The sequence below is a fragment of the Zonotrichia leucophrys genome, chromosome 14 (genome assembly GCF_028769735.1).
Source record: "Zonotrichia leucophrys gambelii isolate GWCS_2022_RI chromosome 14, RI_Zleu_2.0, whole genome shotgun sequence".
In the NCBI taxonomy this organism is placed as follows: Eukaryota; Metazoa; Chordata; class Aves; order Passeriformes; family Passerellidae; genus Zonotrichia; species Zonotrichia leucophrys.
The window spans coordinates 8481678-8537697 of NC_088184.1; the positions used below are offsets into that span (position 1 = coordinate 8481678).

General features: G+C 48.7%; 2 protein-coding genes across 3 annotated transcripts; both read right to left on the reverse strand.

Annotated features, from left to right (window-relative positions):
* Positions 1 to 433: 433 nt before the first annotated feature.
* On the reverse strand, positions 434 to 35129 carry SYT17 (synaptotagmin 17). Of its 2 annotated transcripts, none has more exons than XM_064726152.1 (8): positions 35001 to 35129; positions 31370 to 31392; positions 29935 to 30083; positions 24873 to 25021; positions 23747 to 24366; positions 14920 to 15040; positions 14062 to 14217; positions 434 to 1471 (listed from the first exon to the last, which is right to left on the reverse strand). In XM_064726152.1, the coding sequence occupies exons 1-8, from the start codon at positions 35122 to 35124 to the stop codon at positions 1275 to 1277; spliced, it is 1539 nt and encodes a 512-aa protein (XP_064582222.1). In that variant the 5' UTR covers positions 35125 to 35129; the 3' UTR covers positions 434 to 1274. The 2 variants fall into 2 exon arrangements, with proteins under 2 accessions (XP_064582222.1, XP_064582223.1); XM_064726153.1 differs by lacking the exon at positions 35001 to 35129 and adding an exon at positions 34664 to 34736 and having other exon boundaries at positions 31370 to 31387.
* An 11522-nt stretch (positions 35130 to 46651) lies between these two features.
* ITPRIPL2 (ITPRIP like 2) lies at positions 46652 to 53825 on the reverse strand. The gene is made up of 2 exons (XM_064726314.1): positions 53819 to 53825; positions 46652 to 52083 (listed from the first exon to the last, which is right to left on the reverse strand). Exons 1-2 carry the CDS (start codon positions 53823 to 53825, stop codon positions 50381 to 50383), a joined length of 1710 nt encoding a protein of 569 aa, XP_064582384.1. The 3' UTR covers positions 46652 to 50380.
* Between the last annotated feature and the right edge of the window lie 2195 nt (positions 53826 to 56020).

Below are 56020 nucleotides of genomic sequence, written 5' to 3' on the forward strand. Positions count from 1 at the left end.
TGTTTTGCTTTTTGAGACTCACCTGTCCCTAACTGTAGCAGATAAATAATAAGCAGGTGAAATAGTCATGTGTGTTGTTATTCCTTTTCAAAAATCGAAAATATTAAAAGCACAGAGGTACTGGGGTTTCATTTAATGAATAGAGGAGGGAGATGAGTGCTGCCCATCTTGCCACGTGCCATCCCTGGAGTCTGACACATCCAACCCCCAGGGTGTTATTGGGGTCTGGCTGGGAAGCACCATGGCCAGACCAAGGCATCCAGCTGGCTCTCCACACCCACCTCCAGCAGCCCAGTTTCTCTCAAACTGCTCCCAGTTCATCTGCAGTGAGTGACAATGGGGTAACTGCCAACATTTTGGCTTTTTTTCTGCCATAAGCATAACTGAAGGAGCTAAACACAAAGGTGTATTCAACAAGTATCACTCCAATCCATATGGCACAATTAAATAGAATTTTATTTTCAATAAATATACAATCTCCATCATACCAGACAATACGCTGTGGAAAAATAAAATGTACAGAAGCAACCAACAGGACAGCTTGACTGTAGCTAAGTTCACTTGGTGACCTGAAGAACTACCTGGGTAAACACACACAACACAGAAAGAGCCACTGCAGTCTGTGAGAGATTAAAATTGTGGTTTCTGGGTCTTCTTAACCGCCAAAGTCCCCGGAGCAGGTGTTTTTTTTGCACAGCACATGTTTGAAAGGACGTGAGCTGGTTTTCCCAGTACAGATGCTATTGGAAATGTTTATTTTGCTATATCAGCACTGAATCTACTGCACACACAGACTGCTATCGAGACTGGCAGGTCACCGCTGACGGGACACGGGATCTGTCCCACGTGGGCACACAAACACACACACTAACAGCAGCTTAATTCTGGTAAGACTACTACGAGGACAAAACTGCAGTCAGAATCGATTTCACCACAGGTTCTACCGTTTAAAAAAATATTCTAGCCTAATTACCACGTTCACCAACGAGAGCACACGGGTACTTATATCTCCGAGAGGATGAGCCATGGATTTGGACTGGAAGGACAGCAGAGGCAACTCCCAGCTCCTGCACCCACTCCGTGCTTGCCACGGCACGAGCTGCCCGGCCCCGGGGGCACAGCTGGGCCCAGGGGGGTCACTGAGGCCAGCACGGCCGGGTGCCAGCGCGAATCCAACGGAGCTGCCGCGGGGCGCGTGCGGGGCGTGAGGTGGGAGCTTCAGTGGTCGGTTCGGTTCTCATCTCGTCCGCCCGCCCTGCCGTGGGGCACCCGGCTCAGGTCACCTCGAGGGAGGCGGGCGAGACGCGGTCGCAGTCCTCGCGGGAGCGCAGGCTGTGCCACTGCTCCACGGCCGTGCGGTGCGCGCTCAGCATGCGGCGCCAGTGGTTGGACTCGGGGGCGCCCGTCGAGTACTGCCCGATCACGATCCGGCCGATGAAGTCGTTGCTGCTCTTCACGTTGTGCCCGTACACTGGGGAGAGCAGAAACACACACGGGTCAAGGGAAAAGCACAGCCCTGCCCCAGGAAAACAAACACAGATGAACCCCCACAGCACATGCCAGGTTGTGGTGGTGTTCGCAGGACGAGAGATGAGAATCTTGACTCCATGTTTAAGAAGGCTGATTTATTATTTTATGATATATATTATATGAATATATATAATATTATATATAATAATACATAATATTATATATTTATTTAATATGCCATATATATTAAAATATATACTATTATATATTATAACAATATTGTATACAAATATATATTATATAATATATATTATAAATCTATAATATTAAATATATATTTATGATATATATTATATTAAAAAAACTATATATTAAAACTATACTAATAGAATAGCAGAAAGGATTTCATCAGAAGGATAGCAAGAAATAGAAAGGAAAATGGAATGATAATAAAATCTTGTGACTGACCAGAGAGTCTGAGAGAGCTGGACCGGTGATTGGCCATCAATTAAAAACAACCACATGAGACCAATCAAAGATGCACCCGTTGCATTCCACAGCAGCAGATAATCATTGTTTACATTTCATTCCTGAGGTCTCTCAGCTTCTCAGAAGGAAAGATCCTAACAAAAGGATTTTTCGTAAAATATGTCTGTGACACCAGGTGCCAGCGTTTTTTGTATGGAACTCAGCATCTGAAAATACTAGAGAAACAGGAGCTTGGAAGGAATAAAATAAGCTGTACTACAGACTGAAATACAATTTAAATAAATGAGACACAAATCCACAGTTACCACAGTATTTACCATGAGTAGGTAACGTAGATTCATAAAATGATTTGGGTTGGAAGGGACCTCAAAGATCATCCTATTCCCTGCTGCGAGTGGGACACCTTTCACTGGAGCAGACTGCTCAAAGTCCTGTCCAGCCTTGAAGGAGAATTACATCATATAAAGAAGTGCCAAAAGCTCTGCCTGGCCATCATGAAATCCCAAAAGCAGCCCAGCAGCCTGACCCTGTGCAGAAGCAGCATCTCAAAGTGCCCTCCTCCAAACACACACTGCACAAAGCACTCCAGTGCTAATCCACAGGCTGCCCTGCTCCAGACAGGAATTACACAGGCCAGGCTGTCAGCAGGGTGTTTACACAGCAACATCTGCCATAATTATCACTGCAGCTACTTGTTAAACCTCCAGGAAAGCAGCTGAGGGGGAGACACCAGCCCAGCACCCTGTCCTTGGGATTAGCCCAGTCTGCTGGAAGGAAAGGCTGCAGACAGCAGCAAACCCTAATGATGGGCCTGATCCTGGGAGAGGCTGAGCCCTCCCACCAGACAGCAGCAAAAGCACTGCATGTGTTGCAAACTGAAGCCCTGCCTCAGCTCATTAAAAAGTTGAAATGAAGTCTTTGCAAGCTGAAGCCAGGATATCCACAGGCACTGCCTGGAATATTAACGATTTAAAAATCTCCTCAGGAAAGAGAGGGATTTTTAAGGACAAATGTCAACAGGAGCTCCAAATCCAGCTGGGCTGGTGCAGCCAGAGCATGTTCAGCCTGGCATGGAGCACCAGCTCTGCAGCGCTGCTGGAAACCAGCACTGTCAGCAAAACCAGCTCTGGGGGCCCCCATGGCATCACCCTGGTGTGAGCACACCCTCTCAGGCAGGCAGGACCCCAACACAAGGCACTCAGCCCCACTCCAACCACACACCTTGGTCAGGGATGTGCATCTCCTGCTGTAACACACCCCCAAGGGACCAGCATCACTTTAACTTGCCCCTCTGCCATCTCCACACTCTGCCAGGCTGGTTCCTCACCCCTGCACCAGTCTGGGATCCACCTGCCAGTGCAGCCCTGAGATCAAGCAGTGCCAGGTTACAGCTCACTTCATCCCCTCTGACAGCTCTGACACACACAGTTTACGTGCAGAGATGCTTCTGCTCACCAAATTACCTGTGGATATTTCAGGTGACAGCAAAACCTTCAAATGCCCAAGTAATTTGTTCAAATAATTGCTCTGAAAAATCTACCCTGCAACTCAGAACCCTGTAAGTCCATCTTCAAATGACATTTAGAAATGATCTGGGGTTCACCACCCCAGCAGGAAGACTGCATCTCTTCTGCCTGTCACCATCAGTTATCTGGGGCTGATGCCATCAGGACATGTTATCAAGTAAGTGCCTCTGTCAAGAGGCCAGGTTGGTGTTTTTTGCAAAGGCCACCTTGTGAGGACACAGTCAGGAATTCTAAACCATCCATCTCCAACTAATATACAGCTTGTCTGGGTTATTAATGAGTTCTCCTACAAGGCAATGGATCACAGGTGTAGCTAGCAGGACTATACTATTTTTTTTGCTACGATTTATTAGCCTACAGAAATCAAATATTGTGATAAAACCATGTAAAAATCCCCCAAAACCAAAATTTTCAATAGGATATTTTTCTTAATTTTTGTGGTCTTTTTGTTTGTTTGGTTTTGGTCTTGTTGTTGTTGGGTTTGGGTTTTTGGGAGTTTTTTTTGGGTAAAATTAAGGATGATAAAGCCTAATCCTGGGAGACAGCACCAAGTAATTTAAACCAAGAAGCCTTACAGGCCATCAATTAATCACAGGATAAATTAACAGTGGAGAAGAAGCACCCCAGGCATACTGATTCTTCAAAAACACTCCATGCCAGGACTGTAAAACAAGCAGGTATGCTAACTAAGGGCACCTGCCATTCTACTGTTGATCCAAGTATTTTGAATTCTTGTAATGCAACCTGCTAATCTCATTGTGTCAGGTAATTAGCATGCTGAGTCCTTTGGGGTATTAATGGGCTAATTATACAAGCATTGTTGCTTCTATCATTAAGTACTGTAGCTAGCACAGAGACTCATTGCTGAGGAGCAGGGAAGGCATTTTGCAAGGCCAAATTCTCATTCCCACACAGACCAAAAGAGGCTGCACTAGACTGACCTCAGGTTTCCACACTCACAGCTTCACCACAGCAGCTTCCTCAGATGAGGAGAGGTCTTTGTGTGCCAAAAATTCAGCTTTACCCATCAGGTCAGAGCCTTTTAAGTTCAAGGGCATGACTTTCTGGGAGACTAACTGCTGTATTACCTGCTAAATGGCCAGGATTTAGGATTTGCTGAGTCCAGGTGTGTGACTGAGCTGTGCTCCCCCATGTCTGAACAGCCCCTGGGAGAGCCTGAAAGGAGCTCATAGTAAATTTCAGATTCAATCTGCCCCTGTCCACAGAAACAGTGACACCATGGAGCTGCTCAATAGCAGAAAATAAAGTCATTAATATTTGGGATTTTCAGACTGACCCAGACTCTGGTTATGAACTGGTAGATGCTGCTTTCCATTTAAGAAGCATATTTTCCTGACAGAAACTACACACCTGATCTCATGAGCTCTTTTTCCAGCCTCACAGTAATTTACACAATAGCAACATCCATTTCTAGGCCAACACAGAGCAAAAAGCAATTAAAGAAGCAGAGGTCAAACCAATTCTTTCTGCAGCTGCTCTTCAGAAGGACACATTTGGAAACAGAAAGGCTTCTTAAAAAGACATTCTTTATAATAGAAATGCTGAAATACAGAAGCAAATCACCTTTACTTATATCCATTAAAAGGGTTGAATCGTTCAGGACAAGGTACATGATGTAAATAAAACATTTTCACGTTATGAACTTATTGATGCAGCGTTCCTAAATGATCCATATCCCACTGACGGGGGCCTGGGTGCCACTGAACTGTTCCTTTGGGGTCAGGGCCCATGTTCCCCATTGGGCTCCTGCACAGAGGGAAGGCTGAGCCCCCCAGCCTGGCTGAGGGCACTGCACAGCCCAGAGCTGCTGCCCAGGGGATGCAGTGGGCATTGGAGCTCCAAATCTGCTCTGGGGACACTCCAGCCTGAGCTTGCCCTTGTTTCCCACCAGCCCCAGTCACATGGAATCACTTTTGGCCAGTCAGCTGTTTTCGCTGTGTAATTAAGCCATGAGGCTGCCTGGCTGGCATCAGCCCTGGCACCAGACCCAGCCAAAATGCCTCTCTTCTTCCCTGTACACTGAGAGCTGCACACTGAGCACTCGTGCAGAGCATGACTGCAAATCATCATCATCCATGAGTCACCTGCAGCAGCAGGATTTAATCTGGCATTTCAGAAAATCATTCATCCTCTGACTGACCACATCAGCGTCCTGGGAATGACCAGGGAGGAGCATTAACTAAGAACATTCCCTTAAGCTAGCTTCAAGGCTATCAGTATCATTTACAGGATGGGGACATGCCTGAGCCTTGCAGCTGGGGCCGTGAATCATCTGCATCTCCTGCAAACTCTGCTCTGCCAGGTGTGCCAAGCAGTTACTCTGCAGCTACTCAGCAGTTACTGAGCAATTCCTCAGCAGTTACTCAGCAGTTACTGAGCTGTGCTGCACCACCCGGTACGGCCACACAGCGCCTCACTGCTGCCTGTCCCGCAGCACCAGCAGGGACTGTCAGCGTGGAGAGTTCCACACCACCAATTCACCCTTCTGTAGCCACCTCCACCATCACCTGCAGTGCAACTAAAACATGTAACTCAGAGAAAAACCAGCAAAAACGTGCCCAAGGCTGCACACAGGCAGCTGAGGGGCAGAGTCCCCCTGAGCACACTGGTCTCCTGGGACTGCGTGGTCTCTCTGGCAGAACCACATCCCTACTGGCACTGACCCATCAGCACTTCAGCACTTCCCACTCAGCCTCAGCACTTGATGAGGTGTCACAAAGTGCCCCCTTCACACATCTGCCCATTCAGGCAGGCAGCAGCCAGTGCCCAGCCTTTTCTGTGCCCAGTGCCCACTGCCCTGCCCTTTCTGTGCCCAGCCCTGCCTCAGCCAGTGGGGCTCAGCTGCCAGGTTAAGTAGGACTGAAAGCTGCTCCTGAACTGCTTGACATCAATGTTCAAAAGCCGTTTAGCACAAAGAGGTGCTAGGAGGAGCAGCAGCAGCTGGGCTAATGATGCACACTGAAGGTCACAGGCATGGCCCAAACCCTGCCCTTGCTCCTCCAGCATGGCCTGGCATATTTAGTAGAGAGGAGAGAAAATCATGGGAGAAGATGCCGTTGGTTTCCCATTTATCAGTTTAATCTCCACCAGGGTCTGATGAGCACATTAAACTCTTTCCAGCCTTCCCCTGCAGTGGCTGCACCTGCCCAGCTCCAGAGGGAACTGGCACTGCTGGAGCTCATGGCCACACACAGGCCCAGCTGCTGCCCCAGGGGACAGTGCCACAGCAAAAGACCCTCTCAAAACCTCCTCCAGGAACCCTCTGGAAACCTCCCCCAGGGCAGGGAGCTCCCCTGTGCTCTGGCTGGGCTCCCTGCACATGTACCCCAAACCAGGAGAGTGCCAATCATAGCCTGCTCTCACACAGGGAGGGGAAATCCTGGAGCAGACACAGGGATCCAGGCTGCAGGGGAACTGTGAATGCACAAGTGCGTCCTGCAGAGAGCTCAAGGGCAGCAGGGATGACACCTCATGAAATTATCTCATCATTACACTGGAATAATGGGCTGGGATCATCTATTGCAACAGCCCAGAGCATACTGAAAAGGAGTGTCTGTGGCTGCCTTTTGCCACTTCCAATTCCCCTTTTTGTAAAACTGCATCTTAGTTCTCTGCACTATGAGCCCCAGACCCAACAAAGCACATTTACACATCTGACAACACCAGAGTCACACAGCACCTGCAGGCACAGGCAGGGACAGCCATGCAGGAGAGGCAGCCTCTGCCTGCACCATCCATCTCCTGAGGCAGGCACAGACATTCCATTTGCAGACACTGCTCTGCTGCCACAGCAGCTCCTGCCACCCAGACTTTTCTTCCTTTGATACACAGGTAGATTATGGCCCTGCAAGGGGTTTGAACAATTCCTTTCACTGCAGTGTGAGCCAAACAAGATGAAGGGCTGAGGGCAGCAGAGCCATGGCACCGCTTAAATGAAGAGGCTTGGCAAAAGGAGCAAGCACCTATCATCAGCCTGGAGGGAGGAGGGCTTGCTCCTTTCCTTAGGAGAAAAAGATTATCAAAAGATTCCAGAGAGCTCCAGGACAGGCAGTTGCTGCCACATCAGATGCAGTACATTTATTAACTAAGTCAGGAGACTTGATGAATCTAATTTTGCCTCCTAAGCAAGCAACAGATCAGGTCAGGAAGGGTCAGCATCTTGTTGCTCTCACCCTGATTAATGGCATTTCACTCCTCCTTGTTAAAGCAGTCAGTCTGCTGCAAAAAGCCAAACTCATCCCAGAGCATCTTCCCTGAGTGCCCCAGACAGGACTGAGCCTGAAGGACCCCAGCCAGCATCTCTGCCTGCCCCTCTGCTGTCCCCTGCTCCACCAGCACCCCCATGGAGCCCAGCAAGGACAGAGGGACTGAAATGCAGAGCAGTGGGGCCCCTTCTCCTCCCAGAGGGGATTGGGACATCTGCAAATGCACAAAGGGATGCTGTGAAGGGGCTCTGCTGGGCCTCAGGAGCCTCCCCTGCCCTGCATCTCCCCAAACCCCTCCCAGGGTCCTGCCAGGACCTTGTGGGGCCACCAGAGCTGCAGCAAGGCCTGGGGGCAGGAGGCACCAGCCAGGGGCTCCCTGCCCTCCCCACACCTGGGCAAGGACCATATGGTGGCTGCTGCATGAATGGATGGAGTGTTTTATAACACCACACACAAAGGGCAAATTCTGATCTAAATTAAACAGGTATAAATCCCAGAAAACACAGTGCTGACATCAGTGGGGTTTTTTCCATTTTTTCTCCTTTGGCTAAGATAGGATTACACAGGTTTAGTCAGGGATTACATTTTGCTTCTGAGCTCTAGATATGGGAAATATACAGACAGTCCAATACTTGCAAAAGACATAGCTAATAGATGACAAGAAACAATTTTCTAGCAGTGAGTTGTCTAATTATCCTTCCATCTAAGAGATGTTTTGATAGTATTTCAAAAGAGAAATCAAATCTCCCTCCTGCATTTCTGCATGGGAAAAAAACAATTTAATTTGACTCATACATTAGAGATTTCTTCCCTATATCTGTGTGCAAAAGACAAAGTGCCTGAATGTTTGTTGGGTTTTCATGTGGGAAAGCAAAAGCAAGAGCAAAAAGGAGAGATGGGCAAGTCAAACTGCAGATGTGTGGTGACTCCAGACATGGTGATTTCCATCCCTGCAAGCAGAGGTGATGCTGGCATCTCCAGGTCACACTTCCACATAGCCAGGGAAATCTGATTTCAGATACATTTCTGCAGAAGCCTCAGGACAAAAACTTTACCAAATTTCAACCTGCTCAGCTGATTGGGACATTTGGAAATCATTCTGTTAATTAAGAAAATACCACTGAAAAGCCCCAGTAGCTCTGCATCCTGCTGAAACAGGCAGCATTGCTCCACAGAGAAAACATTTCAGTGAAAGCACCCAATACCCAGAACTGCATCATTATCAATACACACCAACAGTTACTTTTTCTTCCCCTTTCAAAATACAAACTTCATTAAATGGTCCCCATATTTTCCTAAAGGCCAACTGCAAATAAGCCAACAGAGGAACCAGGTATGTTGCTATTGAACAGCAACCTGTTATTTTAATTAACTGGAAGTTAATTAGAGCCCTGGAATAAAGCATTAAAGATGTGCAGGGGTCAGAAGACACATTGCAGCACTTAGGGCATAGAAGGGGCTGACAGCATTGCCAGGGCCCCTCTGCTGCAGCCACTGAAACCACAGGTACAGCTCTGCAGAGTCTCAACACTCTCAGGAACAAAAATACTAAAAAAAAAAATAGATAAAATGGGAAAATGGGTCCTAAATCTTTACAGAAAACAGAGACATTGCCAGTTTTTAAAACACTGAACAGTGAGGAGTATCAGCAAATCCTGCCAGAAGACAGAGTGCCCATGAGCTGCACCCCCAGGCAGGACTGACTGTGAAGATGTCACCAGTGCAGGCCACACATTTTGGGTCAATCCCTCCACCAACAAGCACACCCTGCCCAGCCTGCTTCCCTCTGTCCCAGGCAGAGCATCCTGCCCTGCTGGAGCCATGGCTCCCTTCCAGACAGAGATGGAGCAGCAGGATGAGCCCCAGGGCTGCTCTCCCTCAGCCCCAGGGCTGTCCCAGCCCAGCTGCCCTTCCCGCCAGGCCAGAAGGAAAAGCAGATTTTCCCTCTACAATTGCATGGAGATGATTTCTCCCTCTTTGGGGACTCTGCCTGTGTAACAAGCCCTCAGATCCTGCCATGCAAATATTCCAACAGCTCATTTAAATGGAGAAAGACACACAGTCACCACGAGGACCTGGGGGAGACAAACATCCCCTCCCTGTGAGTGCTGAAGGTTGTGTTTTTTTGTTTTTTTTTTATGGTAAGTGATGAGAAGATGCTGAGGAGTCACTGAGACACAGTTTGGCCTGGAGTGCTGCTGGTTTTTATTGGGCCATCTGGGCTTTACTGCAGTGCAAACAGCATTGCTGATGATTGTTATTAACAACATTATAATCATTAACAAAATACTACAGGGCTCAGGTTTCAGCTCTGCCTTCCTGCTGCACAGTCCCAGCTTTCTGACAGAGATTGACTGCACAGCCCCAAATCCCTCAGCAGGGAGAGCACAGGGTCTGTGGGTGCCCATCCAGCCCTCCCAGCACACAGGCTGCACTTCATCTCAAATATTCGTTTTCCTTCATGGAAATGATCTTGGCAGCAGCTGCCAGTGCTGCTGTCAGGGTCAAACTCCACCTTCCCCTTGCCATCAGACACAGCAACACCTTTGCTCACAGGTTTGTTCTCACGTTTAGGAGAACACCCCACCTTTCAGAGCCTGCCCCTTTCTCTGCAGGTGACCATGACTTGCCTGCACTCAGGCAGGAGATGGGGGATTTGTGTCAGGTTGCCAAAAAAACCCCAGAAAGGGCAAAAAGGAACCATCCAAAAGAGTGCATTTCTGTTACAACATGTAAATGGCTGCTCATTACCTAGACAACATGTTTGATGAAGTAAATGAAAATCAAACATCCTCTCCACCAGCTGTTGCCTCACTCTTTTTTCTTTTTTTTTTTTTTTTTTTTTTGGTCAGGACATCAGACTTGTTATAAGTACCAGTGGCTTTTCTGGTTTCAGCCTCTTTGGGGAGGAGCTGTGAGCAGACAACACTTGCAGCAGCAATCCTGACCCTGGATGCTTTTCCTGGAGAAAACATTTCCACCAGAGCCGATTCCACCTCATTTTGGGCACTGGCCTGGGACTGTGAGTCAGTGACAGCCCCAGCAGCATCTGAGGAAGGAGCAGAGGGAAGGCAGGAACAGCTGGGACAGGGTGTCCTGCACCAGTGTGGAAGGAGAAGCATTTTGGTCTGTAAAGGCCAATAACTGACAATACTGAATCCTTGTGTGCCTGAGGAGGAGGAAAGGCCAAAGAACCAGCCCAACCAGTCCTGGCTAACACAGAGCTCTGCCTGGGCACATCATCTCGGAGCCCCAGAGCCCTCTCCAAACCCAGCTGTGCTTCAGCCCTGAGCCTGGTGTGGAGTCCAGCTCTGCAGAGCACCTCCAGGAGAGCAGGGATGGTGCTTTACCATCTGCCCCCTCTGCCTGCACTCACAACCCTGGGTAACTCACAGCAAAGGGTGCAGAAACCCACACCAGATGCACTGAACACAGACAGCTGGATCCAAGATGCACAGGAGAAAAACACACAGGGGAGAAAACAAAATTCATCTCACTTAGTGTGGATGGTGCCTTGCTGTGCAGTGGGGACCAGCTCCAGGGGAGCAGGAGCCCCAGCTGATGGGAACTGGCACAGCTCCAGGGCTTTCCATGAAGCCAAGCCAATGTAAAGACAGCTGGAAACTGGGTCCAAAACACAAAGCCACAATAAAGGTTCCTTTAAATTATTGAAGACATGCTCACTTCTGGCTCCCATGGCTGCTTTTACAGCTCTCTCTTCTCTCCATTCAAAGCATCATCACCCACCCTTCAAGCAGGATTATTTTGCTTTTCAATTGGACTTTGACCCAACAGCAAATTTAATTAACTGACCTAATGGACTAGAGACATGCATTAGAAGAGAAAAGAAATAAGAAACAATTCCAAACAAAACACACAACAGAAAGAACCACCAATGCAGCAAAAAGGAACCCCAAAGCACCTAAGTTAAAAAAACAACAAAACAGAACTACGCCCCTGCTATGCAGAGATGCAAAATAGAGATCTCACATTGCAAGATACCCATACTGCCAAACATTTGTTCCTGATTATCTTTTAACAGAGGATCCCAAAGCCCCTCACGAGCCCTTAAGCTAAATAATACTATTAGGTGCCAAGAAGGAGCTCTGTGGGGAACACCACAACCCCAGACCTTCAGAAACTCATGTCAGCAGAGCCCCCAAATGCACACAGCAATAAAGTGGGGACACAGCCCCAGCACCATCAGGAGCCACTCTGTCACTGGGATGGACACTGAACGTGGCTCAGCATCCTCACCACCACCACGTCCCCTGATCAGAGGTTCCTGTGGCAGACAGTGCAGGCACTGACCCAGCAGAGGGCTGTACACACAAAAACGCAACCAGCACCCTAGCCCCAGCTCTCTGCTGGCCACACCAGCCCCACACTCACACCAGAGTGTCCTGGGCACAGCAGAAGCCCCAGCCCAGGCAGGGCCATGCCCACCCTGCTCCTCTCCCCTCACTGTTTTGGGGGTGTTCACAGGGGTCCCAGGACAAGGGGAGAGAGGAGAATCCTGACTCCATGCTTCAGAAGGCTGATTTATTATTTTATGATATATATTATATTAAAAGAAAATTATATATTAAAACTTACTAAAAGAATAGAAGAAAGGATTTCATCAGAAGGCTGGCAAGGAAAGGAATTGAATGATAATAAAATCTTGTGGCTGCTCACAGCCCTGACACAGGTGGCTGTCATTGGTGGTCAGGTAAAAACAATTTCACATGCTGGGTAAACAATTCTCCAAACCACATTCCAAAGCAGCAAAACATGGAGAAGCTGAAGCTTCTCAGGAGAAAAAGATCCTAACAGAAGGAATTTTCATAAAATATGTCTGTGACACATTGGTCCTCCCAGAGCTCTGCATGTCCCTTCCCAGCTGTGGAGCTGCTGGGGACATTTCTGGCCTGGGATTATTTATTGCAAACTCACAGCAAGCAGTATGTCACTCAGAAAATGAAGCCCCACTCAGAGGCTCAGTGCTGTGTGACACAAGGTGATGAATCAGCCAGGTTCCCATTGGCTCCCTGGGAATACTCCCCTCTGCACAGGGAAAAACACCCAGAGAGCCACCATCAATCCTGGCTCCATGCACTGTGCTGGGCACACTGCTCCCCTCACCCTCCAAGGGCACAGCTCTGCTCTCTCTGCCTGTTCTGCTGCCAGCAGCAAAGGGGAAAGCACAGGGAGTGATTCAGGCCTGTCACAGCAGCACCTGATGGGAGCTCCAGGAGCAAACCCATCCCAGCACATGCAAGGTGCAGCCAGGCTGATGTGCATGCCAAGCAGTGATTAATTACTGGTGTTCTGCTGAGGAAATTTCTGAGCATGAAGGGCAACATTTAAGCTGCTAATCAGCATCACTTTTTGTTCCAACATGTTTGAAAACAAATTAATGGGTTGGAATAAGGCTCCTTGAACCAGCTTTGACACCTGTACCTTCCATGTAAAAAGTAAAATTAAAAAATGCTTCAAAATACATCCTTTCAGAAGCAGATTCTTTTCACCAAAAGAAATTATGGAAAGTTGTCAAACAAAGTGTTTGTGAAGCATGAGAGCCCAGTGTGGTAGAAGAGTGTGAGCCCCACCAGCCAGTCCCTCTGAGCCTGCTCCTGGTGGTGCCTGAGCTCCAAAGGGGGAGCAGCCAGGGCATGGGAGGGACCCCCACCCTTCAGAGGGGTCCCTGCAGCCCTGCTCAAGGCTTTCAGGGTGGGAAAGGGCAGAGAATGCCACCAGCCCCAGCAGGACCCTGGCCTGGGACAGCAGCCCTGTGCTCTGCCACTCCTGCTCTCCTGCCTGCCTTCGTGCCTTGAGAACAAATACAGGAGACACAGAAACTGCTTCAAAATAGAAATTCCTATCCCAGCCAGCACCTCCAGTGCTGACAGAGCTGAGGTCAGCTCTGAGCCTGTCCCAGGCTCCGTGGGCTGTACCTGGGTCCATCTCAGCTGTGCCATGCAGGGCTTGGCACACAGCGCCAGCCCTTCAGAAACAAAGGCATGAGCAAGGCCTGCTCACAGAACAGCTGAGGCCATTGTGGAGCACGTGTGGGTGCCCCCTCTCACCAGCAAACCACAGCAAGTACCAGAAGTTATTTTGCCAGCTTGGGCTCTGTGACTGTTCACTGCTGTCCTCTCATTCTGCTCAGGTCTGACTCTGTGCCCAGGCTGGGCGCCCTGAGAAGGGCAATTAATGCTCCTCCTCTTCCTCTGCCCATTTCCAGTCTAGGACAGGCTGGCAGTGCTGGGCACAGCTTCTGCAGAGCACAGAGTGCCCCTTAATCTGCCCAGGGTGGGACAGGCAGAGCCCTGCACACCCACAGCTGCTGCCAGCAGCACCACACTGACCTGTGAACACCAGGCTGGCATTCTCCAGCTCCTCCTGTGGGACCTTGAAGCTGAAGGACTCGTTGTAGAAGGGATCTATCGTGCCCCGCATGCAGGAGGTCTTCTTGGTTTTTGTCAACTTCAATCCGTGAACAAGCTGGATTTTCACAAAGGGATCTGGCAAAGAGCACAAAGCACAGGCCCTGTGTTATGGGATCATGAGTCAGCAGAGCTCAGGAGGGCTGGGCACCACAGGGATGGACTGAGCTAGGAAATGGCCTTTGGAAAGGGCTGGGACTTGTGCTGCTCCCAGAGACTGCAGTGGGCACAAAACCAGGCAGCCAGATTAAAAACAGTCCCTGCCAAAACCACAGCTAATGTCAGCCTTGACATGCTGCTCTTTTTGGGAAATGCCAAGATTCTGGCAGCAGCAGAGGCTGGGGCAGGAACATGGGAGACCACCTGAGCACAGAGGCACCAAGCAGCTCCAGGCAGAGTGGCCAGGGCCAGCAGGGAACAGGGGCTGCTTTACACAGCACAGCCCAAAGGGACCAAAATTCCATCAGGGAACAGTGCCCAGGGGCTGCCTCTCACAGCACAGGGAGACCAGAGCTCCTGGCTCCTCACCTCTGCCTTTACTTTAAATTTGGCAAGCCCTTCACTGTATGTGTTGTTCTATGTGTACGTGAGTAAGTGTTCCCAATACTTTGATTATTGTTGTCTATGCATGCAAGAGGGACTCAGAATCCAGAGCCTTGTATAAACAGGAACTGAGCATCAAATCCCCCTGGGTCCCCCACAAACTGCAGCCTCACTGCTCTGCTTTAGAGGCACATATAATCTGAGCATGAGTAATGTGAGAAATGCACTGCCCTTTACCTGAACCTTGGCTCATGTCTGTCTGAAGCAGCTGTTTTGCTCTAATGATGTCCACGTTCAGCCTTCCTGCACTGGGTAGGTAGTTCAGTGACAACAGCAGCTCTCCCAGCTCCACTTCATTCTGCAGGGAAAAGAGAATGTGACGATTTAGAACACAGCTCAGAGGGGAAGAGAAGGGAGAGAAATTAAATAAATCCCATTTGTCTAAGTGCCTGAAAAATGAATTTTAGTCACGCTCTGAACTGCAACCAGGAACCATCTGTTGGTACCTTGTGCTAAGTGGAAACAAGAAAGGAACTATCCCCCAAAAGGAGATCTTTCTCCAGTCACCAACCCTTCACCAGCTCCCCAGGTGCCAGGCAAAGAGGAGGCAGGGGCACAGGGTCAGTAGCTTCTACCTGCTCCATTTTTAATGGCTCCAGGCAGTTCTGATCTTACCAAGGTGACTGTTGTTCTGCCTTCATTCCTTCGCCTTTTCCTTAATGATGCTTAAAACCAGTAATTAAAGAGCTGGAGAGCTCACATCACTGCTCCTCAGGTGTGAGGGTTTGAAATAACCTCTGCCCCTTGCCATGGCTCTGAGAGGCTCCTACTGCTGGATGCAGAATGCCCGCACTGAAACACTCTGGAGACTGGAACACAGCAGGCAGGGATTGATCCAACTGCCCAGTGCCAGGGCCATGCAGGAGTGCAGAGCTGGTGCTCCATCCCAAACAGTCCAAAACCAGCCCAGGTCAGGTGTCAGAGCCCATCCCAAGAGGAAAAAGAGCTGCAGTGGTTTGCAATCATAACAAAAGGATTAAATGTCTTCACTGATGCCCCAAATATGAGATTACAGGAACCAGAGACTATGGGTAGACAGTAAAAGGTTCTCAGAACAGCCACAGCCTGAACTGACCCACAGAACCAGGATCATTGGGTGGGCCAGCACAGAGGCACAGCCCATGGCACAGACATCAATCAGTGCCGGGGGGAAACTGAGGCTGGGAAACCCAGCCAGGAAAAGCATCTGATTTCTTAACTCAAATTCCTTTTGTTACAGCAGCTTGTGGGTCACACTGTGACTCTATAGCACCCACACTCACATTTACCACATGCATTTTCTTTTGTTGCTGCATTATTCCTGCCTCACCCAGAAGGAACCTCTGCTGCCTCAACCTGGGCCAGCTCCCACGTCACAGTGCTGGCCAATATGTGATGTTTTAAGTTCTTTCCATCAAAAAGCCACTCCCCAACACACACCTGACCCAACACACACACAGGACTCACATACCCACACACACCCTGGTGCCCTGGGGTGGCACAGCACAAGGATCCAACAGTCTCACTTCCCAGGTGGTTTAAACACCATCCAATTGATTTAAACTATCATCCCTCATTTGATTTTGCCCAAAAATGCTCCTCTCAGGTCTGTGGCTGGAACAGCCTGCAGACATGTTTATCATCAAGAACAGCCAGTGATTTTTAATCCTATTACCAGGACAGGATGGAAGCACCACAGTACCCACACCACCACCCTCAGCAGGAGCCACACGAGGCAGCCCTCCACCCCAGCTCATTTTCTATAACACATAAACAACATTTTTATCAGACCCAGCCCTGCTTGCATTCACTGCTGGTCAGGTTCCATTCAGGCTTAAATTCCTAGAAATTCAGGTGCATTTGGAAGTGCAAATGAGGAAACTGCTCAGTGATTTTATCACCTGCTGGGGAGAGACAAACAGCTCCAGCTGCAAACACCAAACTGCTGGCACAGCCAGGGGTCAGCTGGCATGGGGCAGTGATGGAGGCCCTTCCCAGGCACCTCAGGCTTAGAGTGCTGAAAATTTGCATTAAGACTTGAGATAATTACTTGTGGAGCTGTCCATTGATGGAATATGTTGACCTTATCCAAGAACTGCAGGCGCTTCCCTGGGCCACAGAGGAGCCGTGGAGCTCAGCAAGGGAAGGCAGATCTCCCTGCTTCCAATTCATTTGCATTTCTGATCCATTTATTAAAAAAAAAAAAAAAAACCTGATGATGTACACTGACAGTGCCAGGCTGGATCTGTAACACCCACTTGGGCACTGGCAGCAGAACCATGTCCCATCACCCTGCAGAGATGATGGAAGGAGCCCCTCAGTGCAACCATCACAGTGTAACCAACCCACCCAGCCTTCCACAGGTAAAGGTAGGACCTAATTTTCTGTAGGACCTGACCTAACAGGGATTTCAGCACCTCTAGAAAAATCCTTTTGGCTATCTAGGCTTAAATTTGAGTTAGGAGAGATACAAAATGCTATATTCTGTGATCCACCAAAGACAGCAGGCAGACTATGAGCAGCTTCAATCAGTCTCAGATCAAGCCTGATCTCACAAATCTCAACAGCACCTTCTGATGCTCTCCAGGAGTGCCCACATTTGCATTAATTATTTTGAGGGGAGGAACACAGAGCCTGTGCCCAAAGGCCAGGGCAGGATGGGTGAGCTCAGAGTCAGCAGGGAGGAGCAGCAGCAGCACCAGAAGGGGTCTCCAAAAGGGGGCCCAGATCACAGAGAGCTCCCCTCCCCAGGCAGGTGACTCAGCCTTCCCCAGGCTCTCAGAGCCAATGCCTCTGCTGTTATAAATGCATTTCTTCCAGCCCAGCCACAGGATCTGCCCGTGGCTGGCTGAGTTTGGAGCATGTTGGTACCTTGTGCTTAAGTGGATGGGATGTCAGCCACAGGAGAAGGAATCCGTGGCTGCTGTCACCAAGGCTGGCACTGTCCCCTCTGTGCCCAGCCCTGTCCCATGCTCAGTCACTGCTGTGATTAGTGAACAAGCAGAGAATTCCCGGGTGCCCCAAGGAGCAGGGGGCACAGGCAGGTACAGGCAGGAGGTTCCACTGTGCCATGGCTCCCTGTGGTGATGTGACAGCCTTGTCACCCAGCTTGGGAACACTCCGTGCTGCCAGAGCCCAGCCCGTGCTCAGGGACATCCATGGGCACACAGAACAAACATCACCATCCTGTTCTGTCCCCCGGGGCAGCCCCAAAGCTCCAGCTCCTGCAGCAGCTGAGCTGAGATGGGGATGGATCCATGCACAAGAGCTGCCACGGGCACAGAGCTCACCCCAGAGCCAGGAAGTGCCTGCATTTTGTGTTTCCCAGGTCTGTCCATCAGGAAACTACAGAGCTGTTAGTTTTGCCTTGGGTGTTTTGCTGTGCAGAGGAGCCCCTCTCTGCTAAGGCATCATTCCAGCTGCCATTATTATGCTGATGACGAGCGGTTCGTGCCGAGATCCCAGATGACCCTGGAAAAGCAATTTCCTGTTTGATGAGATGCCGGAGTGACACCGAGTCTGGGATGTCTGAGACTCTCCTGAAGCTCTGATTAACATTTCACTCCTGGCTGTATTACTCTGCCAGGTTGGATTTGCAGCCTCGGGCTCGCCCATGATCCAGAACCTTCCCCAGTTACTGCCTGGGCTGAACCCAGAAGTTTTGAACAAGAATCTTTTCTGTTCTTTTCTGTCATCTCTGAAACACAAAGAGGCTCTCCCAAAGGAAGATGAGCTTTTAATTAATGCACATCTTGTTTGGACCAGGTAATTCCTTCCTCACAGCCCCCCAGACTGTTCCTTGTGCATTGGTACACCACCAGCAAAATTCTGCAGCCGAAACCTTTCCCAACAGGAGCAGAGCACATTGCATCAGCACTGACACCCATGCACTGCTCCTAATGAAGTTTCGGATTGATTTTCCTCCTCAAGGTGCTCTGTGTTGGTACCTCCAGGCACATTAGGAAACTGATGGTTTAGAACAGTTTGCTTTAACAGGTTTTCTACAGCATCCTGTGTCACAGCCATTGCTTGGGGAAGGTTGAGCTATTAAGGACCAGAACCTGAGAAAAAAAATATACTTAGCAATGAATAAGAGCAGTGTTTCCTACATAACTGGCACCAACTGGATGTGGGATGAAGAGAGTCACAAAACCCCTTCTAAAGCCAAATTGTCTTTGCCATGAGAAAGCCTCTATTGTGCAAAGAGCTTTGGGAAGAAGATATCCCATGGAGAGGTCCTGCTCCTGGACCCCACCAGCCTCTCCTCTCTGCTCCTCCTCCACAAACACACCTGCAGCAGCCCAGCTCTCTGCAGGAAGGGCAAGGAGTGAACAGCACTGAGGGAAAGGATGAGGGGACCAGGAATACAGATAAGGATAAAGGCAGAACAGTCAAGAAGAAAAATTTTTCAATGCTGGAGCTTTACAGACTCAAAAAGGAAAGGGGGGAAAAAAGTTCCATTTCCACTGAAATTGAACTAAGGAAAAACAAACATACAGAGTGAAATAAAAGAAGATAGAACAACACAAGCCAAAATATGAAAACAAACCACAGGTTAAAAGCTAAAAATGTTGTTATCATGATGGACAAGCATCCATCACAGTGACCTAACTCCAGTGACCTGCAGGGTGGGGGTGTCCTGCCCTCTTGCCAGGCTTTGCCCAGGGCATCTCCTCCACAGGCTACAGGAAAACTTCCAGGGTGATTTCACCATCCAGCTGATGAGCTAACATGGCCCCATGGAACCACCTTGTACCATCCTGAACATCACAACTGACAGGTCATTCCAGTGCACTCATAGTATGAAGTTAAAAAAGCAAGTCCAACACACACTCTCTCTACTACAAAAATGGCTTAATTTGAGGGAAGAAGGAACTTCATGCTATTTTCCCACCATAACTAGGCTTTTTTTTTTCCTTTTGCAGAATGATCTCCAAGCTCTCATTACTGCTGGTCTAAAACATTTATTCCTGCCCACTCAAATCTGCCAAAAGAGAAGTGAATCATATGTCAATAAAACTTGGGGTCCTGAACATGTGCTTCAGAATTCGTTTCAGCAGCAAAAAACGCGAATGCGAGCCCAGCTCAGCGAGGCCTGCCAACTTCATTCATGGCAATTAAGCAAAGCCACACACATATTTCAGGGGATATTTAAGGAGTGCAGAGTGTTCCTATGGGGACTGGACTCAAGAGCCTTTCCATGAGCAGCTACAGCATTTTAGAAAAGCAATAATTACCCTGCAAGAGAAAACTACCAACGATAAAGGATTTGGCAATACCTGCACTGACATTTTCCACAAGAAGTCCTTCTGCTCAGCTGCTGGCTCTGATGATGCATCAGGCAGCAGCTCCCTGTGCCTCCACTTTGGGCTCAATCCCCTTTTGTATTTGGGCTGCCCCCAGACGAAGGGAGGAATGATGAATCTGGCTCCATGTTCTCAGAAGGCTAATTTATTATTTTATTATATTAGATTAAAGAATGCTATACTAAACTATACTAAAGAATACAGAAAGGATACTTAGAGAATGCTAAAAAGATAATAATGAAAACTCATGACTCTCCAGAGTCCCAACTCAGCTTGGCCCCAATTGGCCAAAGAGTGAAAACAACTCACAGCAGAACCCAATGAAACCATCACCTGTGGGTAAACAATCTCCAAACACATTCCACATGAGCAAAACAGAGGAGAAGCAAATGAGATAATAGTTGTTTCCCTTTTCTCTGAGGCTTCTCAGTTTCCCAGGAGAAAAATCCTGGGCAAAGGGATTTTTCAGAGAATGTGAATGCCACAATCCCCCTAAACACCGAACACAGACCCAAGCTCAGAAGGTGTTTCTGTGCAGGCACAGCCTCCTGCCCGGGGCTTGGCACCCAGCAGTCTGTAGCTCTGGCTCCTCAGGCTGAGGGGACAGCTCAGCTCAGCTGTGCTCAGGCTCTCTGGGCACCCACTGCAGGACAGCGCTGCTCAGCACCTCCTCACTCCAAGGAAATGCTCTGCTTGTCACTCACTGCAGCTCCATGAGCTCGTGATGAAAATACTTCTCCAACAGTGAGGAGCTGTCCATCCCATCCATAGCCTCAGGAGCTGAGCTTGGTGCAGCTCCCAGAAGAGCCAACAGAGTTGTTGGCTGCAGAAGCTGGACTATGCCCCCCTGGGAGAAGCTCACTGTCCCTGCTGACACTGCATGCACCACAAGATTCCTGGCTTTCCCCAGCTTTGCAGCTCACAGGTGCTGGCACAGCCCTGTGCTAAGGCAGGTTCCAGCTCAGTGTGATGGTGGGACTAGGACCTGGCACCTGCCTTTATCAGCACACTCTGGCTCCCAGGTGGACACAGCAAGTGCAAAGCAGGTGTTCATCTTAGCTTGTGTCACTTGGCCACTTTCTCTGCTCTTTCACAGTGCCTGCCACCCTCCCACTCCCACCAGGATCTTCCCCACAGCTCCTGCCATCTGGATTCACTTTCCTCCATCTCCCTCCAGCTCATGATGTTTCTGTCTATAAATTCTATAAAAAACAACAAAATTCATGTATTTTGTGTCTTTCATCTTCACATATCACGTCTATGACTGTCTGTGTTTCTCTCCCTCCTGTTACTCTTTTCCAAGCACCTGCTCCAGCCTTTTCTCCTGTGGCTCTGGGGGTGCTGCCAGCTGCTGCTCCGTGTCACAGCCCCAGACTGGCAAATTTTCCTGCCTGAAGATCAGAACTGCACCACAGTGGTTTGTCTGTGGTGCTCTCCAGGATCCAAGGATGCCTTCTGCCAAATAAAATGCAACTGCACGTAGATATTTATTTCTGTCCCTGCCTATCAGCATCTCTCAACACAAAGCACACTTCAGCAGGCTCAGGTTCAATCCAACAAGAAACTGATAAAGGCTGTCTGTCCCTCAGCTAATCAACCAAAAAAGTGAGAAGTATAAAAAATTTGTCAACATGTCAAATCTATCATTCCACAGGCAGAAGGTTCCAACTGGTATTAAAAATCCCTCAGAAATTTCTAGCACAAACATCACTGTTACTGGAAGACATAAAAATGTATTTTTTCGAAGCAATAAGCTTTGTTTTACTTCTTCCAAGATTTATCTCAACTCTTTGATCAATTAATTTAATCACCACTAGGATGAAACATGCCTTACTCAAGGAACTTTAAAAATTTTATCATTGAGAAAATATGGGAAAATGATGCCAAACATCATCCCTAGATGTCCTGTATAAGCACTGTTGATCCCTTTACAGTTGCAGTCTGCCAGCTGATGTAAAACCAGCAAAAAGGTATGAAAGGACCACTTTACTGATCAAAGTGTGGAGGAATTTTTGCCTAAGTTCTTCCATATCATAGCAAGGGGATAAATGCAAAAGGCTTTTAAGCCAGTGCATTCAAATGGAGTTTTGTCTTTCTCTTTCCTTTTATAAATATCAGAAATGCCAACTTCTGCATAAATAATTTATCTTGAATGCTGGTGAAGCAGACAGCACTGCTGAAAACAGCAGCAGCTTTCAATGAAACTTTGGAGAGGGGGAAAGGAAGAGCTGGCTCCGAGCTTGGCACATGAAGGCAGAGATGATCTTTTCTAATCAAGGTCTGTATTAGCTGTGGAATGAGTCCATGTTACTTGGAAAGAGATGCAAAATACAGAAAAGTATTTATCATGCAAAAGTAGGGAACAGGGAGAGAAGCAAAACTGCATGGTGGGAATCACAGGAGGACAATGGGATGCAAAGACATGCCCTACATAAAACACACATTCAGGGACCCCATGGTTTTGACTTGTGCACAACTTGCAAAACTTCCCTTTCTTGCCTGAGCATTGCTGAAGGTAATCCACAACACTGCTGCTTCAGGAAATCCAGCTGGCTCTGCTGCAGTTACCTGGGCCCTGATCCTCCTGCCCTCTGCAGAGTGCAGCCGGTCTGAGCAAGAGAGGAAAGGGCTCCCAGCCCCTCTCCAGCCCAGCTGGCTTCACTTCCAAACCCTGCTCAGGGTATTCCCCTTCCACGAGTGTCTGATCACAAATTTCCACTCCAAATCAGACTCTTGAACCCAGTGTAAAACAGCAGTGAGGTCAATGATTTACTGCTCATTTCATTCGGAATCTCTGGCTATGGCACTCTTCTGTAAGAAGCTAAAAATCAAAGGAAAAGTGAACCATCCAAAGGGGTTTAATCCAGCAAGGACTCCTTGGAAATCACAATTTGTGAGCCGGGAAGGAACTGGGAGAGGCAAGCTTGTTACGCCAATCTTCCTGTCCTTAGTAAAACACTTGAGATGCTGTTCACACCATGTCCTTCTCTTGGTTTTTCAGAGGGCTCTGTGTTTCTAGTTATGTGGGTGATACCACTAGTGGAAAATTTGGTGGGTAACCACCATTCCTGGCTGCAAAGCTCAGATCTTTCCACTGAACAGAGGTGAAAGCACACAGACCCTCTGACCTCCTCTGCCCATCCCACTGAATGGCTGAAATGCCCAAAATGCATGCAACACCCCACTTGCATCAGACAAATATTTATGGCAAATTTAGTTCCTTCAGGGATCTGATGAAAACAAGTCTACCACTCCTTTGCAGATTGTTGCTAATGCATTATGCCACAGGTCTGGGTGGATTTCATCTTCTACGTGTTTTATTGAATCAAATCATTACTGAACTGGCGCTAGTGGTTCCCTCAGAGAGCACAGGAACGACCTGGGTGGGACAGGGTCACAGCATTCCTGAGAAGGGAAGCAGGTCACAAGAAACACCTGCCCAAAGGTGCAGACTTCCAGAGCAGCCTTGAGTTGTTCTCGTTTAAGCTGAGACAGCACCTTTGCTCGTGACTATAAAGCCAGCTCCCCTCCCTCAGTGTGAGTTATAAAACCAGTCACAGGCCCACATAATCCCAACCCAGCAGATGCTGCGTTAACAAGATGACAATTGCTAATTAGAAACAGCATTACTTGCCAACAGGCAAAGGAACCACATACACACACAAAAACCCCCAAAACAGCAAGAAGAACTGTGGCAATAATCTGATAAATTCTGTTACCTGAGAACTAGGCACAAGGGCTTTCCACCAGTGTCCACCTTTCACAAGGTCGACATCGCTCAAGGGCATTGACACTTTGCCAATAACACAATGGCGTGAGAATTTGTCAAAATCCACTACAGTTAAAAGCAGAGTTCTTCTCTGGGCTTCTAAAAAGGGGATTTCAAATGTGTACCTCTCCTCAAACACCGGGTTCTGCGTTTTGCGCTTCACTCCGGTCTGCTTGGAGTTCTTCTGGTCAGGAAGGAGGCAGATCTTCACATAGGGGTTGGAGTGAGCCATGTCTTGCCTTGAGCCATCATAAGAAATTGGAGGAGGCAGATCTTTAGCCTCAATCACTCTCACTATTAGGTAATTATGCAGCAGATCATACTGTGTGCTAAAATGCAGCATGCCCAGCTGGTACTTGGACAAGATCTCCTCATCTGTCAAGGAGTCCATGTCATCACTATTTGAGTCAAGAGAGTACAGCCTTGGTTCAAATTTTCTAAAATAGTCATCTGGGGTGTAGGTTTTTCGCAGGATAGTTGGCTGAACTATTTCTTTCTTAGCTCCAATTATTCCAAACTCGATGGGTTTGATGTCAATTAGTGGAGAACTTGGCCTCCTCGACTCCAGACCTGAATGAGAGAAACACACAAATGTGATTGTTAGGAGGTGCAATAAAGCAATTACAGGTTCTCATCAGTTTTGTGTGCTTCTATTCTGTGTCTGTGCAGTGCCAGCACAGGCTCCACAGTGGGGTTTTCCCCCTTGCCCTGCTCACAATTAACTAAAGAGCACTAAAGCAATTACAGGCGCTCATCAGCTTTGGGTGCTCCTATTCTGTGTCTGTGCACAGGCTCCACAGTGGGGTTTCCCCCTTTTCCTGCCCACAATTACCAGCCAGGCTGGAGCACAAGCTGGCCTGCACTCCTCCCTCCCTGTCCACGTGCAACAACCCCTCTTGCATTTCAGCAAGAAAAACAGGGCTGGCCCCTTTCTCTGCACTCCTGCACAACAGGATGAGCTTTTAACCAATGTGCCTTCAGCTTGACTTGGTTCCCTGTCCAAGAGACATGACAGCAAGCAGCACAGGTTGATTTCCTGCCCCAGAAGAACTGCATTTCTGGTGAAGGAGCCTTACTGGAGATGCGGCGCGTGAGGCTGTATGCGGAGCGAGACGTGTCCGAGGACGAGCGCCTTCTGTCAGGGGACACGTCCTGCAGGGCGGGAGGCAGCTCGCTGATGGCATTGTCAGAGTCCCCATCCTTGTCCTCGTTTTGGCTGCTTATCCTGGTGTAATGAGAGACCTTTGGGTGATCCAAGCCAGCGCAAGGAGGATATACAGGATAATAACGTGTTCTGGCATTCTGGGCTAGTCTAGGGTATCATCTCCTGATCAGTCTGGCAAGCAAAAGGCTGAGCAACTGACTTCAGATCTATGTAAAAAACAGATTCTTGACCTTTCTGCCTGTCTTTCAAACTGTTTTATCAGTATTTCAGCATGACACAGGCCACTAAGGCAAATATAACTCAGATGTTGATCAGAAATATTATGTTGTTATCTTATTGCAAAAGTTCCATACCTTCCTGGTGATTTCTCATAGGCAAGGCCTCACAGCACAGCCAACAAACTCCAGCTCTCCTCACCCACTCTTTTATAGCACCCATCCTCACTGGACACAGATGTGGCTTGTTAAGGGCAGGCCTGTTCCCAATCCTTGGTACTTAGTACAGCTGCAACTCCTCAGGGGTGAGATTACCTTCTGCACTATCTTCTACATATCTCTTACCTTCTGCACTATCTTCATTTTCTTACATTCTATCCCCCCACAATATTATACTTCTCTCTAAGGAAAAAAAAATCAAACCAAACCCCCACAAACAGGAGCTTCCTGCTATAATTCACAACTACACTTTGGAAGCACAGACTTCACTAGGAAGGAACCAGCACAGAAAATCACCATGCTCAGAGATCCCAAGCCTACCACACACCTCCTGGTAAAACACTGCAGGTTTGCCAGTAAAGTTTCAAAACTTGATCTTGCAGACACAATTCATTATTTGATATTTATTGGCATGCCTTTTTAAATATTTGGCTGCTTTTTTTTCAGCATCCTGCAGAACAGCCAGGCCACCAGACAGAAAACAGCAGCAGATCACAAGGAAAGCATCAGCACAGAATGAGGAAAGCAAAGGGGAATTCTGTGTGAATTTTGCTTCCAAGCCACCCTTTCCATGTGCACAGCTCAGCTGGGTATAAATGAAATATATTGAATCATTTTCATTAGTAACCAATGACTGGAGCAGAGCAATTGATATATTCTGCTGAAAGCAGTAAACTTGCATAAAAGCCCAACAAGCATTAAGAAAACAAACCAACCCCCAAAGCCAACTGGAAATTCTTATCCAAGCCACAAAGTTCACAGCAGGATCCATGCAAATTTCACCAAGTCAGACTCACACAACTCATCCACACTAAAAAAAAAAAACTCTGTTAATAATGAAAACCAAACCCTCTGCTAAAAGGGGTGTACAATATTTGCACAGCTCTGCAGCCCATTAAAGGCAGTCCAAACCATCCAGTTTGATATATAATCAGTACTTAGAACACAAATAGCTTTTTCATGCTTAAATGCAGGTCCACACAATCACAGGTGGCATTTGGATATGCTTGTGTTTGAGAAGCAAATGCACAGAGCAAGGCAGGGTGAAAAGGGAATCAGGAAGAGAGGCATTAAGGATGTTCTACAATGGGTAAACGTAATAGTGAGTTAATAACATACAGATGACCTTTAGTAAGGAAATTGCTACTGAGCCACAATAATTTTTCCTCAAATAAACTTTGGCTCTGGTTAAAGCAGCTCTGTTTCTGTTTAATCTGAACCTTTGGAAAGAGGAGTCGTGTCCTGATTTCAATTCAGTCTCACAGTGTGCACTGTTTATCTTTGGGGTTTGTGTAGAATATTCCATAACAAGCAGCTCAAACATCCACCCTCATTCCCAGGCCATTTCTGCAAGGACCAGGATGGAAGTGCTCCTCATGAAATAACAAAAGTTACCACGCACTCAGGTCATTGCTACTGGACTCACTGCAAGAATTTTTCTTTTTCCCCTAAGCTGCCACTGCAAAAAATTCAGAAAGTGAGAAAAATCCATATTCTCCCAAGAGGAAGGGCTTAAACTTGCAGCTTTATCATCCACTGCTGAATTTCCAGGACAATGAGGTTTCTCAGAGCTGCCAAAGGGAAAACCTGGGGCCAAAATAGAAAGGATGGGTCATTAACCACAGGCATTTATATGTTTGCTCATTCACCAATGAGGACCATAAAAACAGTTTTCCCCTGGGGAGTGGGTAGGAAGGTGAGGAAGGCACAAATTGCATTCTACATCACACCAGTGTCTCAGGCCTATGAAGCATAGGCAAGATGGAAAGACCTCGGCTGAAAACGTAGATTATTTTTAAAACATTTCCAGGCTGCAAGGAAGGAATACAATAAATTGATTTGTTCCCAAATTCAAAGCATGCATCTGAATGAAAAATAAGGCGACGTCAAACCTGTTTTTCCTTGTAGGGAAAACCACTAAATACAAAATTCCCCTCTCCAAAAATAAGAGAGGAAAATTTAAAAAAAAATGAGGAGTTCAACTGGTATACACAGATCTCTGTGTATACCAGTTTGTAAATAAGATTTTTAATACAACTGGTTGTATTAAAAGCCTTATTCTAAGAACAAGTCCAAATTCTTACTCTGACTAACTAACTCATCTAACTCCAGAGATCATAATTCCCTACACCCAAAAATGCATATAGAGATATAAAACTATAAGATCAAAACAGTGAAAACAGAATTCTTCTTTGGTTTCTGAATTCTGAGTCAGCATGGGATCATTTCCACACAAAAAGCTTGGGTCTCCTATTTGCCAGCAAACAAAATATACCAAATCTGGCTCCTGCCTTTTACTTTCTTCTCCTCTTCATCTTCCAGACCCTTGTTCCTCCTCATTTTCTCCTCTTCTCCTCTCAATCACATCTTAGGGAGAAGTAGAGGACCTATCTCCTCTCTCCCTTTGTCCTCCCCACTTAAATAGTTGTGCTCCCTGACCACTTTCCAGCAAACCATCCTGGAAGCACAGAGCATTTTTATCCCATAGCCTGGCCCCACTCTGGGTTCATGCAAGTTCAAGAGGAGCCCACAGCATCTTCAAGCAGGATGAATGAGCCTCATGTCCAGCTGATCCACCACTGTGTGTCACAGGCACCCTCAGAGATCACAGGTGAGCAGTGGTGTCACAGGAGAGGTGACTGCAGTGACCCTGGGCCATGGCAGCACCCAGGCTCCTGTCCTGTGCCCTCCTCTTTGGTGGTGCCTGCTGACCCTCTCAGCCTTCACCTCTGGGAATTCACCTTCTCTCAGCCTGGAGCAGAACAGGGAGACCCAAACCAAATCCCAAACTGCACCAAACCACCCAGAGCTGGATGGAAAGATGGGAAAATGGCCTGGGCTGGAGTCACAGGGACCCTTCCCAGGGCTGTGAACATCTGTGGGTGAAGCACAAAGTGCAGCAGAGTTGAAGAACTGGGTTGTTTTTCACCAAGGAGTGTTGTCCTCTGCTTATGGCCATTCCATGTAGGGGCTCTCAGATGGAGCAGGACCAGGGAGAGACAATACAGGCTGCAGAGAGCATTTTACAAGTCCAAAGGTCTCCATGTTCTCTGCCCATGGCAAAGTGCAACTCATGGGCAAAGCCACCATAGAGCTGAGATTTGAGATTATAAGAACAGGGCTCCAGCACTCACATCAGCCCCTTAGCCAGACAGAAGAATCCAAGAGTCAAAAACTTCACCCTGGAACAATCACTCCACACCCCAAAGCACACAGGATGTCCCCTCTGCTGCTCAGCACAGCAGATAAGCTCTGAATCACCCTCTCCCCTCAAGCCCAGCTCCTTGTTCCCAAGATGTAATTGCTGCTGCACCAACCTCTCCACGTCCAATACTGCAGCCTCATCCCTGTGCTCTCCTGTGCGTGATGCTTTCCTATTTAGCATTGATTTTGTTTCCATTCCCCATTAATTGCAGGTGAATCAGTTTCTGAGCATATATCAGACTCTTAAATATGCTGCTCCACATCTAAAAACCACTCTAACACATCCTGAACAGCTCTATTTTTATTGCTTCAGTATTAATTACCATCCTTTTCTACCTGAATTCAAAAGAGTATGTGGACAAGACTGAGATTTAAACATGAGAAAATTTATTTCATGCAGCACCAAGACATGGCCCTTCCAGAGCTGAGACAGAACAACAGCACAGACTCACAGGAGTAGATAAAATTACCTGAGTGCCTCAGTGCCCAGGTCCCAAAGCCTGAGCATCACACAATGCACTGAGCAGGCCTCTCCTGTGCCACAAGTTCTGGACATGCTGAAGCAATGTCCATCAAAGGCTCTGCTCCACAAAGCCCAGCCCAGCTGACAAAACAGCCACTAAACACCAGGGAGCTCTGCTCCCTCCCTGGCTCCACTGCTGCCTCCACAGGGTCACCCCTGTGCTGCAGACTCCTGACTGAGAGGGACTGAAAGACTTCACTGACTTCCTCTGTAGTGGATTTGCAAACACACCAATCAAAGCGCCAGATAAGACCTGGTGCTGTGGTTCCTTAATGATTTGAGAAGAAATTCTGATGAGTACTATGGTGACTCAGGAGATCAAGTCCTGCTGAATGAAACTTTAAATGAATTTCCCCTTCAGAGCAGAGAGGAGCCATGCCTTTCATCTGCTTATATGATAACCACCTTCATGCTAGGATAAGAAAGTATTTATACACAACCTCATCAACATTTCAGACAAGCTGAAGTGCTCCAAAGGGTTGGTCCATTTGAAGAGGAAATAGGACTGAAGATGAAAGGCATCTTTAGAGAAGGGGCACAGCTAAACCAGCTATCCTTGTTATGCCAGCTTACAAAACAACTTCTGTCCTACCCATCAGAAACAGTTTTTACAAAGAGTAACCTTGCTATTTGAGTTAGCAGAGCTGCCCTTTTTCACCATGCCAGGAGCAGCCTGCATTCCCACCTCAGGAGGTTCCTGCTCTCTAAGTGGCATCCTCTGGGTGTCCCATTGCAATTCACATCAATCCCCTCATCACAGCTGAGCAGCCCTACTCTTGGTTAAAGCCAGGAAAGCATGCATCTAAACTTACAGCCAGGCTGGAGTTTGAGCAGGAAAAGGTCCCAGGATTTCAACTTCATCTTCATTTGTTTGGCAACAGCTGCAGTCAAAGCACTTCTGACAACAATTCCTGCAAGTCCAGCGGCACAGCAAGAGATCGGAGAGGCGAGCGAGCAAACCCTGCAGCCATGGCAAACCAGAGCACAAGATTACAGCCCATCAATGGCTATTGGGAAAAACACTCAGCTGTATTTGTGTTTGTGTTTCTGCAACAGAACATTAAGAACTGTATTTATTTTATCTATACCAACAGACAAGTGCTATGCAGTTACGAGCCCAACCCCACGATGCCATAACAAGGCAGGAAAATAAGCATTCTCTGCAGGTATTTTCTCCTCTAGTAGCAATGTATTATTATGGAGGTTGGCAAGAGGGTGATTTACAAAGCACTGTGGCACAGCAATATGTTGGAGTGGAAACATGCATATTCCTCCACACACATCAACAATCTAATAGATCAGCAAACATACAACAGAAGGAATTACTACCAGAAGGTAAGTGAAAGCTTCAATTTAATCCAGCAAGGATCTATTTAATTAACACAGCAATGTGAACACACTTCATCCCTGTAGATGTCCCAGTAATATTTGTACAATCCATACACATGGAGCATTACAGCCCAACAAACTCACCACTAAAATGGGTTAGCCAGAGCACACTATCCTCATGCTTCTGCTCTGCTACCATGATTAATTTAATGAAGAACCTTCAATGATATCTTTTAGAACAATAGTTGACCCAGAAGAGTCTCTCATTTCTCAGGTTTCTGGCAGCACCACTTGTACCAGAGCTGTGTCAGCCCTCGAGTGGAGCAGCAGCACCTTGTGGCCCCATTCCCAGGCCATCCCCACAGCCTTCCTCCCACTTCAAAGCTCTGTTTGGAAAGGAGCAGAGAGCCAAACCTCAGCTCATTTCCCACCCACACCAGCCCCAATTCCTGCTCCTCATGAGAGGGCTCATTAAGCAGCACAAGGGCTCTGTAGGACACACACAGCCACAAGGGCACAGCACCTGCACCCAGGTCAAACTGCTTTACAGCTGAATGTGACCTTGAGATGCTCCTGAGAAACTGCAGAAATAAAGTGTATGAGAGATTCTCCATGGTTATCTCCCCAAAATACTCCAGACATTTGCAGTATTCATGAGTGTGGACCACGTGGAGGGGTTTCCTCAGAGGAACCTCATCTGCGGAGAAGACTTCATTGGAACATGGCCTTTTGCTACAGTAAAACACACATTTCTTTCCATAAACAAAATCTGGGCACTGCAAACCAAAAAATTACCAGCCCAAAATGCAGTGCATTACTTATATCTAGGACATCAGTAAAGAGTCAGAAAACACGAGACAATCCCCTCAGGATGGAGCAAGGAGACAGAGCGGGGAGTGAATCATCAGATTAACTCACCTCATTTATTGGTTCCAACTGTCCTTTTAGACATCCAGGATGAAGCAAAGGGGAACAAAATGAAAAGGACAAAAACAAGTTAGCAATGCTCAAACAACTTTAAATTTTCTGCCATTACATGCCCCAGCCTGGGATAGTTTGAAGTACAAGACAGTACCTTGTAGATGTTAGAGGAAGGGGAGGTCTGACTGGGCATCAGCTTCTGCCATTTCCAACCCTTCCCTACAAAGCTCCTTCTGCTCCTCCCTTCCCACAATCAAAACTCCCAAACCCATTCTGAAGCATGAAAATCCTGCTCATTGCTTCTTGCTAATGGGTATCACATGCAAACACTTATTTTATTTTCCTTTGTAACCTGACTCTAATCGGACCAACTACTTGCTGCTGACAGCAAACCATATCCAAATTTTTCAGCAGAAAAAAAGGCTTTTCTCCACATTCAGCCCATATCAATGGAGTTCCAATGCCAACTCACTAAAGCAACATTTCTAGGAAGGGAGACAGACTGAATACTCTCCATTGCATGTCTCTGGGCACCTTCAGCCTCATCCTCAGATGTGACTTGAGGAACACAAACAATAGAAGTTAAAGGCTTGAGTCCCACACTCCCATTCAAAAATCTGCACTGCAGCCACTTCCCCCAAGGCACAGGGAAAATCTACAGCAGATGAAGAAGGCATCACAAACCAGTTTTTTATTCACAAAGCCACCTTGGAACTTTATATATACATATAATGGATCCATTTCCTTTGGAGACTCACTAGCATTTTTGATATCTGCTGAAATGTCTTATCTGTTGCATTACCTCAATAATGTCTAAGAGTTTCCTATATGCCCTGGCTGTCTTTGTATATAGGGAATCCCTAAAAAAAACACCAAACCAATACAAAACCACAGAAGAAAACAATACGAAATAAAACCCTAAAAAAAAACCCACAAAAAACTCCATCCTACTCTTCCAAATGCAGAAATTGGTTCCTAGCTTCACGCTCATGACATGACATGAGCAGCCTTTTCTGAAGAAGCTGGGATGCAGAAGTTGCCTTTAGTTCCAAGAACTCTTCCATGGAGCACGTTTTGGTGCAAGCCTTCCTTTTAAATTTCTTGGAAGCCAGTGCTTATCAAAAAAGCCAGCACTTGTTAGGAGCAGTTAAAAGACTGGAAGAGCTGTGGTGCAATGAGACAAGACAGTGATTTCAGATACCCATGGGCCAGCTGTTTAAGAAAATGCTAAATGGCTAAAAGGGCTTTATCATTCCTTATTAATGCAAAGTTGCAGCCAAAGCTCCAGTGGTTTAGCAGAGCTGCAAGGAGGATTTTTAAACTGCTCTGAAACAAAGCGGCTGGACCGGTGCCATGCGATCGAAGGCCGAGCACGTGTCACACAAAGAGAGGGATTTTCCAAACAGCCCACAGGGACACGGCAGGCTCAGAGCCAAGAGCCCTCCTGGCCACCACGGGGCACAGGAGGCCAGCCCTGTGACATGGCCATCCCGAGGGGACACAGCCATCCCACAGCACCCGGACAGAACGAGCCTGTGGCCACCCTCAAATGGGAAGACAGGGGTAAGGACTGAGTGTGACGGTGCAGGAGAGGTAAACAAGTCAACAGCAGCTGAAATGCAGGGCTGAAATGCAGGGGCCCATGAAAGGAAAGCAAACACAACCACCTGGTACCCCACCTCGCTGGCACCAGGCATGAGGGGCAGGGCTGGGGAAGGACAGGGCTGTGGGGAAAGACAGGGGTCTGGGGAAGGATACGGGTTTGGGAAAGGACGGGGGCTTGGGGCAGGACTCAGGTCTGGGGAGGGACAGGGCTTTGGGGAAGGACACGGGTCTGGGGAAGGACACGGGTCTGGGGAAGGCTGCAGCAGCGGGCTGGCGCTGGGGGATGCCCGGGAGCACAGCAGCTGCCATGTGCTCAGCAATCCCTGGAGAACGGCTCCGTCTCCGGGGTCAGGGAGGCACCATCACGCTGTGCCACGTCATCCCAACTGGCCGAGCACAGAACAGGCCAGATGGAGTCTCCAGCACGAGTGAACCCTCACCAAGGGCGAGCCTGGGGGCAGGGCTCCAACCCCACCACCTGCTGCAGGGCCCCTGGCTGGGGGTTACCTGCTCCAGGTTAGCAGAGCCACCAGTCCCAGCCAGGTCCTCAGAGCAGTGACAACAAACCAGCGTGACAGTGCCCCCGGGGATGCTGCAGCAGGGTGGGGTCCTCGCTGGTCACAGACCGCAGTGACACCTCAGGAAAGGCTCACAAGCTCCATCAGCAGTGGACAGCACAGCCTGGGGACAGTGCGGTCCCCTCAGCCACACACCCCCACCATCCCACCGTGACTGACGCCGGTGTGGGGATAACGGGGGGATATCGGGGTGCTGCTGATGCCCTGCTCCGCATCCTCCTTGTACCCACGGGCCCCGACGGGAGGCCTGCACGGCCCCACTGGAGACCCCGCCGAGCCGGGGGGCGCCGGGAGCCCCGAGCCCCTCAGACATCCCGGGCGGGCTCCACCCGCGGCCGCTCCAGCCCGGCTCCGGGACAGCGCCCGCAGCATCCCCGCTCCCGGGGCGGCGGCTCAGGGAGGGGAGCGCGGAGCACGGCGGAGCGGGCGGAGCGGACACGGGCCCGCGGGACGGGGCACGGCTGGCGTCGGTAGCGGGGTCGGAACCAGCGCCCGCCCGGCTGGAGATGCCCCCCCGGCTCCGGTTCGTCGCGAACCGGGCGGCTGTGCTCGGGGCAATGGCTGGGAAGCGGGCGGCTCGGGGATCGCTCAGGGTTTGACCAGCTGGACAAAAATTCAGCCCCCCAGAGCAGGGACAGCCCATCCATCCATCACGGCACAGCCCGGGCTCCCCGCAGCCCCCCACACACCGCCGGTGCCCCCCGCCCGCCGGACCGTGCCCATTCCCGGGGCGGCCCATGGCATCTCAGCCTGCCCGCAGGGTCAGCATCCTCCTCCCTCCAATAAATCCCTGTAAGGGACCGGGACCGGCTTCCTCGCCCCCGGGGCCATCCCGCTCCCCCAGCAAAGAGAGGCCCGAGGGCTGCTCGCCAGCCCCGCGGGGATCCCCTCCTGCCCCGGTGCCCCGCTATCAACAGCTGCCGCCCCGGCCCCGCCTGGCCCCTCGCCGGGGGCTGCTGTCGCCTCCGGGAACTCCTCCCCAGAAGTTAACCCGAAGTTGCGCATCCGCACCGGGCGCGGAGCACGGGGGGGCCCCGCTCCCGTCCCGCAGCCGCCCCAGAGACCCCCCCCATCCCCGGGGCCCGCCGCCGGCCCGCTCCGCACGCACCTGGATGTACGCCATGGCTCCGCGGGGCTCCGCGGGCGCGCACGGCGCCTCCGCCCGCGGCCCCACCCGCGCCGCAGCGGCGCCGCCCCGGGCGGGGGGACGGGGCCGGCCTCGGGCAGCGGCGGCTCCGCGGCCGCGCAGGCACCGACACCGACACCGACACCGGCACGGGCACGGGCAGCGCAGCGCGGGCCCCGCCGCCCCCGCGGGCGATGGGGCGGGCGGCGGGCGCGGGGCCGGCGCTCGGAGCGGGCGGGCGGCTCCCCCCGGCCCGGCCCTGCCCGCGGAGCCTCCGCGGGCCCGCAACAGGTCCGGCGCAGCGCGGGCGAACACTGACCTCCAGAGGGCCCCGCGCGGAAATTCAGGGATGCGGAGCCCTCCTGGCCCCCGGGACACGGCGCGGGAGGCGCCGTTGGAGGCGAGGCACGGCGGGGCAGCGGCGAGCGGTGGCCGCGGCTCATAAAGCGATTCCACGGCAGCGCCTTGCCGCGAAGAGTTCGCTGGATGAGAAAACACACCTGAGTTTCAAGAGAGATGCGGTTGTTTTGTGAGCCTGAATGAGCAAAGTCAAAACGTACAAAGTCACACCTTCCTCAGCTGAGGCGAGGAGCTGGAGCGAGGAGTGAGCTGGTAACCCACAGAGCTCAGTGAACATTCTGTGCCTGCCTGCCTGATGTGTGGGTCCAGCCTGAGGCAGGGTGGGAGGGAACGTGGTCCAGCAATGGGCAAATCCCACCACGGGGGTGGTTGGACCTGGAGAACTCAAGCAGCAAAACATCCCTGAGGTCAAACTCTTGAAAGGGAAAGCACAGAAAAAGTGGAGCTTTTTGGCCATTCTCTTGATCACCACCTTGGGGACACACAAACTGGAGGCTTCCCAGCATCCTGGTGTAAACAAAGCCCTCGGCTTTGGAGGAAGCTCAGGCCACACTTCTGGCACCTTCCTGGTACATTGAGATTCACACTAAACCCTGGACAGAGGCAGAGAGGCAGCAGCTTCACCTCAGCCCAGCTGGGCAGTCAGGGCACCTCCCTGACTCAACACAGCTCTGAGTCACCACATTTCAGTGCACTGTGGTGAGTGGTGAAAACAGCTCCTGCTCTGGAGAAGGGGACACTACAGCTCAGACATTGGCCAGCCTAAGAGCACTGTGACTGCTGCTCCCTGTGGTAAGGAGGGAGCATCTGGGCCAGGATGTCTTTAGAAAGCTCTTGCATTACTGATCTCATTTAATGGCCCTTTTAAGTTCTCGTTGAATTCGATGAAAAACTGCCATTGACTTCCGTGGGAAGGGCCAATACTCTGAATTTTAAAAAAATGAACTCTGTTTTCCCCAGGGAGAGCAGCTACTGCTGTAGAAGAATAATTATCACAGTGGAGATAAGCAAGAAAAGAGCCTGTAGTGCTTGCTTGTTTCAGGCAGTTTTGAGCATATGATTAAGTGGTGGTACAAGTTATTTGTCAATTTTGTTCTGCAATTCTTTTTAATTCCACTTCTTTCCAAGTGCCAGTGTTTAAAATGTCAACCTTTACTTTGACTATTGTTGCTCTTTTCATGACTGCCTTGATGCAGCTTGCAATAACCAAATGCACAGATTTTCTTTTTATCTATATTGCAACATAATGAGGAGAGAGGCTTAAGTTTTCAGACATTTTTTTTTTCTGACTCCTTAAAGGCAGAATGCTGTGAGTCACAAAACTGTGGCAGGCACTACACAAACATTATGTGCATGTTTGTACTTATTCCTTTAAAAACTTACAGAAGAGAAAGATCAAATGCTGCATCACTTCACAGTGACTTTTTTTGGCTGACGCATATAAAAATTATGAGCCAAAAAAGAAGAGCAAAAGAAGTTTATGTGGGGAGTCACCAATACTATTGATTTTTACATGAAAGGAATGCCCTCACAGCAGCTTGTAGCACAAAGCCATGAGAGACATGTGCTCCCTTGCACACTGATACATAAACATGCATTTAAGTGCTTTTTACATCATGCCATGAAGGCTTTTAGATGATTTTCTCCCAGCACACACATTCACTGAGCAAGCACAGCTCTAACCCAAGGAATATGACAAGGATTCAAAACAGTAGACAGGTGGTTATTGTAAAATCTAATTTCAAATCTGCATATGGCTGATGCTCTGATTAAGCTCTGCTCCTCCAGCACTCAGAATAAACAGATCCATTTGACGTGATGACAACATAACCTTTGGATGTCCTTTGCTGTGCACGCTCTGTGTGTGATAAGACACATTCCATACTTCCCACATGTAATGGCTGTGATGCAGATGGCCAGGCTTGCAAATGCAGGATATTTTAAAGCAGAAAATGATGAAATGAATACTGCTTTTGCAGAACATGATTTTATGGCAGATTTCTATTCTTACTAATACACACTGGGAATAACATCAGCTCCATCCAAAGCACGCACTTGAGTCGTTACAACCAGCCCAGCAAGCAGCAAAATCAGCTCAGCAGCCTCCCAGACAAACCAAACCAGGGATGTTGGTGTTCAAAATGCCATGCCCAAACCTACCCAAAGACTTTCAGCCTCTTTGTGCCTGAAAGTTAACAGAAAAGAGCATCACTCTGGAAAAGTAAAGAAAGCAAAGGAAGGCAGTCTGATGGCTATTTCTGAGCATTTCCATCTGAATCCTGCTAAAGCAGCTCACAGTGCTTCCTGCTGTAAGGGGGAAGCAAGAAGAACAGAGGCTATGCAAGGTTAAGATGAGGTGTCTTCCTCTCCTGTTCTTTTGCCAAATCCTTATTACCACCACTTGAGCCTGCTGGAATAGCCAGCTGCCACTCTGCCAAAAAATAAGCTTCTTATCTCCAGATGTTTTTATAAATGACAAGCCACTGTAGCTGGTGCTTCCCCACTGCTGGTGGCAGCTGATAAAGGTCCAGCTTCTCTTGTCCTTACAGAATTGACTTCATTTCCTCACAGCAGCATCCCTCCAATAAAGGTACCTGCAATTAACTCTTCAGAACCATCTCTAGCAACATTTGTCTCTTTACAGGCTTCATGGCAAAGAAGTTTCTTTCCTTGTGTGATTTTGAGGCTTTTTTCTGCCTTGGGTTTGTACTCTGAAGGGACAAGTGCAGGAGGTTTTATTCAAGAAGTTCTGGGGAACCAGGAGCAGGACTGTTTCCTACAACCCTCTCTCCCAGTCTGTCAGCAGCAAGGATTAGCTTTGGCTTTGCCACAGGGACCTGTATTTATTCCAGCTCTATGGCTGACTCCGTGGCAGGGGCAGGGAGTGCCTGGAGTGAGCTGAGCTGAGCCCTGTGCCTCCTGCTGATGGCAGAGCTGCAGGCTCAGCCCTGCTGGCTGCCTCCCAGGCTCACGTGCTGCTCCCTTCAATCCCTTCTCCCAAATTCTCACTGGGCATCGTGCCCAGACAGCTCAGTCTGTAGTGGAAGGTTACCCCCCTCTCCTACATCATTCCTGCTGTACTTCAGGGATCAGCAAGAAGCCTGGGCTCCAGTGCCTCTGTCTGAGGCTCTGGTCCCTTGAGGCACGAGAGAGTCACAGCAGCTGATCTTGTGCCAGTGATGATGCAGTTTCCAGCAGGAACTGGGCTGACATCAGTGTGACAGACACAGATTTCAGCTAGTGACAAAAGGGGAAGGTGCTGCAACCCATTTCCATGACTCACCCAGCCTTTGCTCTCAGCTGCCTCTAAATCAGCCCAGCAGCTCCAGGGACACCTGTGTGTCTGTGCGATGTGGAGTCAGGGCACCATTCATTGCCAGGCGCCAACTGCTCTGTGGATTTCATTGCATTTCCTTCTTTCATTGCATTTCTCTCCTTCTCTGCAATTTTCCTAAGCTCTCATCCCTTTATGGATTGCATTTCCCACCCTGGGCTCCCTCTCCTGTCACATCTCCCAGACCCCAGTCACTCCCATAGCCAGGAGGAACTGCCTGGTGCTGTGCCCTGGAAAGCTCTCCCCTGCTCCACTGCACACACAGCCTCTGCTGGTGCTACATCCTGCAGCACATCTGGGTTATTAAATGGCCACCTGGCAGCTCCCTAATTGGTAATATCAGTAAAAAGCACATTTTTCTCTTTTCTTAAGTCTCCAGATAAAGCAGTTAAATTTGATCTAAGATCCTCACATCCTCATTGCCTCCAATAATGTGTAATGACCTTGCCTGTGTGCCACAAAAAATTACAGACACTTTTTTTTGCACTCACACACTTTCTAGTTTCTCTGACATCCACTCTGGCAGGGAACTGAATGACACAGCATAATCTGCTAAAGCTTTTTCAATAGTAAACAGAGATAAAAACCACAGCCAAAGGGCATGCGGGCTCCGAGGAAGCAAGCACCGTGTGTTATGTGCCAATCCCAGTTCCTGCCCAGAGGAAAGCTGTCCCTGGAGGAGCTGTCACCGCCCAGTGAGCTCATGCTCCATTCCAGAGCCCTCGGTGGCTTCACACAGGGTCACTGGTGCGAGCCAGTGGCACCAGCAGGACGCGTGGAAGGGGCACGGGGACTGCTAGCTCAGGTGTGTAAATGGGAATTTTTGGTCATGTTCTCTCCAGGACCTCGTTTTGCAGTGCGGATGGGAGCTCTGTGACCCTGCTCAGCACAGCCACTGAAACTCTGCTGCTCTGGAACTCACTCCCTGCTTTGAGGCCAGAAAATCCTGGATACAGCAGGCTCTGGGTCAGCTAAAAAGCCTAGAGTATTTTCAGACTTCCGAGGAGAGGACGTTGTATTTATAGGGAAGTTTAGTTCTTCAGTTGCTTTTGTAGTTCATTTTGTTTATGACTGGTTTATTTAAGCTCTAGGGCTGAGGAGTTAGCTGCTAGATTGCTTTTCCAGGCTCACATTTCTAACTGTTTGCAGACATAGGGCAGAGCTATTTTTGTAATATAAATCATTACAGAGAGAATATCTCACAGTCCCCACTGAAGCAAATTCCTAAGGAAGACAGCTCTATTTTGGAAGTAAATTTCTACTTCGCATTTTTTTCAATTTAACGACTGAGAAACAAGGAGCATCAGTGTGAAGCCAAGCAGTGTCCCTGTTTCTCAGGAAAACAAACTCAGTGGAATGAGAATCACTTCCACCAAGAGGAGCTGGGTGGGAGCTGCAGATGTGGGGATTGAGTGTGATCCTGTGAAGGGGCTCAGCAAATGGGGCAGAACCCAGGCTTCAAGGTGACACAGCTTCACAGATAAAGGTACTCAAGATACTTTCAGTGCCCACCTTAAAAAGTAAGATAATATATTCTAAAAAGGCCAGAGTGTGGATTTTATAGAATAAGGCAAAGTCTGTCTCAACATCATCTCTCTGAGGCTCAGGGACATTGTAAAATAAATGCTGAGAGCTTTGGTTGTGTTACAGACTCGTGGATGACTTATTTTAGAAGAACAGTCTCATCCCCTGGAAGTGGTTTGAATAACTGTGCTATGACTCTTCCCATTTAATTCACACTAATTTGGCAAGCCACAATTCATATTCATAGGAGCATTAAAAACTACATCAAACCTAGAAAGTGGACAGGGAAGGAATTAGAATTTACAGGTTTTTCCTTTCCAGCCGTGGCTTAAAGATGTAAATTAACACAGAAACAGATGTGGTCAAGCACATTTCTTCAACTGAATCAGCAAGGCTTTATAACTGAGCCCTGGGCCATGCAGCTGTGAAATACAGGAAAAGTCACCCAAAACCACTTAAATATAGCTCATAAGAGAAAACCTTTCAAATTATGAAATAAATTAAAAACAGAAAAATAGAGATTGCTTAAATTTTTTGGAAAAACCCAATATCAACAGCAGCAAACCCCATTTCTGAGCTGCAAAGGAACAGCTACAAGACCATGTTCAGGATCATTCAGCTGCAAATACCAAATCATGATTTGCAAAAATATGCCCAAGACAGTTTCAGAATTCAACAGGTTCAGAAGGGCATGACTGTTTTTATGACAAAAGGTTCTGTTTCCAGTCGTCTCCTCTCAGCAGCAGAGACCATTACATCTGGTTTTCCCATTCTGCACATCTCATTAAGCAGATGTGCAAAATACTGTATTGTGCAGTAGCGCTAAACTTGGTGGGCTAAAGGGGCAATTTGCATTCTAAAGCACTGCAGTGCTGTAGCCTGAAATAAATGGAATTCCTGAATATTTCTGCCTTGAAAGGACCCGGTTTCACCTGTCTGTTTCTGCTATTGAATTCTTTCCCTCCTCTCCATCCTATGCATTTACCCTGCAGCGTTTTCAGTGGGACACAGCTCTGCTGAGGAGGGAGGCTGCAAATCCAGTTAATGCAATCAATATAGAGGAACTGAGTCCTTTCGAAATTAAAATTTCCTTCTCGCAAGGAATCTCTTATTTGGACGTTAATGGAAACCAAAATCACTACCCACACACCGTGCTCTGCCATTCAGAGCCAAGCTTGGAAGGCAAACCTGTTTTCATTGCAGACTGAGCCACGCTCCTATGCAAAAGTCTGCTAAAATCCAGGTGATAACATTCTTCCCTGCTGCTGGGGGTTCTCCTGGGTGTCTGACTGAAAATCCTGCTCTTACAGATCAGATGGAAACACTTTAGATCTTGGGGGTGCTCCTTACATGACACAGGCAGCAGTGTGTTATGTTCCTGCCCCAGAATGTGACTTGCACCTGGTGGAGCAATGCTGTCAGGGAAGATGTCCCTGCTCCTGAGCCACGTCCTGGTGTGGGTCCAGCCCCTCCCTGCACCTCATCCCACTGTGCCAGCAGCCCAGTCTGTGTCCCCTGCCACGATGGGTGACAGACTCTTCCCACTGCCCCAGCAATGCAGTTTAAATGAGTCAAGGACTGCTTTGCCCTCTCCCAAGGGAGGAAGCTCACTCCTCCTCCTCCTCCCTGCAGCATCCTTTTCACAGCATTGGGTTGGGGACCTTGTTAGCAACACAAATAAGTTTCCAAGCAGAAAAGGGACAGAAGTAAATCTGATCTCATCCCAGCTTCCTCCCCCACTGCAGAGCCGGAGTGGCTGGGGCCAGCACGTGACTGCCATCTTGTCCCCATTCCACAGGGATGCCATTGAAAGGTTATGAAAATACTGAGCAGGACAGAGAAAGGAGGCATCCATCTGCTCCCCTCTCTGCAAGGGCCTGCTCCCTCTGTGAGCCTGGACCAGGGAGATCTGCTGCAAACAAGTCCTAGGTGCTCTCGAGGGACAAAGATGTGCCAGAGCACTCAGGACACCATACTGTGGTATGTGCAGGGTCCTGAGTTCAATCAGAGAAACAGTTTATTCACTCAAAATTAACCTTCTGCTCTGCGACTTGAAAGTTTCTGGGGTAGCTGTGTTTGCTGACCTCTGAGAGTGAGCAGTTTTATACAAATAAAATACCTGTGCACTTCACATACAGCCATTCTAGTGGCAGTCAGGCAAACATACTCAAACTGCTGCACTGCCAGAGCCCTTTGAAGTGAAAGTCTCATTATGAAGGTCTTTATCAGCCAAAGAGATAAATTTCACCTCTGAAATGACCCATTTTCACAGTCCCTCCAGCTGCCAGACACAGGTGAGCAGCACTTTCACCAGCTGGCATTTCAGAGGCAGGAGCAGGGCTCACACCACATCTTCCACAGCAGTTACAAACCCTGACAGCTTTGGCTGAAAAAGTTCATGCAAATCCCATGGTTCTCCCTCAGAAACATTGCCATTGAGGGCTGATCTGATGACCACCCAGTAGTGACCATGTTCCCCAGGGTGAGCTCCTGTCCCCCCTTGCAGGGCACCTGCTGCCTTCCCTCCTTACCCCTTCCTCCCATCTCCCCTCCAGCTTACCTACTGATGCCTCTGTTGCCATTCCAAGTCAGATACTAATCTCATCCAACAGCATCTCATTATAATTAGCTCTTAATTGCCACTTAACACAGGGATCGTTTTTTGGAAGGCCATAACAATTCTTCCTTGAGGAATTGAGTGTTAAAAGCTCGTTATGTGCCCCTATACACCCTTTGGGTAATGAAAATTATTCCAAGAGGCAAATTTAAAACGCTGCTGTGCACACAAGCTCTGCACACAAGATTTATATGGTTTCCTGGAGCACTAGTAGCATTTTCAAGGAGCAAACCACAGAAGTCAGTGTGTTTTGCTACCAGACTCCCTCTGTCCCTCCCTCATGCACTCACCATGTCTGAAAGTCGTGTCAGTAACTGGAAGTGGGAGCATTTTAAGAAGCACCTGTAAAATGCAAGGGGTTAATGTCACAGAAAAGTTGCATTGCTGCTGCTCTGCTGGACCTGGTGCCCCCAGCCAGGTGCAGCACATTGTGGAGAGTCTGCATTTCAAGGCAGGCAGCACTCAGAGAGCCAGGAGAGAAACAGACTGTCAGACAAAACTCATCCTCAGGCACACACAGAGCTTCAGCCAAGACTTCCTTCATTCCTGAACAAGTCAGACTCCTAAGAGATTTGAAAATGGACAATTTGCCAAATTCTTACCAAGATCTTCAGGGTTCCCACAGCAGGAGCTACAACTGAGTGCCAGTTCACTTTACTTAATCATCCATCTGTCAGTGCAGCAGTGAGGACACAGAGAGGCCTGATGCTTCTCAAGCCCTGCCCCATCCACCCTGTGCCAACAGGGTCTGTTCACAGCGCTCTGCACAACACTACACTGAAATAAAAGGCAAGAAATGGGCCTGGTGTTCTCAGAGTGTACTGTGCTGTTCTCCTCCCCACTCCCCCTTTTCTTTTACTATTCAGGAGATGCCATTACTTTTGGTAGGGCATGAGTGACTGCTGAGCTCAAGTGGCTCCTGGGGAAAACATACAGGCTCTGTGCAGAAATATTTTTGGAGAAGGGCCCATGATTCACAATCCCTATGAGTAGCAAGTTTCTCTTTTTTGAAACACACTTCAACAAGTTTCACACGGGACATGACAAAAAGAGATGCTCAGAAGACATACTCATACCCCCATCAGTCACCTCTTGGGCAGCAAACAGGCCCAGAGGTGAGAACTGCACAAAATTCAGGGTTCCTGAAAATCCCTCCTGTTGAAGCCAAGCCTGCACAGCCAATTTAAATGAAGGAAAAGTCTGTAATGTGCCTGCTCATTTGCTGATGCTTTTATGCTTCAACGTGGTCCTAGGAGAACTTCCAAGAAGCTGTAGGAATATATTCCTAAACGCATTGCACAGCACAGAGAAGTCTTTTGCAACAGAAATAGAGGAATGACTCATTTCCTCTGCAGCGGCCGCTCCGGCATTTCCCTCGCTCAGGCAGAGCAGCAGCTCCCTTGCCATGGCAGGAGGAGCTGGGAAACTCAAGAGCAGCTTCCAGCTTGTGTAAAGCGAACTGAATTTTGACTTGCCTTCAAAACCAGTGATCCCTGATTGTCATCTGGTGGAGCACAGGAGACAGACTGGCAAACTGCACCCAAACACTCCCTCCCTCGATGGGAGTTTTGTATTTCAGCATTTTAATTTTGCACAGGATTAAACCCTGAAAGAGAGAGCCAAGAGCTGCCCTCTCCTTTGCCCTCCCCTGAAGCAGTACACACATGGATTGCCAGTGAATTCAGCTCCAAGTTTCTCCTCTCCCCTACTTGAAACTAACAGGAGTGGACTGAAATTGTCAGGCAGAAGTGGGCTGTTTGCTGTTCTTCCTGTTTCTACTGCTGTTTGTTTTCAGTCAGTACAGTGAGACTTCTCAAAGCAACTCTTTCACTTTACGCCCTAGGAATCCATCATAAATTTTTGGTAATTTTTGGTAACTTTTCCCAGCATGATATCCATCAAGCCTGTCAGCTCGTTTCCTTGCATCTCCTTTTTCCCCTCCCCTGCACCCAGATTATCATGGAGACCCTGTGGCAGGGATAAAAGCCAACAGACAATCACAAGTATCATGAAATCACTAACAAACCCTTGTCACATTCGGCCCAGCCCAGAGAGATGAATATTCTCTATGCAGCTCTGGACCCATTTTTTTCAGAGGTTTGGTGGGGGGGTTTCGGGGTTTTTTTTGTTTTGTTTTGGGGTTTTTTGTTTTTGTTTTGGTTTTGGTTTTTTAGGGGGGGTGGGGGTGTTTGTGTTTCATTTTTCTGTTGGTTTGGTTTGAGGTTTTTTTGGGTGGGGTGGGAGAGGGGGGAGGAACTCCCAGAAGTGTCAAGAACAGTAGCTTGTCATTGGAATACACCGAATTCTTCCGAGTCTCTGAATCACCATTGCTATCCTTTAAAAGGAAAAAACCAAAGCTTACCACAGAGCCCGGTACACGGTGACATTTGATGCACACGTTGCTAACAATCTTAAAGCATTTTGCATATAAATCGTTACTCGAATCCACGGGCTGTTTACAGACACAGAACACACATTACCTGTAGAGCTCTGCTGCTGATCTCTGGCAAATAGCTCTGGCAAATACCCCAATTCTTGGTTACTTATTTAAAACAGGACACTGAAGGTACATGCACGAGAGCAGAGGTAGTCTCTTAATTAGCCACCTGTTTTATTTGAGAAACCCAGAGATCTATCCATGGTCAGCCCCCCATATCCTGCTTATTAAAATTAAGGCTGGAGCTCCTCCAGGCTCTCCAGCAAGCACAGCAGCGTGCTCCTAAGCATCAGCAAGCACTGAAGGAGAATCCTGGTGCCGTAAGGGGTGCCAGTCCTTATTCCTCTCTCAACAACCAGTGTCCCAGTGCTGTCAGCCCAAGAAAAGTGGGACTGGCTGCTCTTCTTGCCAGCTACTGAAATTATGTCACTTACCTCAGGAAGACTCACCAGGCATACATTGAAAGAGATGACACAAGAAATAAACCAGCCTGGAAATTTCTCGTGTCTGAAATCTTTTGGAGCCATATGAAAATGGGATGCACAAATAAGATCCCCTTCCCTTCTGACAGCTTTAACTTGCATTAGCAGTATTTAATCAGCAATTCACTGCTGATCTCGGCTGCATTACAAGGAGGCATTTGCACAAGGATGGAAAGATTTTAAACAATTTATCCAATGTGATGGATGCAAACAGGCTTTTCTTTAAACACCATGCATGCAAGTTCTTAGGCCAGTTAATTTTTTGTTAACAGATTTATCACAAAAGGAAAGTACTGTGTTTCTCTCCTGTTGAATAGGAACTCAGGCTTCAAACAGAGAATAACTTCAGAGCAAGGATTGAATGGAGACCAGAGGAGGGCTATTGCTTTTAAGGAAGCCATTAACAAGAGATAATGTTATTAGAGGTGAAGCTCTAAATATGTTTTCACCATGCCAGCTTGGGTGGCTGAGTGTTGACACTAAATGTTGACATTCCTCCAGACTTTGCCAGCAAGAAGCCCGTTAGCCACCCTGTGCCAGCAACTGCTGCCCCTCTCAGAAGCAGCTCCTGCAAGGCAAAGGCAGGCACACAAAGACCTCCAGAAAGCCACTTCATGCCTGGCTTTGATTCAATGATTTAAAAGCTCAGGGTCTTGCTGTTATTTCATTAATAGGGAACACCAGCAAAGCTATGTGTATAGTTGTTGCATCTTACAAAGACTAATAAAGGTAACTTGCTGGCCCATCCACAAAGCTCCTGCTGCCTTCAGCAGGACTTTTCCCACATTTAATAAAAGCCTGACCTACCCTGTTTGGCACGGAGATATGTCTGGACATGCCATGCTGAAGGATCACACAGACACTGTGAAATGAAGCACCAGAAAGAGCAGATCTGCAGCAACCCAACACTGGAACCAAGGAAACAACAACTCTGAGCAAGCCAACCACAAACCCCAAGGTGCTCCATTTCAGAAGTCAGCAGCACCACAGGCAGTGCCAGCTGTGCTCCACTCTCCCTTCTGGCTCTCCTCCACATCCCTCTGCACAGCTCCCAAGGCGTGGACTTCCAGCTTTTCCAGCATTTGGCCACTTCAGGAGTCTCCTCCTAAAGAGCACATAAACCTGCCAATTACAGTTCTGCAGGTAGCTGTTAGTGAAAAAAAGGCAACAAGGAATTTAAATCTTGAGGCACAGATGCTTTAACACAGTTGTTTATTATGACAGTGAAATATTCAAACAAAACCACCAACTTTTTATGGAAACAATAAAAGTGCAAATGTACTTTGGAATTAAATAGGAAATGAATTTATAAACGTTTCATTAAAATGGGCTGACACTTTGAGCCTATAAACACTTAAAAAACCAAAACAATAGCAGCTGAACACTTCAGTTTCCTCTTTGGTCTTATGATTAACCAGCAAAAAATAGTTGTACCAGGAATGTCCATTACAAAAAGATACTTAAAATTTACATTACTCCACAGAGATTCGAAATCAAAAGAGGAATGTTTGCAAGGTATTTGGTCAGATAAAATATAATGCCTTTGAGAAACAGAGAGCATTCTTCAACACAAAATGAAATTACATATATGAATTTTGGTACTGTAAATTAACATTCTCTTGCAGGTCTGACTCCTCTTCCCAATCAATGTTGAATAAAAACAACTTCATTTGCACAGTCTTTGCAAAATTAGGTTGCAGGTAAGAGAACCAAGAGCCTGTGTTAGTGCTAAATAACATGCTCCTTTTTCTGTGTTTGTGTTTCTGTTTACACACACACAGGCAACCCTACTGAATCCATGGTACATTTTAACAGCTACAGCCTTAGCAAACAGGTAAGCATAACCTTGTTGTGTATCCATGGGCTGGGAGAGGAGGAAGAAGGCAAAAGGGCCACAGGATTACTCATATGGGTCAAGCTCTCTGTACACCTCCCTGGAGATAAGGCCCTGAAACAGCCCCAGCACGCAGCAGGCACCAGTGCTGTCATGTTTCTGTGGAATAAGATGAATGCTGTAACAGAAACCCAACTTCTGTCAGCTCCTTTCATCAATGCTATTCATGAATGCATGCTTTAGAGCAGATAAGGGGAATACATTGAATATCTCAGTTGTACACCTGAGCCACCAAGTGCACACACATTGCCTCATGGCAGAATGCCCCCTCACCTCAAGGCTCACCCAAGCTTAAGGTGAAAGCCAACACATGCATTTTCTCCATCATCAACTCAAAGCATGCCTTCTGAGCAAAAACTCACACTGAAGACCATTTTGCATAGCTAATGAACTGAGGGTTTGCCTCACTTTTTACCCTGATGGACTCAACTATTTTGGAAATATTGTCAAAACAAAACCCACTTAAATCTCTTTACCCTACACTCCAAATCCACTTGCTTTCAATAGTTCTCCAATTTTACCCCACGTCCTTTGGTTTGTTTGCAGTGCATCCTCACTGAGAGTTTACCATCATTGTCACTCACCCCTCAGCCCAACTTTCATTTTCTAAACTATTTACATTCTCTACCATCTCTTCTTGTCATGTATTTTCCAATGCAATTCTCTTCTCTTGACCTTACCACATTTTAGTGAGGAAGTCTTTACCAAGTCCATTACAGATTTCCATGTATTGTGGCCATACTAAACAAATTCACACCCCTCTCAAGAGAAAAGTTCCCTTTTCAGAGACAGGGATGCAGTGATATAAACAGACAGACAGCTGACTGAAGTGATCATGATGCCAGAATTAACAACTCAAGGATTTTCATGTCAAGAGTTCAGGCAGCCACAAGACCCTGGGCTGGCCATCTAGTTCTTCTTTGGGCAAAAGATTCAATGGCTTTGATTGCAGAACTGAATCTTGAATCTTATTTTAAATACCAAGAAACACAAGCCTGCAAAAATAGTACACATGGTCTGCTACAAAAAAACCCAACAACCCAGAATGTAGCTGACTTAGTCTTAAATACCATGTGCAAAGAACATTTGATCAATACTACCTATAAATACACTATTTGTATTTGTAGAAAGAAGCACAGGGCTTCGAATACAAAAATAACCCAGCTTGTGGGTGTGACCTATGCCATAATTACCTGAAAATATGACTGCAAGAGCAGTTAAAGAAAGAGACAAAAGTAGGCAAACATCTGCCTAGGGAGTGTTTCCATTTAGAAAAATAAATTTGTATAAAGCTTCATAGATTCTGACAATGTTTGTTTCATGTTCTGATGCACAGAACTGTGAGTAAGGCACACCAACCCATCAGGGAGAGGAAGAGCAGGTTAGTTACTTCAGGCTATCCTAAAGCTCCCCAGAAGTTACACTTGGTCCTTCTCAATTTGGGAGTGCTCTCTCAGACACAGCACTGCAGGCAATAAGGCACTTGCTTAGCTTCCTGAGCACCAGCAATTCAGCAACACATTTTGGGGCTTAATACATCAAAAGCTTGAGCAGGTGACCTAAAAAAGTAAGGATTTGAATTTCTGAATTTTTTGATACCCTGGTACACCTGCATTGTAAGGACATTTGCAAACCTGGCTGCATCACAACTCACCAGGTTACTCCAGCAACTGGGACATAACCAGACAAAAAGTGGCAATTATCTGCCTGATATTTATACTCAGAGGGCATCAGAATCTGTAGCCCACCAGGACTGCTACTGTACCATGAATCAGTGCTAAATAATTCTGAAGTACCCTGAAATATTTTACTTTCTTCTCCCCATAAAAAAATAACAATTTGCTATAATACAGCACTAGAAAATCCCATCAAGGTTATTTGGTTCAAACATTGACACAAGCAAGACAACTGGCTAGGCAGTTATCCAAATTCCTACCAAACTCCTACCAGGGAGCAGGAGGGTGCCACAGTCAACCTATGGCACTGAGATTTGGACTGGTTTAAAGTTTGTTCCAAAATATAATAGAGAATTTCTTATTTTGTTGTTGGTCCTTGAGGTAAAGCATATTCTAAGGAAATAATACTTGAATACAGAAACAACTAATAGAACTCAACTAGAACCCACAAACAAATGAACCTCAGAGTATTTATTTTAAAAGGTTTTCCTTGGGGTAATTTAACCACCACTCTAACAAAACACTAATGCCTCCTCAATAGCAATATTTAGTGCAGCCAATTATCCTAAAAATAAGGCCTTTGTGAAAATAAAGTGCTATTTGTTTCCTTCTATCTGCACTTCAATCCTTCAATATAACCTTCACTTGAACACAAATGTAAAACTAGATTCTTCATCCTGTTATAAGAGCAGTTTCACTTCTTCCCTCAAGTTTACATTAACATGTGTTACATATCTATTTAGCACAATGTGCTCGATTACCCAGGAAATTTAAAGCATGGCATTGAGCATTTCAAACTGTGATCCACACCCATGCTCTAGTGCTTATCACATTTTAGGAACATCTTGGTACATTGATGGATGGGGGATGTGCTGTTTGCACTTGGAAGATTTTTAAATCCCACATGGATTTTGCATCATAAAAAGAAAATCTCAGAAAAAGCTATTTTGCCACTAAGACAAGAAGTTAACACGGATTTCTAAAAATGTCAGTTTGAGCCTTTTAGTTTGCAAACTGTAAACCAAAGGCAACACTTGAGGACTAAGGCATTTCCCCAGAAATGTCAGAATTTCCCCACGTAAAACCAATGAGAATGAAAATCACAACTTCAGTAAGTCTTGGCCCGCTCTTCTCAGGGCAGGAACAGAACCACAGAAGAACAATTCATCAGTCCCAGCATCCTCAGGCAGATGCAGGCTCCTGAAGCACCAGTGAGTCTGGAGTGTGCGATGGGGAGTCCCAGGTGCCAGCAGCCCTCCCAGCACTGGGGAGCCAGGAGTGTGTGATGGAGAGTCCCAGGTGCCAGCAGCTCTCCCAGCACCAGCAAGTCTGGAGTGTGTGATGGAGAGTCCCGGGCGCCAGCAGCTCTCCCAGCTCACTCTCCCGCTGGCAGCTCCCGCTTGGCCTCAGCGCTGTGGCGGCACGGGGCGGGCACCGGGCGCCAGTACCGGGGGCTGCTGTACATCCTGATGATGTGCGGGGCCTGCACCCACGTGCTGATCAGCTGGAAGGCCACGAGGTCCAGCGTGGGCCCGTCAAAAGCAGACAGCAAGTTCACAGGGGCGGCTTCCTTGAGGAACCGGGGCAGCGCCACGGCCTCGGGCAGGCTGGTGTTGCCCAGGAAGAAATCCATCAGCACCTGCTTGCGCAGGCAGTCCCTGAGGTACAGCACCAGGTCCTCCAGCCGCTCCACCAGGAACTGCTCATCCCAGGCCTCCAAGGGCCCCTGCAGCAGCAGGGAGAAGAGAGCCGTCTTCAGTACATAGGAGGAGAGCACCCGGCCCCACTGGGAGCAGAAGGGCTCCTCCAGGCCGTGCCCGCGGAGGTCCCGCAGGCCCTTGAGGATCTGCAGGCACTTGAGGTGGCAGGAGGCGGCCGGGGCCTGCTCCTTCAGCCAGCCCAGCAGCCGCTGCTCCTGCCGCGAGGCGTTGAGGCCCCAGAGCGCCTCGGGGGCCGGGGAGCCGTGGGGGCCCTCGGGCGGCAGGGCCGTGAGGTAGAGCGCGTCGCCGAGAGGGATGGCCGGGATGAGGCGCACGGCCATGGAGATGTGGCAGCACACGTAGTCGGAGCAGGGCAGGATGTGCAGCGTGGGCGGCTGCCCGGGGCACGCCGAGAGGCTGACGCGGCACCGCTCCTGCAGCCGATAGCGCACGGCGCCCAGGCACCGCTGCAGATGGCCCTGGAACCAGCGCAGCACCAGCCCCGAGGAGAGGTGGCTGCGGCCCTGCAGCTCCACGCAGAAGCCCTCGGCGAAGGGCCGGCAGCGTCGTGTCCAGCCGTCCCTCGCCCGCAGGCCGCAGACGAAGGCGCCGCACGGCCCCAGCCCGTCAGCGCAGCGCGGCTGCGGCTCCAGGTGCGGCGGCAGCCGCAGGGGCACCAGGATGTCGAAGCAGTCGGGGCTGCGCACCTTGTGCTGCTCGTAGGCGCTGCCGATGCGCACGAAGTCCCCGCGCAGGCTGAGGGCCAGCGGGCCGGGCTGTAGCCCCTGCGCCTTGGCGGCGCGCACCAGCTCGGCCACCACCCGGCCCACGTGCGCCTTGCTGTGCCCCAGCACGTGCGGCGACACCCGCAGCTGCCGCGCGTGGAACCGCTCCAGGGCTCCGCGCCGCGCCCCCGCCGCGCCCCGAGCCCCGCCGCGCCCGGGGCCGCCGCCCGCCGCGCCGTAGCAGCGGGCCAGCAGGCAGCCGAGCAGCAGCAGCGCCGAGCCCTTCAGCAGCGGCAGCCCGGACTCCGCCGCCTCCGCCGCTGCCTCCGCGTCCTCCGGGCCCCCCGCGCCCTCGCCGGCCGCGCTGCCGCGCAACGCCTGGTAGAGGCAGAGGAGCGCGGTGCAGAGCGCGGTCAGCAGCGGCCAGAAGCCCCGCACGCGGAGGGGGGACACGGGCAGGGCGCGGCGGGGGCTCGGGCCGCGGGGGGAGCCGCCGCCGCCGCCCGGCCCCGCGGGCAGGGAGCGCCCGCCCCCGCCGGCCCCCTCCTCCGCCGCCCCGGCCGCCCCCAGCGCGGGCCCCGCCGCTGCCCCTCGTCCGCCGCGCCCCTGCCTGCCCCGGCCGCCGCTCCGCTCCGCTCCGCCGCCGGCTTCCTCTTCCGAGGGACCGGGCCCGCGTCAGCCGCCGGCTGAGCTCAGAGGAAATGCCGCGGGCGGCGGCCCGAGGGCCGGGGGCGTTGTCCGACGGGGGCCGGCCCGGGGCGGGGAGCGGCGCCGCCCGCGCGGTCGCGGCTTTCCGATTTCGCGATGTCCCGCTTGTTCCGATCTCCCGCTGATTTCCCGATGTCCCGCTTTCCCGATCTCCCGCTGATTTCCCGATCTCCCCTTTCCCGCCTTCCCGCCCAGGCGGGCAGAGCCCCCTGCAGCCCTGCCCGTGCCCAAAAAGAGGAGCGAGAGTCAAGTTCCGTGCCCCCCTCACTGCATCGGCGTCCTGCAGCGTGTTTTGGTGTGAAGCTGAGTTTCTGTACCCCCACAGGAGGGGACGGCGGCGTGGTGTCACAAGCTCCACGTTGCACGGTTTTCCTCGGGCCTGGCCCGCTGCAGGCGAGTCCCTCCAGCTCCCAGCTCTGCCTGAGGGTCTCGGTGCCAAAGGAGCAGCAAAACCATCAGTGCCAGTGCACCAGGGGGTGTACGGGCTGCTGCCTTACTAAAAGCTGCCTGCAGTCAGAATCATTCAAAAGCCTTGGGTTTTTTACCTTGTGCCCAAATTATTAACAAATTAAGAGAGAAGAAATAACCCCGGGGGTTAAATCTACACAGTTACTTGAGATGATTTTTAAACACATATTTTGCTGGGAGTATGTTAAACTGTCTCAAATATTGATGGGGACAGGGTCATCATCCTCAAGTTCTGTTTGTCTGATAAATATTTACAGAATTTTGAAGCTGTTTGCTGAAGTTTAAGGACCATCTATGTAAGCATTCTGCTTGGTTTAATTTTGTGTGATAAAATTCCTGCTGCTGCATCTGCACAGTGCCATGGGTGGCTCCACATAGGTGAAAAGCAGTGCTTGAATAGAAGAGACTGAACCCAGCAAGCTGCAAATGCTGTAACAAGGAATGGGTCAGAGAACCAAGAAATATGCCATACAAATGTTTGGTTATGTAATTGTGTTTATATGAAACAAAATATGAGTTTAGGTACATAAAAATCATTCCTGACAGGAAGTAGCATATGTTGCATAGCCAAGATGCTGCACACAAAGGCAAACCAGGTAACCAAGGTCAAGCAGCCTCAATTAATTCACAGGTAACCAACCTAGTGTGAGAGTTAAGAGTACACTTGAGAGATACAAAGAGAACTCCTAATCACTCCAACTCTGACTCTTGGAGTTACAATCAAGAGATTGAGGATTTTTAAAATTAAAAATAAAGCAGATGTAAAGGGAAGAAAAAGCACGCAATTTTATAACATCTCAGCCAGAAAAATATTCCATGTCCTACAACCAAAAGCATGTTTTCTGACAGCTCCAGCCAGCTAAGTCCACAGCCTTGCTACTCAGAAACATCATCCCACAACAGCCATATCTTGCAAAGAAAACCCAGGAAATGAAAAGCATCTTTCTTTCCCACTCTGTTTCATGTTTTCCTATATTTCTTCACAAGGCTGAATGAGGGGACAAAACCATCCATTGTTCTGCTTATTGCCTGTGACCCATCACTTTATTTTGTCCTGCACCCCCAAAACTCCAAACTGTTTAAATAACACAGCTGTCCTAGTATTAAACCGATCCTTCAAGAAGTCTTATTGGAAAATATTGTTGAACTCTGTGAACCCTTGGCTCATACATTCAATTTTTACTAGCCTGTGGAGTTTTTTCACCCCCAAACCCAGCATGTTTCGCATGCCTTTGGGCCTTGCTCCAGGCACACAGATTTTTGAGGACAGGCTGCGCTCTCTTTTCATGCAGGGCTGATTGGATTAGCTGCACAGCCATGCTCAGGAGACAGACAGCTGCATCTGCAGGAGCTGGCACAGCCCTTGGTGCCTGCTGCCCACGGGGGAGCTCACCAGCACAGCAGTGATCCCTGTGGGATTTCTGCCCAGGGCAGTGCTGTGGGCCCACGGGCTGGGGGACATGCAGATGTCACAAGAGCTGTGAGCAGCCACACCAAGCCTGGCAGAGCAAACAGGCTCAGCACGTGCTTCTACATGCCCAGGTGGTGCTGGGGCAGACCCTCCCAGGCTGCAGAGTAACAGGTTGAATGCTAATTATGTGACCTTAACATCAGAACCAGAATGAATCCACAGCACTCATTTTTACCACTGCTGTTTAAATTAAATTAGTCCTTTCTCTCCTCCTCAGCTAGAGGCAAGATGAAATCTGCAGAGCCTTGGGCTGATGAGAGATGGCCAGTGGCTTGTTTTCTGGGACCTTGGCTGCTTCATGACTCCCTGAGCACAGGGTGAGTCTCTGGGAAAATTGCTGAGTACATCCCAAAGGTGCTCAGCTTTATGAAGTTTTTAATAGATATTGCATACTCAAGAAAAATAATGGGCTGTACACTAATAAACATGACCTCAAAATTGGGACCAGAGAGAATTCATAACATCAGTTTTTACTACCATTGTTTAAATCACCCATTGTTTAAATCTATTATCTAAACACTCACTCCAGAATGTCCCATATACAGGATATCCTGCTCACTAAATAAGGAATAATGTTATTATGAATCAAGTTGAGCTAAAAATAGCTCATGGTAGCTCTGGGGGAGATTTGCAGAGGTAAAAGAAAGCAGTGGGTCAGAGCATCCATTAAAGTTTCTCCACAGCTGGCAGTATTTCATACATCTGTGTGAGTGATCTGTTCAAGCTCCAGTACACCAGCCACTGTCAGAGACACGGGCACAGCACCTGGGGAGACAGAAGGAAGGAGAAGGACAGAAGGCACCAACAGGTGATGATATTTGAATGATGCTTTTATGATCTACCTGAGACACAAGCCTGAGGTTTCCTCCCAGCTATCCCAGGTCAGTGTGTGCCCTGCAGAACCAGAGCTGCACAGTCTGTGCAGGTGCAGGGGAAGTCTCTGGGGATCCCTTCCTGCAGCAGTGCTGTGCAGCTGCTTTTCTCCATCTTCTCATAATGCACTATTAAACAGTCTATAGCAGCAAAGTACAATGACTGATTGCAAAAAAAATACAAGTCTGAATGGTTGGTCACTTGGCTTCATGCCCCAGTAATTACTCTTCTAATTATTTCCTATGAAAGCAAAGCTACCAGCACATATCTCCCACAGCCCACTGGATGGGCCAGCCAAGGAGATGCCATGATCAAAATAAATATCCTTTGCCTGCCATTCCTCTGACTCCCAGATTTTATAGGGTACTATTAACTACAATACAAACCAGCAGCATCAGACAGACATAAATCCAGTTTTTATTGTGGACTAATGGATCTCTGCCAGTCACAGCAGCAGGGGATGGGAAACAGGAGAGGGTGTCTTGCTGCCACAAACAGCTGAGGGGGCCAGACCTCCAGGGCACTACATGGACATGAAGGAGTTTAGGGTGTAACTGCACATTCTCTCTTAAAATATTTTGTTTACTAAGTCAGATGTGCTTGCCACCTCTGCCAGTCTGTTTGCTCACTAACTATCAGCAGGGTGTAGCACTTCTTAATCTGAGAGCCTGCAGGCAGACTGGGTAGCTGTAAACCACACACAGCCCAATACAGGATTTCCTTTCTGTAGATGGATGGTTTCCTGAGTAATTCATACAACAATCTCTTGTCCAAGCCTGTCCTTATCACAAACAGCAATACCCTGGCTCTATGCTGGTGATCAGTATATTTCCAGTTTATCCTGTATCATTTGAAAACCATCAAGGATTACTTTTTTGCATAGAAACTTGTTTGAGCAGGGCATTTAGACTTACCTGGCATTCAGGAAGACATGCCTGTGTGTTTCCAGCTGAGGAATGAACCAGGAATGTAACCCCCAGTCCATCTGCATCAGTGTCATTGGCACACTGAGTTCTGTCTGATGGGCTGTGACTCTTGCTGTCCCATTCTCCATGAAGCTCAAGTGGCTC

Coding starts and splice junctions, on each gene's coding strand:
- SYT17 (XM_064726152.1), bottom strand. CDS start 35,124: ATGAGCCGCGGCCACCGCTCGCCGCTGCCCCGCCGTGCCTCGCCTCCA. Junction 31,393..35,000: donor CCGCGCGGGGCCCTCTGGAG/GTCAGTGTTCGC, acceptor GATGTCTAAAAG/GACAGTTGGAACCAATAAAT. Junction 15,041..23,746: donor CCCTTGTGCCTAGTTCTCAG/GTAACAGAATTT, acceptor TTTTCCCTGCAG/AATGAAGTGGAGCTGGGAGA.